Source organism: Gossypium arboreum, chromosome 11, assembly GCF_025698485.1.
Source record: "Gossypium arboreum isolate Shixiya-1 chromosome 11, ASM2569848v2, whole genome shotgun sequence".
In the NCBI taxonomy this organism is placed as follows: Eukaryota; Viridiplantae; Streptophyta; class Magnoliopsida; order Malvales; family Malvaceae; genus Gossypium; species Gossypium arboreum.
This window is the reverse complement of record NC_069080.1, coordinates 17,042,664-17,114,414: the sequence shown is the minus strand read 5'-3', so window position 1 is coordinate 17,114,414 and position 71,751 is coordinate 17,042,664. Positions and strand designations below refer to the sequence as shown.

The window sequence follows — 71,751 nt, the reverse complement described above, 5'->3', positions numbered from 1 at the left end:
CACAATATAATAATTCTAGAAGTGAGTCATTTCATCCACCTTTGTCCACAAAAAAGGGAAAAAAGAAAGATCATGGTTAGTTTGAAAGAACTATTCCCCCTTTATAGTGGATCCTCTCTATTTCATATTCTATGAAAGATTTGTAACATGCAATTATGCAAACATGATATAGTGTCTCCTTAGTTGATAATTACTGGCAAAGATTGCATTCTATCTTCATCAGTGTTTTGCTAACTGTATTTTCATGGTACCCAGTCAACTGCATACTTTCATGTGGTTGGTGTAGTAGTTATAGTTGAATGAATATCCACCATCTGTTGGAGGCATGTATAGTTTAGAAGAAGTGATTCAGAAGGTGGATCAGTGTAATTATGAATCATTGAATAGAAAGAATTATTTTTTTTCACTCATAATTTACAGAACATGTTAAGCTTCCAATCTAAAACCTAACGGTAAAAGATGGATGCCTGAACTTGAACATAATGACTAGAGGAAATACAAGATTTAATAGATGTAGGATAACACTGCTTACTAGAACAGATGCAATAGGGAATGATAATATATTTTATTTTGTGGCTTCCAAGTATATGATCCTAAGGATTCCTCGGTTCCTTGCCAATATGGAGAAATAGTTGATGCTTGGTAAGCCGTTGCATTCTAAGGCACCCTTTCTTTTTAAAAATTTGTTCAGTATATTGCGGTTCCTTTTGAGCTAGAATCACAGGGTAAATAGTGTCAATTAAAATGCTCATTAAGCGCATCCATATTTGGTTTACTAGTCCATTGTACTCTTGATTCAGAGTTGCTTTTACTTGTAAGGTATAAAAGCCGTCTGCATTTCCAAATCTGTTGTATTGTTTGTGTAAACCCTTCTCTGTTCTGAATTTTTAGTTCATATTATTGTGCTATTTTTAAGTTATTTTAACTCACGGCCATCCAATTGGAAGTTCTTTATAAATATGTTAAATGATTAAGGTTCTTAATGTCGTGATAGACAAATTATTATTACTATTTTTATTATTTTGGAAGTAGAATTAACACTTGCATGTACCTCTTTGATGCTGCTTCTCAGAAAAGCATTGCTAAGGTCGACTTTGCATCACCAAATGTTTCTGGCTCTGGTTCATCAAAAGAGCATCATAGTCAACCTTTTCCAGGTTTGTATCTTAAGAAACGTGTTCCAAATGTTTGTTAATATCAATAAAGCTGGAAAACTTGTTACTTGTTTATAGTTTTGTGTTGGTCTTTCTTTCTTTCTTTGAAACTGTACGTGTATTAAGATGATATTAATAGGTTTCCAGCTTATCAAATTCTATTTGCATCTGATCAGAAAGAATACATCAGCTGGCTGTTCATGCCCTTTTGGGATTAATGGAACCTGAGGATTTGGAAATTCTAGCTTATACTCACTAATGGGTTTATGTTATGGTTGTCTATTCAGACTTAAATGGCCTTATTTGCATTTATGATGGTGGAGTCTAGATTAAAATGACACCTCTGTTCTCTTCTATACTGTTCTTGCCTTGTTGAGGGGTCACTACAGATTCTTGCAGATGGCACCATTGCGATGGAATGGATTGGCACCCTTGACTAATGGGACCAGTGTCAAGGGAGAAAATAGTCCCTCATCTACCAGTCAAAGTTAGGATTCTGGCCTTATAAAGAAAGGCCACCATTCCCCTATCAATGTGCCTTTCCTCGGAGGACAAAACTGTGAGGGCGAACCCTCAGGCCCGCAGAACAGGCAATGACTCATGGCGGGAGCATTTCCAACAATCCTTGCATCAATATACCTCTCACTAATTGGTTCATGTATCCCAAATTTGGGGATATCCTATAAGTTTATCTCTGTGCAAAATAAGAAAAATAAAAAATATTGCACAATTGGTTCATTAAAGTTCAATAGTTTTGCCATCATCAGTTGAAGCATGGCACTGCTGCCTAGAGAATCAACAATGTGAAGTTATGAAAATGATCTGATCCGCTGATATTTAATGTGGAAAACCGAGTCTGTTTTCTCTTTTGAATCCTGTTTTTGTTTATTCTCCTCTCGGGGCTATCTTAGAGTACTGCTTGTGATGAATGCCATGCTTGACATGAATATGGAAGCAATTTGAGGAAGAGATGGTTTTTATCACTTTTTGTATCTTAAAAATAAAGAGGAAAATGTTATATCTCTGAACTGAGTTCATGCCATGGTGCTTCCAGATAAAACATATCATTACTCATTGGAATCAAAATCAGATACCTGGAGCCAATTTAGTTCCTACATTTTTGTATGATGTCCATGAACAATGTTATTATATGTAGGGCAACCAATCAAACACAGAAAGCGACACAGGAGGAAGCATCTTCAAAACCAAGAACAATGTCTGATGAGGGGTGTATACTTCAAAAATATGAAATGGCAGGCAGCAATAAAAGTTGACAAGAAACAGATTCACTTAGGAACAGTGGGTTCGCAAGAAGAAGCTGCCCGTTTATATGACAGGTAATAAGCTGGCTTTTATCTTGCTTGTAATGATTGCTACTACAATTTTTAGAATCTCTTATCACTATTTGTAATGCAAATTCTACTGTTTTGGATTAAGGTTGATTCAATAGTTCAATAGAACTGCAAAAAATCTTTAAGCTGAGCCTGATAAGAACATTGATTTGCTATAAAGAACGAGTCCTGTTCATTAAAGTTGTTGCTCATTTTATTAAGAAATTTCTTTGAAAGTCTTCACGTATATTGGTGATATATACAACAAAAGTGATATTCATATGCAAATTACAAAAGAATATCAGATGGTAAGCGTGAAAAAGTTATGAAGGTATATGTGATTCCTAGCCTCCTGAAATAAAGGGATGGTAAAGAGCTGCATTTTTCCGGCAGTTTTATATCTCAATTATTCCCCTTATATTCATCGGTTTTATTTTCTATTATGTCGACTACTATAAGTAAAAAAAAGCTGGACTCTATCATTTCTTTATGTGCTAAGATGTATTTCTAGATCGACCCTTTTTTTGGTAATGCAACTTACTGAGTATATATTTTGATGGATAGACTAATGGATTTTGAAACTCATTGGTAGATTTTTTTTATCTGTAGAGCTGCATTCATGTGTGGAAGGGAGCCGAACATTGACCTTCCCGAGGAGGAAAAGCAAGAGCTTAGGAAATTCAAGTGGGACGAGTTTTTGGCATATACTCGACGTTCAATTACCAATAAAAGTAAACCCTTTTCTTTAAGGTTCTATCCTTATTATCCAAACTGTTAACATTTAAATATTCAATGGGTTTATTTTCAACAATGATTACAGAATACAAGCGAAGGCTCGAGGTTGAAGCACAGAAGAGGCCTGTGTCCGCAACAGCGAACGATGAGTGGGACACCAAACAAGTTGTCAAGAATAGCTTCTCAGCTTCAGAAGATATGGGACCAGACTCTTCAGCCTCATGAAAAACAAAGGTGTTTAGAGTGAGGCTGAATAATCTGGTTCGAATAATTAAATTCTAGTTGTGGGGTCTCCATTTTTTGTGTGTACGAAGGGCCCCTACTGGAGCCAGCCAAGTAATGATATTTTGATCTCGTTATCTTCTGGTAATAATATATAATCTACAGTGTTTTAAGTTTGAATTCAAATAATTACTAGTAAATATTAGTTGCATCTTCACCTGATCACGATTCCCGGTTGTTAGACAGATGGAAGGCATTGCAAATATGAAGCTATATAGTGCCTAATTTGTTCAGAGGTCATGGTTGCTGTCAAAGTGTAGTGCAAAATTGCAGAATGGTTAGGCTCCAAGAAGCATTAATCCTTGTTTAGTTTAGTTTAAGCCCATGTCTATGGTTTCATCAGCCATTAATGGGGAGGTTCATGCTCAGGTGGCTATCACCTAGGATTATTAGTGCGACTCTTATGAGTCAAAGCACCGAAATACGTAATTGTGGTGGGGACATGAGAAAAAAGAAATAAAATTTAATTTTTGCTGCTAAAATATGCAATCTCAAGGACTGGAAATAAGGAATACATATAGGCCTTCTGGTGAATAAAGGCTCTAATTAACTGTGGCAGTTCCTTAATAATCAATCCATCCAACTCTTGCAATCGATTAACTGTGGAAGAGATGTTTGCATTGCTGCTGGTTTAGAATTTCAAATTGGAAATGGCAAGCATTATGTTTATTAATGAAAATCAAAACAGACATTCTGAACATAAGCAGCAGTCTTCTGTTCAACCAACAATCAAATATTAGTACAATCCCATGAGATAATCGATGAACACAACCAAAGTCAAAACGATGTCATGTTAGAAATAATAACTTATGAAGCTCACTCGGCTTAACACAATAGAGAATATACAAATAAAGCGAACCAGCCTCATTGAACGCAGCATATAGGGAGGGCAGATGTCGTTAGGGCCAAACCCTAGTCCAATCTACTATAGTCGTGATATTTCGAGTGATATCCTCACTCTTTAGAGCTATAACATTGTCCTCTGCACTGGGTAGCTTTCTATAGCCTCCTCGATCACGAGTTTTTGAGACAACAGTCAAGTAAATTAACTGGAAACTCAAATCACATGCAGGACAACACATTGGTTATTCTTAATCCATCAAATAACACACTGTTGTGGGTTTGGAGCACTTGCGATAATCTACAATGTTTCCCCCTTCTTCCATCACAGACCTTTCCCAATTCAACACATTAGAATCAAATGATTGCTTGCCTGCTGCTGCTAAAGAAATTATTTAATGGACACTTACATTATTATCGTCTAAAAAAAAGCAAAACCCAGGCCATTAATTGAAGACTAGAAACTAAAATAAAGATCGCTAATAAACAATACAACAAATTACAAGCTTAAAGACTAGAAACTAAACATTAATGACAACGCAACAAACAGATCCCATTAATTAATACAAAAGAGACGCTGAATCAAAGTAACACCACACAAACAACTTCGAGACCCAGTCCACTTTACTCATGCACCAACTTTTCAAGGAATATATATATATACACACACGTACACACATGGTTAGAGAGTAATGGAAGCAGTGGAGTTACGAGGTCTTCGTTGATGATGATGTGGCAGTGGAGTTGGACGTCCCAGCCGTTGTGCAAGTTTTCTCCTTTACCAAATCCCCAATGCTTTTTGCCTGTCACCAAAATGTTTGGCCTCTTCCTCTTCTTACTGTCTGGAGCCATACATAAACCTTCTTCTTCCTCAATAGAAAGATCAACCGAAAATAACCTCAGAACAGGACACGATCAATAAATAGGCGCCGACCCCTTTATCTCACAGGCAACCAAATCACGTTTTGTGATAGGTCAGGGACAATGAGCAGAGGAGAAACAGGAAATCCAAGGTCACACTGAAGCAAAAGCCCACGGTGCCTTGCAGAAGTTCTAAAGCCATGCCATGACCGAACCTTCCACGCCAACCACCACCCTGTCGCAGGATAAGATAGAAAAGCCACAAAACGAGCTTCATCAAGCCTCTCTGCAAGAGGAAGGCAGAGAAATCGTCCAACATTACCACCACTAAAGCCACCCTTAAACCACTGAACCACCAAATTATAACGAGAGAGTCCTACGTTTCTGAAGAAAAACGAAAAGAGAAGGAAAGAGGAAAAGGGTGATCCACTACCCTTTCTTGATCGTTAATAATAAAGTCAACAAAGACAATTCAGCTTAACCCAAGCCCGTCTGTTGCTGTAACAAGGTCACAGTAAGACTAGAACTTATTCGGGATCACTCTTTTAAGATTAATTAGTAAACCATTTATAATAATACTATCATGTTAAATATAACAGTTGACATTTCCAGCACATTTAGTGAAAATATTCTAATTATATAAAATCACCTTAAAGAATGTTCTTAGAATACCAGTCAGCAAAATCTTAATAACAAATTTTAGTAACAATGAAGCTCAGCCAGCCTGAACAAGTAAATCAAAAAGATTGTCCACTAAAACATAGTTTTAGAACTGCACATGTCAGAAATTCCAAAAACTAGCTCCACTGACACCACCAGATGAATTGACCTTTTTTTTTTTATCTTTGCAAGGGCAGTTTGTATTATCCCTGAAATAAAATAACAATCACCATTAGAACACACTCCTTAAAAGGCTAAAGAAAAGTATCAAGATGGGGAAAAAAACCATCGTCAACGCAAACAAAATGCTTTAGAAGAAAAATAGCAGAGTAGCATATCAGACATCGATTTCAACAAAACCCGCACCCATGAAAAAAAAAAGGCATCGAAGCACATGAGGTAGATATGCACATCTTCCACAATGTATAATTCAATTTCACAACCTTTCTTCCTATTTTCTTTGGCAAATGAAAATTTAACCTAAAAAAGGATAATAGAATAGTAAACGTACGTTACTAGTTGAGCATGAAATTTTTATTCAACTGGCCGATGGCAGGAAGACCCTAATTAGTTCCTTCACTGTGACTCTTTTCCTGCAAGTTGGGCATTTTGCCTGTGTAGTTATTGCAGCTTTAATGCATGCCTTGCAGAAAATATGCCCACATCTTGTTGACATCTCCTCTGTTAATGGACCCATGCAAATTGGACAATTGAAGGTTGGTTCCTTTGGAGGTGGCTGTGGCTTTGTGATTTCCTCAACCTGCTAATATAATGGTTAGCAAGTGTAAACATTAAGAAATTTAATGAAATCGAGTGATGCACCCATAAGAACCCAAGAGCATGTAAAAAAATAAAGAGATGTCCAGACTCCAGTCACAATGTATTGGATATGATGACCAGCAAATATGTACAGTTTTCCTCCAAAATACTTTACATATTTTGAACAAAGCACTGAGAGATAGAGTTCTTACAATTGACTGTGGCGAGATTTCCAAATTGATAATGCTTGAGCTCGGAGGAAGTCTTCTGTGCCTATTCTGATTGTTATTACTTGACCTCGCTGACCAGCCTGGAAGGGCAGAAATGTGAGCTACAACAATTAGAAACACAGAGTAATATAAGGTTTTAACTTCAAAAAATAAATGAAGTAGATAAAGAAACAAAAGTCTATGAATTGGTTGACCTATGGAATCACACAAGTAAAACATAAGATTGGATTAGCTACAAAACTGAAAAGCAATAATGTCTACCTCAGTAAATCCCACTCACAGGCCACAAACACCGAATAAGGGTAAACAGCTTGATTAAAAACCAGAGAATTGTATATAAATTAACAAAATCTCTTTTATTTTATTAATCACAGACCCTATAAGAGTTGGTTGCCCAATGCTCACTAATTCTTTATATACAGTAAAAGCAGGAAACTGATAAAATACAGACAGCAAATAGCAAAGTAAAATTACTAATAGTATCTCCTCTTTTATTTCCATTTTACTACAATTATCTGAGTTAGATAAAGAAGTGTTTCTATTCATCAGCTTCTTTTAATCAATTGCAAGGGACATAATATATCACCTGCATTTTCACATCGATTATGCCATGTTAGGTTAAGTGGAGTGTGACTGATGTGTTTCTAACTTGTCTTATTTCAAACATGAAAAAGGAATTGCAATTCCTTATGTCCAAAAATTATGGGGGTGAGCTAAATTTTCTCTAGGACCCTAAACCAACAAGAACAATGAAGCACCTAAATCAAGACAGGAATTGAAACCCACAGGACATCAACCTTAACATTCAGATGTTGATGGCATGAATTTACAAAGGTAGTAAATCAAAATGCAACACGAGTATGACAGTGCACATAATACTGATGTAAACAGAAATTCTAAAACCCCAATTCCTCATAAGTTAACTACCTGAATCAACATCAACCACAGTCCTTCCACGGCTCCTCCTAGAATTGTTCTGAGCCTGATATATAATCCAGGTAAATTAATAACAATCAGCATGATGCCAATTATCCATAAAAACAGATTTCATGTAAATTTAAGGTGAAAACACAACATAACAAAACAAGAGAAGCATACCTCTGCAAAAGCTCTAGCAGAAGATTCAATTACATCATCATCAATAGCCTCAACATCAATGGTTGCAGGTGGACCAGACTGTACAGATTGATTCGTTTGATCCTCATACCCAGCCTGTTGAGATGTACCCTCCTGCTCCCTGATTTCACTGGGTGGAGCATTCAGATCAAGCACTGCCTTTCTCCTTCGATATCCCCTAAGAGAAGGCCCCCTTATCTCAAGAGTGCTCATGCTCTGCTTATGATTTCTCAATGTACCATCCAAGGACTGCAGTCTCAATAAACCTAAAAGAGGCTAAAAACACATCAGTAAATTTACGATAAATACTTTTCCTGTTTTCACTAAAAGCAAACAATTACTTGATTTCTGTGCTTAAGAAAAACAATTAAACTGACAACTGATAGTCTAATATACTTGCTAATTACATTTACGCACTAGAGTTCAATCTGAAAAGCAACACCTCCAAAGCAAACAAACCTCGTGATTTAGAACTTGAAAACAAAAAAAAAAATCCAGAATCAATTCTTTGAAATTTTTTGATATGGGATGAGTAATTAAAATAATACTTTTAACATAAAAAATAAAATCTTTCTAACAAAGAGTCCAACTAGCAACAAATTGATCAACATATTCCAGTTCAGGTTTGTATATTAAGTTTTCTAGTAAAAAAATAAAATCATTGTTATAAAAAGGACGTAAACTTAATAAAAAATTCAAACTTGAACCACTACACCAACACATCGAATCGGAAAAAAAAAAACAGATTAATAAGTGAGAGTATATGAAATCAAATACCATACCAAGAAGCACAGACGAAATCGAATCGAGAAATAAAAAATTCTACCAAAAAGGAATTGGAAAAATCTTTTGGATCAAAGTAAGCAAAAGGAAGAATCGAGGTGATTTATTGCCTCTAGGGTTTTTAAACAAGGGAAAATTTTTCCAATTGGAAAGAAGCTGCGCGGTCGGTGTGAGACTCCACGTGGCAATATCTCTTCATATTCCTGGACCCGGGTACGTATTCGCTTACATATGCAGCGCTCGCTCTCACAAGTCTTTTGCTAACCGCGTTCGCTTGGCTATCCTTTTTGACTGAAAGTTTTGTTTTTATTTGGGAATAATTCAGTTACACGCTGTAATATTAAAATTGTAATTTTTTTATACCATTAATATTTTAATAATTCAAGTCTCATATTTTAGGTTCAATTAATATATATTGTACATATCAAGTTTAATGTAAATTAAAATATTTTATTTATTTATTTTATAATAGAGATATTCGATCAATTTAAAAATTTATATGTATAATAAGTATAATTATATCAATAAATTATGGAACCACTTTAATTTCACACTAGTACAAATAGATCTTTCTTTTATATGTAATAGTTAATTGAGTTATTGGTTATTTTTGAAAAATATTTTCAAAAAATATTTTTTCATTTTAAGCATGATGTTGTAAATAATTTTAAATTTATTAATATGATGATATTTTAGAAATAATATAACAAATATTTTATTATAACTCATTATTAATATTTTTACTATGAATAAAATAAATTTTAAATATTTGTAAGTAATTAATATTAATTATTTATAAAATCTAATTTGAGTATATAATCTATATTTCAAATAATATTAAAATAAAACCATTGTAAATTTAAATATATGATGTTATATATTTGATATAAATTTCAATAATAAAATAATTATATATCTAATATAAATATTACCTAAAACATATTTAACTTTTATTTTTAGCAATAGCTAAAAAACTTGCTATTGTTTTTACTTTTGGTTCAAAAACACGTTTAACTTCAAAAGCTATCTGTTTTGCATTATTTATGACTTCAAATTTAATTTTGATCTCAAAAGCACTTTTCAAAAATAATAAGAAGTAAAATTTAAGCCTCTTTCTAGGGTGAGTATTCGATCGAGTCAAAAAAATTTTAATTAGTCGAGTTGACGAATCCTATTTTAGCAACCGAACTCAATTTAATTTTTTTTCGAATTGGATCGAATCAAGTCAAAAAATTTTGAGTCAAGTCGAGTCGAGTTAACAAATTCTATTATTTATACTCAATATTACGTTTACATGAATCGATTATTTAACTAGTAAACGAAGTATAAAATTATTTAACTACATAAACAATATAATGGTTTTGCCTTTTAACTTATTGAGTAGACAGTTATCAAAACAACGTGGTTTTGCCTTTTAACTTAATGATTTTAACTTTTAACGTTAGAAAAGGTAAATATTTATCAAAATGGCATAGTTTTGCCTTTTCTTATTCTGATTTTCGGATAACTCAAATTGTTTAATTCACATTCGAGTTAAATCGAAAAACTTAATTTTTATTCGAATTGATCCAAATAATTTGATTAATTCAAATAACTCTAACTATTTAATTCAAAATTTAAAAATTTTATCAAATTTTTCGAATAGAATCAGATTTTATATAATACTAATGTGTTAAACAGATAAATGGAGAATTCACAAAAGTAAAAATATAGATAGATGAAGAAATAAATATTATCATATCATGTGTTTAATTGCTAAAATTGTTATATCTATTATCCTTCTTACTTTGTGCTTGATTATGGTTAGATGATGTTATTTGTGAATGTACCATCTTACATGTAAAATTTTTAATTTTTTATTGTTTCATGTTGATTATTATATTTATCAACTTAAAATAAATATAATGTATTTTAATATAAATATTACTAAATGTGTATTTAACCAATGTAATCACTTTTTTTTCAATTATGTGACAATTATTTAACACGAATAACTAATGTAACTATATCAGCACATTTAACGGTTAAATTAATTAACTGACAATTTTATTAATGAAAAGGCCTAATTAATTTTTTTGTCATTAATGATTTAATAGGGTGAATTTTTAATGACTTGATTACTTTTTTGTTTTTGTTTTTATCAGGTTTTTTACCCTTAAACATTTCTTTTTGTTCTTAATTTATATGAATTATAATACAAACTATAAATATTTTACAAATTATACATTTATATTATAATATTTTTTAATAAATATATAATTTATATTTTAGTTAATATATACAATCAAACACATACATTACTAGCAATGTTTTAAAATAATTTCGGAAATTTTCAGCTTTTAAACTTTTCCCTACTTGACATATTCAACCAATTATTAGATGACAGCTCAACGTTTACAAGAACGTTTGCAATTGATTTCCAATACAACACTTAAGTGGTATGAAAAAATAAATTACTTTCAATATTATTTTCTATTTGTTTTTGTCGCCTAGTCCAACAATGACTCGTTGATATTGCATTCCATTTATTTTTATTTTCAATGGTTATCTTTTATCTGTCTTTTAATCCACCTTTTAATCTTTTTTACAATAAAAAATAGAAGTTGCATGTTTATGCAATGATTTTCAACATACTTATACTTTAAAAATATAAGTAATTGATGATAAATACCCTTGCAATGTAGTAGGAAATGTTATAATTAGACTCTATTAATAGAGTTTTTATTTTTTATACAATATTAGAAGTTGAAGATAAAATCATATAGTTTGAGTTCATGTTGAACGGATGTTTGAAAAAGCTTATTTTTTAGTAAATAATATAAAATCATAACATAATACTAAAAATATGTTTTACAATGCCAATTATATAAAATCCTTTTTCAACACCCTTTATTATTATTTTTGTCCTACTTATAATAGGTTAGCTTCATGTTATACCCCTATCTCAGCAGTAACACGGGGTAGAATGAAGAATGACTTGGCAAGAGCCTAGTTAGGTGCTCTTGGGTGGCCCTTCGTGCCACACCCTTCATGGTGCCCTTTTGTCTAATCATTCATGACCAGCCACCCACGAACCCACTCAAGTCAATTGAGAGGGCATCCGTGTTGGCTCAGGTACCTTAAGTAGAGTATTTTTGTCTATATACATTTGTATTTATTCGAACAAAATAATTTAATAACATTATTCATGAATTACATTAATACCCTTTGTATATTATCCTCAATTATTTTTTGCATGCAAAGCAAATGAAAGAAATATTAACTTGTTGGTTATATGTTTAATAAATTCATATGAAAATTACACAACTTACATTGATAATATAACAACGAATCAATTAAAAAGACATTAGCATGATCATGCCATCCTTTGGCATCCATATCTTTCATTTACATTTCAATAAAACAATCAATAGGTTAATTTGATTATACATTAAGCACTTATATAACATGTCACATATACATATCTAACAATTCATATAGCATGAGATATGTCATCACATTCATATTCAATTCATAGCAATTATATTAAATTCTTATCCATGTTACATACAATTCATATTCACTTTGCAACATATTAATATATAATATGATCACATATCTCAATCGTTTCATTTTGCATTAAATTGTCATATTCAATTCCTATTTTCCTCTCAGAGGTTTGAAGCAATTTAAGCTCAGATATACAAAACTAGTTTGATCACATATACTGACATTATCGGGATGTTAACACTAGCTTTGGATCATAGTTGCTAACACTAGCTTGGTCCGACAATACTATCACTAGCTTCAGAGGATCTGCAACAAATATTGAATCTCAAGCCATCGAATTAATCATTGGTTGCAACACCCATTTGTTTATACAAGTTTACGTATTCGGGCTACTAACACTAGCTTTTGATCAGGATTGCTAACACCAGTTTAGTTCGAAGCTGCTAACACTAGCTTCAAAGATTCCACAACATATGTCGGATCCCAAGTCATCGAATCAACCTTTGATCAAAAACCCATGTCCTTTTTTGGAATCTTAATAACATGACATTCTTATCTTAATTGTTTACTAAGTTCAGACATACATTTACATATTCCAAATAGCAATTCATATACATCTTTAAACCATATAACATCACCATGTATTTATCATCCATTTGTATAACAAATTTTACATCCATTCGATATTGTGTATCTATTCGTATTTATCACAAATCTCACATTTTTTATTTAGTCCTTTTAATGCCATAAATCATTAAAATTTCACATACATATAAATTAATAAATATGATCATACAATTCAACATAATATAAAATATTATAGTAAGTTCCATATGAACTTTCTTGGGAAAACAACCACCACAAAACAGAGGGATTAGTGCATAATTTCTCTTTTTCTCGACTAACCTCTAATATATAATAATTTATTACAATTTATCAATTTCAATTACTTTATTTCATCCTATTATAACTCTCTATTATCTATAATTACAGAAATTTCATGCTAATTTTGAAATAATTACACTTTAGTCCCTGTACTCAGTAACTAACAAATTTTACTTTATAATTTAGTCTCTAGTCATCTCTAAACACCAAATTTATCAATTTAACACTAAAAGTTTTAATATTCAACAATGAAAACATCTCAAAATTTAACAGTTTTGAAAATCAACACACGAATTAACTAAATTAAACTACCACGATATCAAAAACATAAAATTTATGAAAAATGAGCTTAATTTTACTTTCCATGCAAAGAAATGAAAATTTTGAAACTCAAGCTTTTTTCCTCCTCTAAGGTTCGGATATGGAGAAAAAAAGAAGTGAAAAATATTCATCTTTATGTTTCTTAACTATTAAATATTTTATTATTATAAAATAATTTTTTAATATTATTTTAAATAATCTCTCAACCCATTATCAAAATAAAATGGTCTAATTTTCATTTTAGGCCTTATCTAAATATTATTTAACCCTATTATCAAATAAAACCAATAGAAATCAATTTTTACAGTTTTACTATTTAGTCATTATACATTAATTATCCATCAAATCACTAAAATTTTCAAATTAAAATTTAAATCACCTATATAGAAACTCCGTAAACATTTAATAAAAATACTTACAAGCTCAGCTTGCAGAAACGAGGTCATGATACCTCATTTTTCAAAACTACTAACTTTAGGGTCGAACCACTTGTACTTTAACTAACTATTCAATTAGTATTATATTTTGTCAAAATTCAATATAACATTATAATAAACTCGTAAATATTATTTAATAATATTTACGGGTTCAACCATCGGAGAACAGGGTTCCAGAATCATCATTTTTGGCACCACTAAAAATCGAGTTGTTACATCATCTACACATTAACTCCGTAAATATCACTACTTAATATTTATAGACTCAGTTTACGAAAATAATGTCCCGAAACCACTATTTTCGATGCCACTGAAAATTGGGTCATTATAACATATATCAAATCGGTCCATTCGCTAGCTTGTTAAAACTAGAAATGAATTACATAAAAAATTAAATGAACTGAAATGAGTAGAAATGACAAAATTAGATAAATGAGTTAATTAGAAAATGAATGTAGTTTCTTACTAAATATGGAAATATCTGAGAATTAATTTAAATTTTTGAATTATTATTTAATTAATTGAAGTTCAAAATGAAATTCAATTAATTGGTCATTATGAATCCGTTGAATGTAGAAACTAAATATATTTTCTCTGAAAAGTTGTCCTGATTTTAACGAATTAGAATTGGGTTGAGAAAATTATTTAATTTGAAATTTTAATTTAAAAATAATGTTTATTTTGATAAATATAAACAAAAACATGTATTGGGTTGAATTAAATTATAAAATATTGGGTTAAATGTCCAAGAAACACATATAATCGGACTCAATACAAGAGAAACCTGAATCCTCATCATAACACATATGAAAGGAAGAACACCCTATTAGCCCATCTCTCTCCTAGTTCAGTTAGAGCATTGTTTTTCTATTAAATAAGCTTTAAATGCATTATACTAATTTAACTAGAGTTTCACTCTTTTCCTATAAATAGATGGCATCAACAGGACTTAAAAAAGAATAAGTTACACAACTTTTGAGATATTGTTATTTTGCCAAAAAATAGTGAGAATTTATTTTTAAGAATAATTTGTATTTTTCAATAATAACAATTCTACGTGTTTCTATAGGAATGAGATTTACTTTTTTACTGAAAGTAAGAAAATTATTTATAATTCTATATTTAATTCGAATTTGTTCGAGCCTACACTCAAAACAGTTCTTGGTATAAAAATAACGAAGAAGGTTATTCGATTGAAAGCCAAAAATATTTAGGATCTGTCTAGTCCAAAAAATAGGTAAGATTTTGGGAAAAAGTTTATTGATATAAATATCACAAACCAACTCGTTTTTCAAAATTTTTAATTTTACATTGTGTAAGAAAACCATTTTCGAATTGAATTTTTTTTCCAACAATTCGTTGTAAACAACCCGCTTTTAGCCACTTGCTACATACCCTCCACAGTGACCACTGAGGGACCATTAAGGTATAACAATCTTGTACAACCTCAGTAAGGAGAATGTCAGAATATGACCACATAATGCTATGCATGACGATAACTAACATGCAACGGATCTACCACCTAGCCGACCACCTAGACAAACCTACCATTTGTATTGTCAGTGATATAACACGACCCGATATATATATTGAAGCATGAGGAACATGGGATCGATCATTCTTCCTCTCGAAAAAACCCTAAGCCTCCAATCTTCTACTTTATTCTCTCTCTATTCTCATTCTTCCTTAGCCTCATAGGTAAATTAACCCTCCAATCACCATCACTTTCTCCTCCTTATTAATTTATTGTATCAACACTTCCCTACATGCAAATGCAAAAATTAAATTATATTAAAAGTAAAATATTTTATTTTAGAATATCTCTTTATTAAAAAACAATAAAAATATGCACATGATGAAATTCAACTCAACTAAAACTTTATCACAAAATTTTTATACATTTTAGTTTTATTATTCACGCTTCTTTACATCCGTCAAATGTATATATATTAATAATGTATTTGATGAGTTGGTGTCACAAATTAACCTGAAATCAACTCAAAATTGATGACAACACTATGATAAATAAATAAATTTAATTTTTATTTTAATATTATATATATTACAAAATGACCTTTCACAATTATTATGCACATGTGTATTCCAAATACATCATGTTCACACGCATACGTATGTGATAAGAATATTAGTATATATAAATTGGTTGACTAAATTAATGTTACAAGTTAACTCGACACCAACTCAATTATAAAATTACCAAAACATCCTTATTTTAAAGGGTAATTGATATTGTTATAATAATATTTTTATCTTTTCGTATTTTTTATATAATATTCAAATAGAATAATTGAAAAACATTACTAGGAATCAAACACAATGCCAACAAATTTATATGAAAATCTCTTACCACTTTATCAACAATAATTTGTTAAAATGATATATTTTTAACATAAAATATTTTCAGCCATCCACATTATGGGTGTGATAAAATTTAGTATATTTTATAGATAGTTGGAAGGTGAACCACCATTTTAAACTTTCGCATGATCTTTTATAATTAATTTCACATTTTTGATATATAATTAATCTAATTTTAAATATATATATATTTAAAATTGATTTAATATTAACCAAACAAATAGCTTAAATTTTGGAGAGATTACTACCATTCATGGGGTGAAAAACATAATCTATGAATTTTTGGAAATTTTTATATTTTCTAAATTTTAAATTATTTAAAAATATTTTTATTTTTAATTTTAAATATTCTTTTAATTTTTGTATTTTTATTAAAATATAAAACAAATTTTATTTTCTTTAAAACACTTTTTAGTAAATGTTTAGCTACTTTTAAAAATAACTACCAAAGTAACAAAAAAAATTGCAAATTTTAAAGGCTAAAAAATATTTTACATTTTTATAACAATCACGTCAACTTCTTTAACAACAAAATTGATGGAAGGACCAAGATTTTAATTTTAAAAAATAGGGTCATTGAATTTTGAATTTCAAAACAATATAGGGAGCATTGGCATATTTAAACCTAATATATATTATTCTCTCTTTTCTAAAACTATCCATGTAAATATAAATAGGGCAAACTATCCAGTTAGTCATCAAAATTTTGAAGTACTTTCATTTTGGTCATTTCAAAAAAAATCTTGCAATTTCATCACTAAACTTATAGGGTAATTTCATTTTATTCACTCAAACATTAAGTCCTTAACAATGACTAATTGTACACACAAGATCATGTCCATATCATATTTACATTTTTATTTTGATCATTTAATTTTTAAGTCGTTTTCTTTTTGGTCACTAAAATTTTTTAAGTCTTTATCGAGTAAAAAACAGTAAAAACTATAATGATGCATTAAAATTTTGTTAAATTGTATTTGTTCATCCCATTGCCAAAAATTGATATTTTTTTTTATCAATCTAGACATTTTAAAATTTAAAACATCAAAATCAATTAAATAAATTGTTAGAAAAATTTTTATTCCTCAATAACGTTAATCAATTTGTTAGTATAATATTGAAATCAATAAAATTAATTATTTCAATCTCCTTATAAAATTTTAAATTTTATTTTATGTTTCCATATTATACTTAATGAAATCATGTAACACTCCTAACCCGTATCCGTCGCCGGAATAGAGTTACAGAACATTACTGAAATTTACAAAACAAATAAATAGATATTTCATATCAGAAACCTATCAAAATCAAGCATAATGTCCCTTATGCGAGCCCTCAAGGCCCAAAATACATATTAGAAACAAGTCGGGACTAAATTGGGTGCTTAAAGAATTTTTCGGAAAACATTAAAAATTTTCAAATGTGCATGGGACACATGACCGTGTGGCTAGGCCATGTGTCTCACACGATCAAGAGACACGCTCGTGTCTTAAGTCGTGTGGGCATTCAAAATAGGGACACACGGCCATGTCCCAGCCCGTGTATAAACTTATGAGCTCTCTGACTTGGGTCACACGGCCAAGCTAGACGCTCGTGTGCTAGGCCATGTGAGCATTCTATTTTATGTTAATTTAAGATACAGGGGACACATAGTTGAGACACACGCTCGTGTCTCTGCCCGTGTAGACAAAAATATGTCATTTTCCTAGCCATATTTCTTACCCAATTTGTCATCCACCTAAATCAATATTTTTGGACATCATTAAGCCATAACAAATCAATCAAAACAAGGCAAAATCATGTCTTAAACATGACATGTTACCACATACAACCAATGTGCTCTTAGGCACCTCAAATAACAATTTAAAGACATGTCAACCAAATATTCATATTTATCTAGATAACCAAATGCATATATATATGCATAATCAAACTCACACTTCAAACATGATAAAACCACTTATATACACATCAAAATATACTAACATAATGTAATGACCCGAATTTTACCGTTACCGATCGAAAAAGTGTATTTTCGGGTCTCCGTTTCTGAAAAATGGATTCGTAAATATTTTTAAGTAAAATGAGTGGTTAATTAGAGTTTAATTAAGTGAATTTAATTTAATTAAGAGTATTATATTATTATATTATTATATAATAAAGATACTTTATGTTTTAATTATATTATATTATATTATATTATATATATAAACTAAAGAAGCAAATGAAAGGAAATAGAAACAGAATGAAACGAAACAGAGAGCACGGGAGAAAAGAAAGAAAGAAAGGAGAAAAGGAAAATTGAAGGTTTGAAGCTTTAAGCTTTAATAGGTAAGTCAATCAAGCCCTTTTACTTAATTTTGATGTTTTAGAAGTTTTAGAACAAAGTTTTGATGAAATTAAGTTGATATTTTGATAGTTATTAGATTTCTAGATATTTTCCATGTTAAATAAAATGATGAATTAAGGGCTAAATTGATAGAAATTCAAGTTAAAAATGATACAAGGATTGAATTGTAAAGTGATTCATAAGTTTTATGCTTTAAGGACTAAATTGAAAGAATTTCGAAATTATGGTTTTATGATGAAAAATAGATAATTATGTCTAAGTTTGGTTAAAATTGAGTAGAAATAAAGTATGAATTAAGATAGAAAAGTAAGTGAATTTAGTTAGAATTAAATTGAAATTAAAGTAAATCAACATTTTGTACTAAGACTATTTTGGACAGCAGCAGTAGTCTAAGTTTGAAAAATCACCAAAAATTGTAGAAATTGAATTATAGGATGAGTAAAATATGGAATTAAATATTATTGAGTCTAGTTTCTTATAGAAGAAACGATATAAGCAATTGAATTGTAAATTATGAGATATAATGAATTTTGTGAGACAAGGTCAGAATGAATTTGGGTTCCCCTATTCTGACTTTGGAAAATCACCAAAAATTTAAGAAAAATAATTAGAGGCTTAAAGTTATATGTTTAGAATCCCTAATGAGTCTATTTTCAGGATAAATCAACGGGAATATTATCCGAGTTCTGTACTGTGAGATAATTAATTTTTAGTGAAGAAGGGACGAAACTGTCAGACAGCAATAGGGGTGAATTTAAAGAATAAACTGTAGTTAATGGCTAAACCAAAAATTCTGAAAATTTTATTGTAAGAAGATTTGTGAGTCTAGTTTCAGGAGAAATTAGCGGATCTTAATTTAGAATTCTGTAACTCAAGATATGAATTAGTAATGTATTAATGATTATGAATTGTATTAATTTCGTAGTCAATGTGGTACCGGAAATCTCGGCTAAGAAAGGACAAGACAAAGTCAACGGGAGTTAGCTCGAAAATTACGGTTTGTATTTCTATAATCTGAACTTAGCTATTATTTGTTATATTTATATACATATGGCAATTGTTAGTGTTAGAATTATGATGTTTTACAATTGGAATGGATTGATTTTGGTATGCAATGAATTTATTGAATTTATATTGATTGAAATTATTTTGATTGAATTTATATTGATTGAATTATATAATATATATGACTTATGTAGAAATTTGAATATTGAATGAATGTTATATTGAAAATATATTGATTGGAAATATGAGGAAATTGATATGAATATATGAGATTGTGATATTTGAATATTTGGTATTGAAAAGTGAATTGAATTGTATTGATTTATGAATTAATGTGCATAATTGAAATATATTTGTTGAATTGAATGAAATTGTATGAATTGTGAAAATGGGTAAATATGTGTAACTATCGGAATGAGATATTGATGAAAGAATTATTAAATTGAGAAAGTGAATGAAATACCCTATTAACTAGTCGGGTGAGTCGGATATAATTGGCATGCCATAGGATCCGAAGTGTACAGATTTGCGGCTTTATCAATCGGGCACTTTATGTGTCATATTTCAGGCACCTCGTGTGTCGTATCAGGCACCTCGTGTGTCGTTTTAGGCACTTTATGTGTCGATATCGATCAGTACTATGCACCGTTTTAGGCATAATGTGCCGTCTTGGTGTGTTTGGGTTGAATCCGTGTATCCGTCAAAGTCCGGGTTTGTTAATAGGGTAAATAAGTGAAAGATAAATCGAATAAATTTGATTGATCAAACTATTGAAATGAAACGAGAAATTGAATTGAGAATTGAAAATTTAGATATGAATTGAAAATATGAACCAAAGGTTCATGAAATGATTGAGTTCGAATTGATGATATATGATGCCACTTGATGAATTGAAATGTGATTTCGGATATATGAATCGTATGTATATATTGAAAGCTATCAGAGATAGTAAGTTGATATGATATAAATGAAATTGATTGTTATTGAAATGAATTAAAATGGAATATGATTGATAAGTGTACAGTTGAATATAGTTTAATGATATTGAATTGTGAGTAAATTAAGGAAAGCTATACCGAGTAGTAAGTGAAAGAATGGAGTAAATAATAATGGATTTAGTTAAGAATTGAACAATTATGTTATTGTGTTTATTATATGATTTGTATAAAATTTATATGGTAAGTAGTTGAAATTTATCTATGAATAAATAATTGAATAATTGTAATTGTTATTATGATCTTAAGTATTTGTTATATTATTAATTGTTCGGATTATAGAAATACCACTTGAGTATACCATACTCGCAGTGCGGTTTGTTTCCGTCTTGCAGTTAAGTAAAGATAGTAAGTTGAATCAGCATCCCAAGACGATCCCGAATTCATTAAGGTATAGTATGTTGAGTATTGATAATGGCATGTACCTAGGATGTTTAATGAGAGTCATTTAGGTTGTAAAAGTATTGATGAAATGAGTAAATTATGGTTGGCAATGGTATGTAGTATGAATTTTGAAATTTACTAAAAATTCGTATTGATTCTAAATTAGTCCCGAATTGAATTTATTGTTCATATTGGACCGCGAGGGCCCATTAAAGGGACGACATCTTAAAACTAGGATGTGTGTGAATATTTATTTTAATTACTGACTGAAATTGGACTGTACTGACTGATAATGTCTCGTAACCCTGTTCCGGTTACGGTATAAGGTTAGGGGACGTTACACATAAGGCATTCAAATGGCTAGTTTCATCAAAACATTTATGTGCCGTCAATGGCTAAGTTAACCTATACATGCCATTATAACCAAAATTGATTTACTATATATACCGAAATAGGCTGATAGATAGTGTGAAGTAACTCTGACCAGCTTCCAACCAAATCGAGCTTCTGAATTACTATAAAATAGGGAAAATAAAATAGAGTAAGCATTTAAGCTTAGTAAGTTCGTATAACATGGAGTTTTACTTACCACTCAATTACATTTAAGGTAAGCATACAAAACATATTCCAATCAACTTGGCCAAAAGCCTAAACACATATCTTCAACACGTTAGCCATGTAAGCACATATAATAGCCTATCATCATGGATGAACAAAGTCATCGAACAACTTCCACATACATGTAACAATCATTTCATGCTTCATTATATCAAGTAGTATCATTTCCATGTACTTTATGTATATACAGGTAATAGTTTGTTTCAAACTTATATTATCTCATATCAGAATTTAGCCCGTTGAACCATTTAAAATATCGTTGGATATACGAGTAGTACACACGAGGTGTACAAATCTGTAATTCATCAATTCATATACAGGCATGCCTATACGAGTATGTAAACGGGAAGCTCTTCCAAGCCATATAACAGGAAGCTCATGTGAGTTATATATCGAAAAGCTCATGCAAGCCAATTATCGGGAAGCTCACGAGAGCCATTAATAGGGAAGCTCATGAAAGCCAAATATCAAGTTGCTCATAAGAGCTGTGGTGTGTCCACAACACATGCAGGACCACAATCAATCTGAGAACCCTAATGACATGTCATTTGTATCCTTTGAATTTTTAAGGTTCAAATGGGACTCGTTACTTGTTGAATATGTGGTCAATAATATACATGGCATTTTATATAAATCACCCACGCAAAAATATTTAATTCAAATCATACAAATATACAATTTAGTTACACAAACTTACCTCAACAAGTGTACATATATACAAAGGCTACTAATCCGATATTTTTTCTTTTCCTCAATCTAATTTCATATTAGGTCTATCCAGATCTATACGAATGAGTTTAACTTAATTTAATACAATTCATATTCAATTCAATCCAACACACATATTTGGAAAAATTACTATTTTTCCCTTATACATTTAATTAATTACGATTTTATCCCTAGGCTTGGAAAATGAAATTCATTCAATTTAATCCTTATTCCAAGCCTAGTCAATTTTTATACATATTAATAACAGCCCATGTATTTCGCAAAATTCAAATTTTTTTCATAAATTTTTTATCTTTTCAATTTAGTCCCTAAATCGTAATTTCATCAAAATTCTCTTTACAAAAGTAGTCTATCTAACAATAACCTTTCATTTTCTACCATAAAATTCAAAATTCAACTATACTCCTCCATGGCAAAGCCCTGGTACTTTAATAACTTTGCAAATTAATACCCGAGATAGCTAGATTAAGCTATTATGATTTCGAAAATATAAAAATCATTTAAAACGGGACAAGAATACTCACTTAATTAAGCAAAATAAGCTTGGTTGAACTCAAATTCCATGGCTAGTGTTTCCATGTTTTTGTTTTACGAAAGATGATGAAAATGATGAAAAATTGTTTTATTTTATTTATTTATCATCATTTTATCATTTACTTTCCAAAATTAATCTTAATAATTTATTGAATTCTAATGATGAATAATCATTCTTATCTACTAACTCCTCTAAATGGTTTATTTGCCATATAAGGATCTCCAATTTTAAATTTCATAGCTATTTGATACCTTTAGCTACTATAATTCAACTTTTGCACTTAATGCAATTTGGTCATTTTTATCAAGCTAGGCATGTAAACAGTAAAATTTCTTAACGAAATTTTTATACTATATTTCTATCATAATGTAGACTAATAAAATAATATTAAAATAAATTTTCTTCCGACTTCGGATTTATGGTCCCAAAACCACTGTTCCGATTTCACTGAAAACAGACTGTTACAAATCAACTCATATAGTTTGTATTTAATAATTGTCTACGAAACTTAATTTTCTTCTTATTATAATAATTTAAATCTTACATGCTAAGCCAAAAGCAAAGAAAAATATTTACAATTAATTAAATTAAGTGCTTATTTTTCGCTTGGGTAAAGAAGTAATGAAAAATTATTCGAGGTCTTATTTGGAGTGAAAAATAAAATTAACTAATTAAATTAATTACAATAATTTTTCCTTTTACTTTTAAGTTAGAATGGAAGATTCAAGATTATATAATAAAAATTTGAGTTTCATATACAATTATTAAAATTATTTATTTGAGTTTATTTTAATTTGAAAACATAAAATAAAATTTTAAAATTTAGAAGGAGATAAAAAATTAATTTAATTAATTTCAATATTATATTTACAAACCGATTGACTCGTGTAAGGAATAAACAATTTTCAATAATTTATTTTATTAATTTTAAATTTAAAGTGAAAAAATCTCTCCAAAGACTATCAAAATCACGAGCAAATATAATTTTGCTATGATAGTAAAAGAACAAATAGTATAAAAGATAGAGATAAAAACTAAACCTTAAAACTTGAAACTCATAATGTAAACACAACACTCTTCAAAATAGGCTAAATTCGAAGGTCAAATAATAATAAAACAATCTAGACTAATCAGAGTTCGATTGAAACAAATAAACAAAATTTAACTGAAAGATTATCTCTCAAATTTGATTAAATTATAAGACATACTCAATAGAGGTGAACAATTACAATTTGACAATTTTTTTAATGTCTAATACTTTTTTTACATTGATAAATACTTAAAAAAGTATTTGTTGTCAGACCAAAATGGAAGTGACTTAGAACATGGGTAATAAAAAATAAAAGTAGCCTAAAATTGGATGATAAAATTGTAAAAATTTCCTTTTCCTTTTTAAGTGACCAAAATGAAAGCACCTTAAAGTTGGGTGACTAACTGAGTATTTTACGAATAGAAATGTAGGGTTTAACCGGTTCATATATTTGAATAGTCTTCTCTCTCGTCCCTGCAAATCAGTTTTCTTTTCTCATCTCAGTTCTCACCCACCGCCGTGTCCGCTGGTTTTTGCACCCCAAACTGCGGAGTCCGGGAAACGAAGATGGCCAATAATCCCTTCAATCCTTCGGGTTTGTTTCTTTAATTTCTTACTTTTTATTTTCTTTTTTTAGTTTATATCAATGAGATCTGTCTGGACATTTTGGAATTCATTTAGTATTTTACTTAACACTATAACAGCCAACATTGCTTAGCAAAGAATAATATCATTTTCTTTTCCATCTTTTGGTGTGACTGATGTTTGTATCTTCATTATTTTCGCTATTGTAACTGATTCTCTTATTTTTTGATCTGATTAAACTAACAAATTGTTACCTATTCTTTTTGGGTTAAATTTATATTTCTCAGGAGGGTTTGGGACATCTTCATCCCTATTTGGAGCCAGCAGTGGTTCTTCTCTATTTTCATCTTCATCTGCTACTAGCCCTTTTAGTTTTGCATCTTCGTCTTCATCAGCTTCTACTGCTACTACTGTTACAACTCCATCGTTTTCAGGCTTGTTTTCGTCAAGTTCAGCTTCGAATTCAGCCACTACATCGCCTTTCGGTGCTGCTGGGTTCCCTTTCTCAGTTGGTTCGCCATTTTCTTCAAGCAGCGGTAGTTCGAATACAACAGCAGCCTCTACTGCAGCAGCTTCTACTTCTTCTAGCACTTCAGGCTTCTCTTTTGCTCCATCTTCTTCCTTTGGATTTGGCAATCCAGCTTCATCATCATCTCCGGCATCCGTATTCTCTGGTGTAGCATTGTCAAATCTACTTCTTTATTGTATCTGCTTCAATCTCTTTATACTAACATTTCCTTTTTTCAATTTTTGTTTCTCAGAAAAGGTCGGGACATCATCTTCCCCGTTTGGTGCCAGCAGTGGTTCAACTTTATTTTCATCTTCACCTGCAGCTACTTCAAGCTCTTTTGGTTCTTCGTCTTCATCTTCAGCGGCAGCCCCAGCCCCAGCCCCATCTTTTTCAAGCTTCATGTCTTCGAGCTCAGCTTCAAATTCTACCACCACTTCACCTTTCTCATATTCTACAGGGTTCTCCTTCCTGGGTGGTTCATCTTTTGGAAAGAGCACTGAAAGTTCGACTACAACAGCAACCTTTACTAAAGCACCTTCGTTAACAGCTGCTTCTTCTTCTTCTTCTTCAAGTTCTTCAGGCTTCTCTTTTTCCCTCCCTTCTTCAGCCTCTCAACCTACATTTGGTTATGGCAATGCAGCTTCATCTTCGTCGTCATCATCAGCATCCACAGTCCCTGGTTCTGCCCTGTCAAAACCTGCTTCGTTGTTGTCTCATCTGCTTTTGTTCTCTGATCTGGTAAAGCTAACCAAGATTTTCATTTTTCTCCTCTTTTTTTTTTCCTTAATTTTTAATTATCAGGGACATTTGGGACATCTTCATCCCCATTTGGAGCCAGTAGTGGTTCCCCTCTATTTTCATCTTCACAAGCACCGGCTACCACTACTACCACTACTGCTGCTATGAGCTCTTTTGGTTCTTTATCTTCACCTTCTACTGCTACAGCTACTACTCCATCTTTTCCAAGCTTATCATCATCGAGCTCAGCTTCTTCTACGGGATTCTCTTTTGGGGGTAGTTCACCATTTTTGAAGAGCACTGCTAGTTCAACACCAGCATCCACCTCTTCTACAGCACCTTCTTTAGCAGCTGCTTCTTCGTCAAGCTCTTCAAGCTTCTCATTTGCCTCGCCTTCAGCCTCTCAACCAGCATATGGATTTGGCAATGCAACTTCAGCATCAACACCTGCACCCACATTGTCTGGCTCTGCTGTGTCAAAACCCGCTTCCTTGTCTTTTGGAACATCATCAGCGCCATTGTTTTCGACTGTTACTACCACAACTGCTTCTACCCCTGCAGCTAGTACTACTACTGCTTCAACTCCAGCATTCCCAGCCTTTAACTTAAGTTCTTCGTCTTCTTCTGCTACAGCTTCATCAGCTGCACCTGCTAGTTCAGCTGTTACATCAGCTGCTGTGAGTTCTTTGACTGGATTTGGTGTGACAAATGCAGCCGCTGCATCTGGGAGTTCTGGTTCTTTCTCTGGCTTTTCTTTATCAACAAAACCATCCACTCCTGCTTCATCCTCACAAGCACAATCCATTGCCAGTGCTCCTGTATTCAGTGAGTTTTATTATATACTACAATATTCTGGGTTTGTTTGTTTAATGCTTAATTTGTGTTTATATATATTACATTAAGTTCTAATAATTATTTTATTATATTTTGCCGTCTAATAATTATTAAGTTCTTACTCCAAATTGCTTTCATCCTGTAATCAGTCGCTTCATAGAATTCTAAAGTGCCTAGATTAAGTAATGGTGATAATATATTGAAGTCTTAATGCAATTGTGAATTCTGATCCTGCAGGTCTCACTGCTTCCGGTTCTTCTGCTTCAACTACTTCAACTTCCATTAGTACTTCTGTCCAAACATCATCGGCACTTGTTGTAGCTTCAAGTAGTGGGTACGTTTAGGTTTTATTTTTGTTGGCTTTATGTTTTATCCCTTCGCTGTATTTGTTTAACTTTATCTGCTTTTCTGTCAATATTAGATTCTAATTCTTTTATAACAAGTTATATTTTTTGTCTTTGAAACTTTATATAGAAAAATAGTGTAAGGGAGATTAAACCCATCAATTCTCACTTTCCCGGCTTCTCTAATATTTCCTTGGCATTACTTCTTGTTTTTAATTTTTTTCGTGTCAAAATGTTTAATGGAAACAAGATGAGGGCATTGGAAATGAATCTGGGGTGCCTAAGTCAGGAGTATTGATGGGACCGGAACCCTGTCATATTGGACACCTGAACTTGCGATTGGTGGAACTTGTGTGAGACGATTGTGATGTGTACAAGATTGCAGGGTGCTAAATAAAACTGGTCTGATTTTTGGAGGTTCTAGTGCTTGAAACATTTTTAGAGCCTTTTGATGTTTTAGACTATAGGAACTATTCCTTTGTACCTCTTTACTGTTTACAGGGTAGCATCCTTGTGCTTGTTATTATCGTCTCTGTATTTCGTTGCTAAAAATGGTATCGTTTCTTCTATATTCTTTAAGCAGTCTTCAATAAAAATGTTGTGAAATTTCTTATTGAATGTATGAAATAGTTTTTGGCATAATTTCTGTATAATGTCTCCACTTCTGTTTATTTTTCTTTTAGGACGAGTTCTAGTGCTTGAAACATTTTTAGAGCCTTCTGATGTTTTAGACTATAGGAACTATTCCTTTGTACCTCTTTACTGTTTACAGGGTAGCATCCTTGTGCTTGTTATTATCGTCTTTGTATTTCTTTACTAAAAATGTTATTGTTTCTTCTATATTCTTTAAGAAGTCTTCAATAAAAATGTTGTTAAATTTCTTATTGAATGTATGAAATAGTTTTTGGTTTAACTTCTGTATAATGTCTCTACTTTTGTTTATTTTTCTTATAGGACGAGTTCAAGTGCTACTGCTGCAGTATCTACCACCCCAAAATTACCTTCGGAGATAACCGGAAAGACAGTGGAGGAGGTAATTTCGTTTTAGTTTTTTGATGTAAACTTCTTTTTTCATGTGTCTTCTTAATGTTTCCCCAGTATTTCATATGCTATGAGCAATTATTGTAGTCATGCTAATAGAAAGGGCAGGTTATCTTTCCATAGCAACATCCAATAAGATTTTAGGTCATTCCAAAATAATCTAAGAGAAAAAGGCAATATTCATAGGGTATCTGGAAGAATAAAGAAGTCAACAGGTGGAACAGTGGCTCTGAGGGATACATATCTCAAGCATGTTCAAAGCAAACAAGTCTGATTGATCTGCCTCTTTCAAACCATTCAGTCTTCTTTCTTGAGTGTTTATCAAACTTCACTTAGCAGGAAGAATAGTAACAGTATCTTTTTAGTGGATCTGAGATGCATGTTTCATCTCTTCAGCCCCTGCATTCTAATTTATTGTTGTCATTGAGCTAATAAGCTTCTTCCTTTTGGGGCCTACAGATCATCAAGGAATGGAATGCTGAACTGCAAGAACGCACTGGAAAATTTCGAAAGCAGGCTAGTGCAATTGCTGAGTGGGATAGGCGAATCTTGCAGAATCGTGATGTTCTTCTTAGGCTTGAGGTATTAAATTTTACTGTGAGGCAATTTTGCTATTAGTTTATTTATATGCCTTGTTGACAAAGAATTTATATTGACATCTAATAAGGTTTTTATACACTTATTTACTGAATTTTTGCAAGTAAGTTGTGTACATATATTTTTCTATTATTTCTAAACATCAATTCAGATTGAAGTGGCAAAAGTGGTTGAGACCCAAGCTAGCTTGGAGCGACAACTGGAGTTAATTGAGACTCACCAACAAGAGGTATTTCAATGGTTTTTGCTGGTATACATTGTGCTAACTTTTAAACTTAACAGACTTTAGTTTAGATGACATTTGACCGCTATTAATGTTGTTTTGTTGTAGGAATCTCTATATAACTACCGAGATTTGTATTACTTAAACTCTGGATGAAAATGTTTGCTTGCTTTGGTTAGCAATGCTGTCCTAGTTCTAAGAGGATTCATTTGTCTTTACTATTAATGACTTTGCCATCTAGATTGTTGCTTCCTTATGCTACTTTTAGGATTTCAACAATAAGCCAGCTAGCTTTTAAAACCCGCTGAAGCTTGTGTATGCTTAACCTTGCATGTGACTGTAGCATCTCTGAATTGACCAACTATTCCGTGTATCTCTTTGTGTGTATTTTTCAATTTGCTTAAACTTTTCATTAGTGAGGTCTCTTTCAGTTCTGCTTTATAATGATTAATTCTAATGATAGTTATTTAGATACTTTCTTTGTAATTGTGACTGTATTTGTAACTTAAAATAAACTTACATATATTTATTGAAAATATATATTATATTTAACATATGATATATTAGAATATAATGCAATTTATAATTTAATAATAATTAAAATATTTTATAACCAATTAGATTTTTATTATTTTTAATTGAAAATGATGGAATATAAAGATTAAAAATAAAAAAAACAAATAGAATAATTAATTAAGGGTAAAGTTGTCTTTTCATTTAAAATTCATTTAATAAATAAACCTTAAGAAGATTAGTGGATTTTTCATCAAACCTATGAACTTAAACGTGATGCGATATGGTCATAACTATTTGAAAATGTGCTTGAATATTAGGTTGATAAGGCTTTGCAAAGTATGGAAGAAGAAGCAGAACGAATTTATAAAGATGAGCATGGATTGCTTCTTGATGATGAAGCTGCGTCAACAAGAGATGCAATGTGAGAACATGCTTGTTTGAAGTTTTTACTGAAGTCCACTCAGCATTCTTATTCCAAGCTTGGTCTAGTTGTGCTCAAGTCAGCTTTGCTTTTACATATAAACATTTGAAGAACCTCATCTTTGTCAAATCTGGAGTGCAATCGAACTGTGGCCTTCATCTTTATGTACATTGATATATTGCAATTTGCAAAGTGTAGGAGTTTATTCTTTCATTTTCTTTCCAGGTATGAGCAGGCAGAAAATGTGGAGAGGGAACTGGAGCATATGACGGAACAGATCAAGTCGATTATTGAGACAGTAAACTCTAGTCAGGTAATTGTCCTTGGTCTTATGATCAATTTGCGATTTTACAACATAAGCAGAAATGACAACTGCCTTGCAATATGTTTAGGGTGGGGAACTTGAGGCACTTGACGGAATGACTCCCCTAGATTTGGTGGTCAAGATCTTGAATAATCAACTAACTTCTTTAATGTGGATCGATGAGAAGGTTAGTAATCTTCACTTTGGCATCCCTTGGTCTCCTCAATTGTATATGTTGTGTGATGCAATTGTTAGGTTTGTAATTTGTGAGAAGGAACTTTTTGTTTACCTGAATAAAAAAATCATACCCCCGAATAACGAACATCATGTTAGAGTACCCAAAATAGATCTGTAGATAGTTTTGAGGAGGCACTGACTCGTGTTAATGTCAGGCTGAGGAATTCTCTGGTCGTATTCGGAAGCTCGCAGCCCAGGGTAATGCTGCAGATGGAGAATTAATGGCTGCTCCAAAATATTGGATGTCCTGACCCTTCCAGAAGTTGCTGTTGTTGGGTTTAGTAACTACAGAGGGAGTATGGTTAATTTTTCCAAATTATTTTGGCATCAGATCGATTATGTATAAGACCTGACTTTCAGACTTGGGTCTAACTGATTGTTTCATTAAGAAAAATTGAGGTTTCAAGGCCTGTATTTCTCTCTTGTACCGCTTTTTCCTGGTTAATCTAATTATTTAGCATGATTGCTTCACGGTCTATATTTAAAATTCGAACCAAACTTTTTTTATTAATTAATTAATTCCATTGAGAAAAAGGATAATTTCACTTCTTGCTATGGCTTTAATGGAAGATGTTCAGTTGGGGTTACATAAATCTAAATCCAGCCGAGTTCTTAGTATCGCTACTATGACGTACTGATAAGGTCTTATAATTTGCTTCGCCAGTGGGAAATTTTTTTATATAATTATTAGGGTTAATTATATAATTAATCACTCAACTGTAAGTATCGATTGGTGTTTTTTCATGTTATAATTCTAATGGAATGTGGTGTGATTGTCAATAAAATTAGTTTACAATATTTGATATTTATGGAAAGATATTGATTAAAATTTTGGTTCATTAAGTATTTTTGTTGGAATGTAAGGATTATTTATGAATTTACCCTATTCTCGTCCTTGCTACTCGATTGTATTGGCTGCATGACTCGGTTCTTGCCTAGTTACACGTCTGTGACCCTGTTCTGCCCGGCACAATCCTAATGGTGCGAGAAACTTCACTTCTAAAGGGAAAATGGTTGGGTCACGACCCTAGGTGATGGTGGCCCGTGTCTCCCCCATGTCACCTGCACACAAGGAATCAACGGGTATTTTCAGGTATATTACTCAAAAAAATCAACGTAATACGCCCAGTCGATTGGAATTGAAGAAATTCTGTCCTTATTGCTACAAACATACAATTCACGGGGAGATAAAGAAATAAATCGAATCAAGTGCTCGTATGTCACTTCCCGAGAATATGAAAATATGACATTAGGTATATAATATATTAAGTATAAGTATATAATTAGTTATATAAGGCATATTTTCTTTCTATATTATTATATTATTAATATTATTTATATATTATTAATATATTTAAATTTATATATATTTAAATTATATATTGAAATGATAAATAACAATAAAATAAACAATACAATAATAAAATAAACAAGCCAAATCCTATTTATTATATTAATTCTATAATTTGAATTTTCAAAATAGGATTTTAGAAATAGAGATAGGGATAGGATTCTTTTTAGAAATAAGGAATAAAGAAATCATGGATAAATCTAAGCGACTTTTTCTGAAATCCAATTGATCTTTTCGTAGGCGTTTGCCCTCAATCCAATCGGGGGATCGAATTGATTATAGAAACATGAGTTTAATTAGTCGATTTATTAGTGAACAAGGAAAAATATTATCTAGGCGAGTAAATAGATTGACCTTAAAACATCAACCCTTATCCCTTCTTTTCCACCTTGTCTTACTATCAATCACAACTAGAAAGAACTGCATAACTTATGCCAATTTTTGCCTTACAATTGCACCATCCACTGATCATGCTTCCTTAATTTTCCCTCTTTTAATACACTTCAAATCACTTTTACAGCATTTCTGTATTATGTCTAACCTGCTAATACGTATTTGTTAGAATTAAGTGACCCGAATTCTTATTTAAATAAAATACGATGGAAAATAAAATAAAAGTAAAATCCATATAGAACTAGACTTCTTTTATTTTATTTTAGAATAAAGTTTTTTTAACCTTATTAAACTCCATCTATTTTATATTTTGATTAGGATAATGTGTTTCAATCCTACTAGAATATGGCTTTCCAAGCCTATAAATAGACATAGTCTATTCCTCTTGTATTGATTCAAATTTTTGACATAGTGAATTTTCTTCTCCTCTGCCCGTGGTTTTTTCTCGAAACGGTTTTCACGTAAAATTTGTGTGTTATTTTATTTTATTTTTTTTACAAATTGGTATCAGAGCTTCCGGGTTGTTCATCTCAATCACATAATGGCGTCTTTGAAGTATGAAATTCCGCTGTTGGATCGCAACACCAGGTTTGCATTGTGGCAGATTAAGATGCAAGCAGTTCTTACGCAGATGGATCTGGAGGATGCCCTGCTAGGGATAGATAAGATGCCTTCGACATTAACAGATGAAGAGAAGAAGCGTAAGGATCGAAAGACGTTAACACAATTACATCTACATTTGTCCAACGAAATTTTACAGGATGTGATGAAAGAGATGACTACCGCTGCATTATGAAAGAGGCTAGAACAAATATATATGTTGAAAACTCTAACAAGCAAGTTGCATATGAAGCAGCGTCTTTATGCTTATCGTTTGGAGAAAGGTGCGTCTGTACACAAACACTTAACAGTGTTTAAAGAAATTTTTTCAAACTTGGAGGCCATGGAGGTTGAGTATGATAAGGAAGATCTAGGGTTGATTCTACTTTGTTCGTTGCCCCCGTTTTATTCAACCTTTAGAGACACGATTTTATATAGCCGCGAGTCTCTCACAGTTGATGAGGTTTATGATTCTTTAACCTCGTATGATAAGATGAAGCATCTTGTGGTTAAACCCGGCTCTCAGAGAGAGGGTCTCATTGTTCATGGGAGACAAGATCGGAATGCTGATGATGGTCGTGGTAGGACACAGAAACGGAATCCTCGTGGTAAATCTAAGGGTAGATCGAAGTCTTCAAACAGAGGTAAAACTTGTAACTTCTGCAAGAAGAAAGGGCACATTAAATTTGAGTGCTATAAGCTGTAAAATAAGATTAAAAGGAAGGCTGCGAATCAAAAAGGAAAACAACCAGAAAATTCCGGTGAAGCTGATGTTGTAGAAGACTACAGTGATGGTGAACTTCTAGTCTCTTCTGTCAATGATTTTAAAGTAAGCGAGGAGTGGATACTTGATTCAGGCTGCACCTTCCACATGAGTCCCAATCGGGATTGGTTTACAACTTACGAAACAATGTCTGAAGGTGTTGTTTTGATAGGAAATAATACTTCGTGTAAAATCGCAGGTGTTGGAACAATTAAAGTTAAGATGTTTGATGGAGTTGTCAGAACACTTAGTAACGTACGGCATGTTCCAGAATTGAAAAGAAATTTAATTTAGTTGAGTACTCTTAATTCAAAAGGGTACAGATACACAGCTGAAAGTGGGGTTTTAAAGATTTCCAAAGGGTCCCTTGTTGTGATGAAAGGGCAGAGAAAGATTGCCAAGTTATATGTTTTGCGTGGTTCTCTCATTCTCGGTGATGCAAATTGTCGCTTCCTCTTCCTTGTCAGATGATGATATTACTAAACTTTGGCATATGCGCCTAGGGCATATGAGTGAGAATGGCATGACAGAATTGAGTAAAAAAAGACTTCTTGATGGGCAAGGAATTTGCAAACTGAATTTCTGTGAACACTGTGTTTTTAGGAAGCAAAAGAGAGTTCGATTCACTAGAGGAATCCATAACATGAAGGGAACTTTAGAGTATATTCATTCTGATCTGTGGGGGCCATCCAGAGTGCCTTCGAGAGGTGGAGCTAATTATATGCTAACCTTTATTGATGATTTTTCCAGAAAAGTTTGGGCGTTCTTCCTGAAGCACAAATGTATTTTCCGCATTTAAGTCTTGGAAAATTATGATTGAAAAACAGACGGGAAAACAAATAAAATACCTCCACACAGACAATGGCTTAGAGTTCTATTCTGATGAGTTTAATAGATTGTGCAAGTCAGAAGGGATTGTGAGACACTTGATAGTTCGTCATACTCCACAGCAAAATGGAATTGTAGAACGAATGAACAGAACGATCATGGAGAAAGTTCGATGCATGTTGTCAAATGCCAACTTACTGAAGTCGTTTTGGGCAGAAGCAGCCTCTACTGCATGTTTTTTGATCAACCGATCTCCATCCGTTGCCATTGAGAAAAAGACTCCACAAGAGGTATAGTCTAGTAATCCTGCTAATTATTCTGATTTAAAGATTTTTGGGTGTCCTGCATATGCTCATGTTGATAATGGAAAATTGGAACCGAGATCTATTAAATGCGTTTTTCTTGGTTATAAAGCTGGTGTAAAAGGGGTATAAGTTATGGTGTCCTGAAAATAGAAAAGTTGTGATTAGCAGAGATGTTGTTTTTGATGAAACTGCTATGCTACCTAACTTATCTCTTAATGACTCTTTCAATAAAGAAAATCAAAAGCAGGTGGAGCATCAGATTAATACAGAGTCAATTCCTCAAGCCAGAACAAAAATTGAGAATAGAGTTGCTTCTTCACCACAATATTCTATCGCAAAAAACAGAATTAGAAGAGAAATTAAACCTCCAAAGAAGTATGCCGAGGCTAATCTAGTTGCTTATGCTTTAAATGTGGCTGAAGATATAGATGCGAATCAAGAGCCATCTAATTTTCTAAGGCGATTAGCTGTGAAGACTCAGAAAAGTGGATGTTTGCTATGCAAGAAGAGATGGAATCACTCCACAAAAATAGAACATGAGACCTTGTGAAACTTCCTAAAGGTAAAAAGACTGTTCGTTGTAAATGGGTGTTTAAAAAGAAAGAAGAGACTCCAGGAGTTGAAGAACCCAGATATAAAGCAAGGCTTGTTGCAAAGGGTTACAGTCAAATTCCAGAAGTGGACTTCACAGATGTGTTCTCTCTAGTTGTTAAGCATAGTTTGATTCGAGCTTTGCTTGGTATTGTGGCAATGCATGATTTGGAGCTTGAGCAGTTAGATGTAAAAACTGTATTTCTGTATGGAGAACTTGAGGAGGATATTTACATGCAACAACCAGAAGGTTTTATAGTCTCAGAAAAAGAGGACTATGTTTGTTTGTTGAGAAAGTCCTTTTACGGTTTGAAACAGTCATCAAGACAGTGGTACAAGAGGTTTGATTCTTTTATGACTTCTCATGATTTCAAAAGAAGTAGTTTAGACAGTTGTGTTTACTTTAAGAAAAACAGTGATAGTTCTTTTGTGTATCTATTTCTTTATATTGATGACATGTTGATAGCAGCAAAAGATAAAGGAGAGATAAGAAAGGTCAAAGCCCAACTAAGTGAAGAATTTGAGATGAAAGATTTAGGACCAGCAAAGAAGATACTTGGTATGGAGATTCTCAGAGATAGAAAAGTAAGTAAATTGTACCTAAGTCAGAAGGGGTACATTGAGAAAGTTCTTTACAGGTTCAATATACAGAGTGCTAAGCCTGTTAGTACTCCTTTAGCAGCCCATTTCAGACTTTCATCGGCTTTGTCTCCACAATCAGATGATGAGATTGAGTACATGTCACATGTTCCATACTCTAGTGCAGTGGGATCTCTCATGTATGCTATGGTTTGTTCACGTCCAGATTTACCATATGCAGTCAGTGTAGTTAGCAGATACATGGCAAATCTCGGTAAAGAACATTGGAAAGCAGTTAAGTGGATTTTAAGATACTTACGAGGCACTACTGATGTTTGCTTACAGTTTGGAAGAACTAAAGATAGAGTCATAGGGTATGTTGATGCTGATTTTGCTGGAGACCTTGATAGAAGAAGATCTCTCACAGGTTACGTCTTTACAATCGGAGGTTGTGCAATTAATTGGAAAGCCACTTTGCAAACTACAGTCGCTTTGTCTACCACTGAAGTTGAGTACATGGCGATTACTGAGGCTTGTAAAGAAGCTATTTGGTTGAAGGGACTATTTAGTGAACTCAATGAAGACCTTCAAATCAGTACAGGATTTTGTGACAGTCAGAGTGCCATCTTCCTTACAAAAGATCAAATGTTTCATGAGAGAACAAAACATATTGATGTTCGGTATCATTTTGTTCGTGATATTATTGCTCGTGGTGATATTGTTGTGAGCAAAATTAGTACTCATGAAAATCCTGCAGATATGATGACTAAGTCACTTCCTGTAACCAAGTTTGAGCATTGCTTTGACTTGGTTGGTGTTCATTGTTGAAGTTAAACCCTTAAGGGGTTTTATGGAAGAGGTGGAGAACTTGTTTATTAAAAGTTCGCGATGAAGAACTTGTTCATTGAGAATTTGTATTAAGGTGGAGATTGTTAGAATTAAGTGACCCAAATTCTTATTTAAATAAAATACGATGAAAAATAAAATAAAAATAAAATCCATATAGAATTAGACTTCTTTTATTTTATTTTAGAGTAAAGTTTTTTAAACCTTATTAAACTCCATCTATTTTATATTTTGATTAGGATAAACTGTTTCAATCCTACTAGAATATGTCTTTCCAAGCCTATAAATAGACATAGTCTATTCCTCTTGTATTGATTCAAATTTTCGACATAGTGAATTTTCTTCTTCTCTGCCCGTGATTTTTTCCCGAAAGGGTTTCCACGTAAAATTTGTGTTATTTTATTTTATTTTTTTTCACAGTATTCAAGATGGAAAGAGGGAGAGGGATGGGGTGGCTTATTTTTTAATATTAATATAATTACTTTTATTTAATATTGATATAAAATAATTTTTAATTATATTTTTACATAATTTTTAATTATATCTTAATAGGTGATAACATGATTTTTTATGGGTTGAGATGACTTTTTAGTGAAATATCATAGTTTTAAAAACTTTTTGTTCAATTAAGCCACAAATTTATTAAATTTAACAACTAATTTATATTTAATTTAAAATTTAACAAGTTTTATTAATTATTCAAAAGTATTTAATTTTTAATTGTCATTTAAATTAATTTATCACTACTTTTTAAGTGAAGGAAACTTACTAATAACGTAGATAATTATTAGAGTCGGCTAAATCTCTCTGTATCAACAAAAAGGGATTGAGGAAAATAATGGATTTGCATTTTAGCTAAAAAATTAGTCACTTGGAGCAAGGAGCAAATGTTTTTCTATTGAGAACATGCAATGTTTTCGGTTCACCAGACATTGAAAGATTGACATCAAAGCTTCTCGGTTAATCTAACCATGAAGGAATTGATAGCACCTGCATCCAACACAATCCATGAAGATTCAAAAAGCTCATGGAAGTATTCAGCTCCAGTTTCCTCGGCAGCATTCCTGAATGCAAGACCAAATGCATTCCCTTGAAGTGCTCCAAGGCAAGGCTTTCCACACACCCCAACAATAAACACCTTAGTTGCCTCTTCCGACATGCAGGCACAAAGCAAAGGCTTCAACCTAGCTCCTTTCTCCTTCAAGGCATCCATTAGAAAGTAGCAGAACTTGGTCAGAGCCTGTGGGTGACCCAACAGCTTTGTGTCCACTGAATCTTCAACCTTCACCCACCTAAACTTTCTTCCACTCCTGATGCACCCACTCATTGTTATTGCGGCACTTCCTTGTCTGAGAATAGCCCTTTGTATCTTGATTGCTTGTTCCATTCCAGCCTTCAGCTTATCAAGATTACTTAAGGACAATGCATCGTATGCCATCCCGAATTGCTTCAAAGCACAAAAGCCATCAGATTGCACAAATGATTCAAGCAGTGCAGTGACTCCATATACCATGTCTGCAGCTGAAACCCTTGAAGTATAACCATGGTGACGCAAGAAACTTTTGTAGTAAAAATCATTGAGTCCATATTCAGGCAAAATTTGTTCAAATTGATCTTTCATCTTCTGTTTCACCTCATAATTCATGTACTGAAACTTCTGCTGGCAATCCACCAGCGCAAACCCCATCCTTGCAAGAAGAAGCTTAAGCTTTTTCATACCATTATCGCTCCATGTCTTCAGCTTAGGGGCAATGTACGAGGAACACAGCATTGAATCAAATAAGTTCCATTCTCTTAACAGCATAAGTCTTGGTTCTTCTTCATAGGCAATTCTTGAGGAATCAGGTGCTCGAACCTTGGTTCCATCTTTAAGAGTCACTGAAGTAACTACATCCAAATTCCCTAAACTGTTGATATGCTGCTGAAGCTCCATGACTCCAGCTTCATACCTCTCATCTGTCAGCCTCTCGTGAACAAACTGATCAGCAAGCGAAACACAGGCCAGCCAAAGCAACTCATTTGTGTTTTTCCTCAAAAGAATGTGACAAGTCATACATCAAACACCCTGATGGCTTACCATGAAAAGTTCCCATCCGATAATAATCCCTTCTGAACTTCTTAAAACGCCGCGCCGCGGGCTCTTCTTCACCTTCTGAAGACATTCTTCTTCTTTTGCTAGACCCATCCCGACTTCCACCCTCCTCCTCATCACCATTGGCTTCATCCTCATCTTCACTTTCACTATCTTCATCTTCTTCACTATCCAACTCCGAATTATGTAAACAATAGCTGGCATTAGCCAACTCCATGACCTCAAAATCATACGCCAGATCAGCCAACCGCTCATCGTCATTTGTATAAATAACAACCACCTGATCATTCTGTTCACTCAAGTTATGCAAGTGAATCGGCCTATGACTATCAACAACAAAAACCCGCACGCCAGGTCCTAATTTAAGATCCTTTTGGAGGTCACGGTGGCATCCCCAGTTTATCAGAAGTATGGTAACAGGCTCAGAGGAAGAACTCAAATCAGAACCAACGTATTCACAGATTTGTTGAAATGAAGACACCGGATAACACGAGTACCGGACTGAATCAGATTCAAGAATGTGGAAAATGATTTTGAGAGTACAAAGAGAGTCCACATCAGAGGTTGAAGGGAATATGAGTAAAGAAGAGAAAGATGATGCCTTAACCGATTCTCTGAGCCTTGCGTAAAACGACTCTACTCTTTTCTTCCTCACCATGTTATTGCTTTTCCCTCAAACCAACACTTAAATTCGGTGCAAAATTGGAAACTTTTCTTGACGTGAAAAAAAAAAAATCGGGGATCTTAAGAGATAGATCAATACCCAGAAAGAAAACACCCCTTTTTTCTTCGATTTTCTATCATTTCACTAGATTGCACCCAACATCGATAACCTAGAAGAAACAGCTCATAATAAAAATTTATACATATTAATTTCAATTAGCTACAATTAAAAAAAAAAAACTGAGACATTTCCACATACAAGAAAATGTTAACCAAAAACAACAAATTAAAAATTGGTGATATAATAAAAATACAGAAGAAGGATCCAAGAAGAGGAACAGTTCGAAAACTGGAAATGAAGAACAGTACAAGTACCTGAGAATGAAGAAAAGAAAAAACAAGGGTGAAATTCCTTTGTGCCGATCTCTTTCTTTTTCACCTTATTTTTTAAAATCACAGGTCTCAGTGGTGGGAGCAAATGAAAGAGAGGAGGAGGGAGGGAATTGTGTTTTAATTTGGCTAAGACGTTAATTTGGATTTTGGAATTTGAATTGTTTTGAAGCAACCGCGAAAAGTTTGGCGCTCTCGCGTTTTCACTCACGCCGTTGGATTGCCGTTAGTAGTATTCTTTTGGCAGAATTGCAAAATTTACCCTAATGTTTGTATATTTTTTCACTTTGGCCCTTAATCTTTTTTCTCATTCTCATTCTCCCCCCATAATGTTGCAAAAAAAATTTATTTTGACCAAAATTTACCCTAATGTTTGTGAGTTTTTTCACTTTGGCTCTTAATTTTTTTTCCCTCGTTCTCAACTCACAATATTGCAACAAATTTTCAAATAAGATGAAAATTACAAAAACTATCGGTCAACATTTTCCTTTGACGTGGCATGACATCAAAGTCAAGTTAGAGCTTTGCCTCTCGTCAAGACATCTGATCTAACTTGATCTTGAATTTAATCGGAAACCCAATTGCAGAATGGTACAAATTTCTTCTGTGTTTAAGTGATTACAAGACAGAAAAGATAGAGAAATTTTAAAAGTTGAATCTTTCTGATGTCAATTATGCCATTGGGTGATCTAAAAGGGAAGTGAATTGGCTGAATGGTTGTTCTGTTTCTATTGCTAGCTCTCTCTTTCTTACTGGTATTGGTCATGTTTGACAGTCTGAACTTGGTATTGTAGGTTTTACATTGTGTATTGGGTTCATAACTGACTAGCATATGAACAGTAACCAAAAAGAGCACCTCAGGAGACATGATATAAACTATAAAAGCATATGATGAAAAAGGCAAAAGGGAGCTTAATTTCTTTGATGATGCAATACCTTCATATCTCAGTGGATGGAGCCAGAGAGAGAAATAAAAAAGGATAAAATCGCCGTCTGTGGGAATCGAACCCACGACCACATGGTTAAAAGCCATGCGCTCTACCGGCTGAGCTAAGACGGCCTTTATGGTCAATTGTACTTAGGTTGGTTCTCAGGCCTAGAAAACAATTTTAGTTAACCCTCAAACCGAGTGGAAACCTGAATCTCACCAAAACGGGGTGAGAGGCAGAGTTATTCCGGCATGCATGGATGGCTGGCGCTGACGGTAGTGATAGGGGGTCCATTTCAAAGGAGTTCAATCTGGAAGTTGGGATTGAAATTTGATAGGCAGACTTGTCAACTTACAGTCGAGTGGAGATGCCATAGCTTCATATTCTTGGTGGGTTATTTGTTGTCTCCATCAAGAAAAAGCAGGCTACTTTTGTCCCACAAGGCACAATTCTCCCATGTTTCAGAAATTTGAAGCCAAAAAAAAAGCAAAAAACCGCCGTCTGTGGGAATCGAACCCACGACCACATGGTTAAAAGCCATGCGCTCTACCGGCTGAGCTAAGACGGCAATTGTTTGTTGCTTGCTTAAGTTTGTTCTCGATGAAACTGGAAAATTATAGAACCGAATCCACCATGAAGGCAGCCGTGGATGGCCGATGACGGTGGTGTAACAGCGGAGAAGGGTCGATCGGAACTGAAATTTTGGTAGGCAGATGTGTTGTCTATGGAGGCCAAAATGAATGAGTTGCTCTTAAATTTTGCTGACAGCCGCCTCATACTTCATCCTTTGATTTCAACCCCAAGCTCATAAACCCATTTTTTGTCTGTAAAGCTACACTCAGAGCACAAATTAAAGAAGTAATATCGGATGGAATTGCTACATGCAGGGTTGCCAATAATACAGATCGATTTGAGATTCAACTGACACCACTACACCCACTTTTCCCATCAGCCCATGGTCTTTCAAAAGCTTCAACAATGGCCTCTAAAAGCCCATCAGCCCATGGTCTTTAAGCCCCATCCAAAGTTCAATGGGTCTACAACTTTTTTGAAAGATACTTCCAGAAGCCGTTGGAAGTTGAAAGCAACGCAAACTAGAAATCAACTCTACCCATCTCAGCAAAGCAAGGCTGAGAACAGCGATTGAGAATCAATGTCAATTGATAACAAAGAGAAACCAAAGACAATCCAGCTTTTCTGCCCTTCGGTATCCAAGCTAATCTGGTTCGTGGCATGGGATAGCCAGAAACTGGACATTGGGTCCATATCTCGAATGTTCGGGCTAGACCCATCAACGGTTAAGCTCAATGGCCACTTTATAAGCCGAGGGGTTGATCTTGTTTCTTCTTCTGTTACGTGGAGGTCGCTGCTTTCTTTCTTCTCTTCTAAAGGCTTGTCTACTGGGACTGATGATCATAAGGGCGCTCTCATAGTCGATGGCAAGTTTTGCAAAGTTGGGAGCAAGAGTACGCGCACTATTGTCTTTTTATGGGGTTTCTCGGATGAATATAATCGTCTTTTTGGATTTCTGTTTGGTTCTCGGGAAAGTTTGGGAAAATCAGGAAGGTGGCCACTGGTTTGTTCTTTTAGAATTGTTGCCATTTTATCCTCTTTTTTTTGTAGGAGCACATGAGCCTCAAGATGGTATTAGCTGGAGTCGAGATTCAGCTGGAAAGCCTGGAATAAACGATGTTGGACTTACTGCAAAGCTACAACTTAAAGATATTTACTCGTTTGAGAACAAAAAGTTAAGGGAAAGCAGCTTAACAGGTGAAATACAAACAACATTGTTTAAAAATAACGGGGAATTGGCTTGGCTAAAGCAGCTTATTCGCCTTGGCATACAGGATCCCATGATGGAGGTGATCGCTCAGTTTCCGAAATCAATGTTGGGGTTGGCCTCAAAAGACAGTGTTCGATAGACCATGCAAGCTTGCTCAAGAAATTAAAGATTAATGACACAAACTCAGGTTTGTTAAAACCATTTACCATTCAACAATCATCCCATCATCATTACTGCTGAATGGTTCTAATTCATTGTTTAATTCCTTGTTCGTTTACCATTTCCACTGATGCTTTCGGTGCTTCATATTGTAGATATTAAAGGTAACAGTAAAGCTAGCAATGTTCCGAGCACACCTTTTAAGTGCAGTTATTTGAGTGGCACTATGAAGAGGAGGAGGGAAGATGAAGTGATTGTAGGTGTACCTTGCAAGAGGATCAGTCCTGGTTGATTCCCGAGCCTAATGCACCAAATGGCAAACATTGTAGATGAGAGTCTTGTAAGTTTTAAGGATGTAAATTGTGGTTCGACTGAATTCATGTTTCTTGTAGTGAAGATACACACAAAAAGTAAAAATAAAAAATAAAAAGAAGAGAGCCTGCCATAACCCTAGTTTGCATTTACAGGTTACATGCACAGCTTAGTTTATTTCCACAACAAACATGTAAAATCTATACTGGAAAAGTACTTGCTGCAATGAAAATAAAGAGTGCCAAAGAAAAGTTGGATCTCTTCCTTGATAGCCGATGATTTTGTTATGTTATTCGTGCATGTTAGTCGTGTCTTTTATTGATGGAACTTATTAAAGTAGCTCTAATGGGATGCCATGACTGGTTTTTAAGAATAATGAGACAAGAAATTAGTAAAGGCTAAATTATCATATACTTCAGCAACATGAGGAACATCCTTAAGAAAATGGCAGATATTCCAAATTTGAAACTTTGATCAATTTTCTTTGTCGGACTAGGAGATTTACACAAACCCTCACACCACAACAGCTTGAAACTCAATGACTTTGATGCATACGATAATAACCATGTGAAACAAAGTTCAGTTAGTTTCGGAGTTTCATGAAAAAGGATTAAAAATTTCAGGAAGTAAAAGAAAATGATCAATAGCTGAGAATGATGCAAAGTAGAGTCTCATGGGATTTTGGAGGAACATAATCATTTTCACTAACTCGGAGCTCTAGTATTCTTTCATTTTGCTTTCATATTCTATGCTGAAAAGTTCCATATTTTTTACTTTTAAGAGAAAAAGTATTGCCAACCTACAGCAAGTCCAGCTACTAGTATGACTTTTAATACTAATTTAGAATTTATGAAAGATGATGAAGAAGGAGGTGAATGAAGAGGTTCCCGTCGTCTACCTCTAAGCTTGGCAGACAACTTCGATAGCAGCAGAGGTAGCCGGCCAGTTTTCTTGGCAGCTGCAAGCAGAAAAAATAAATAAAAAAAAGTAAAATATCAGTCAGAGATCAAAAGCTGCAACCACAACATGAATATAGGTACTTCAAAAAAAATGAAGAGTTGAATTAACATAACCCCAAATACCAACCAGACCAGAAACATAGAGATCTTGGATTAAAAAACAAGAAAATAGGAACTATATTATCAAGTTGTTAAGCAACTTGACAGGGCCACAATTTAAGTATTATTCATTACGACTTAAGTCTACCACCTTTAATTTTGGGTTCATCTCCAAAGCTGCTCAACTGACTGTGGGGCTAAAGTACTTATATATATACTGATAGAAACAACTGTTACGGATGTTACAAAAGTTTGCATTGAACATGACAAATAGACTTGTCTGGTATTGACAAACTACACATAGAAGGGCTATTGCCAAAAATTTAGGAGAATGACGTTAATCACATTCTCAAGATAACTGATAATGTCCTATTCAATGAGATAAATTTACCCTTGGCTTTAAGAAATCTCTCCTCCTCAGCAACACGCCTTTGCAGCACATTGAGCAATGATCCAAAGTATAGTGCAAACACCGTGCATGTGATTGTGATGACATTGTAAGGCATGCTAAAATCAGGAGTTGTCAAAGGTACAAGTAAGACTTCTGTGTAAGACATTACAGGACATTTTTCCTGCATGACAAATCAAACTAATATCAAATGAGAGTAAAAGAGAAATTGGTCATGTTTAGGAGCAGAAAATATCAAGCGGTTAATACCTGAAACTTTGACAACAGTGGTGACCTGTTCAAAGAGTCATCTTCGAGAAAAACCATGCTTGCATGGAAGTTGGGAAAGCTAATAATAGCAGATGGTATGTCAAATCCTTGATTAGCATCTGGGGGATATTCATCAATGCGCAAAAAACCCTATTCAGACATTTCAGAACAGAGGATCAACTAATCGATAATATACCAAGACACATAAATCATAGTAAAGTTTGGCCCTTCAAGCAAGAACCACTATGTATTTTTTCAGTTCAATATTATTAATCTCATCAAAATATATATCATCTAAAAGCAGGGAATGTCCTAGACTGATAGCAGTATATTAGGATAGCAACTAATTCTCTATTTTCTGCTGAAGCAGCAGTGTATGCAATGAAAGGATTTCTAACATTGTAAGTGAAATAAAAAATTATGAGATATCTAAAAATAAGATACATCAGTCTTTTGAGGATGATGGAAACAGCTACTACTAACTTATCCGTTTTTCTTTTTCAGACATAAGCAAAGGTTATATAATTTGAAGGTATTGGTAGGTTTCATCATATCCATCCAGCCTAAGGAGTGACCAATGGGTTGAGAATCTAGAAATTGGGATAGGTCTATGTTTCAGCATTACACATAAAAAATGGCATTGGTTAATTGGTTTTTGTTCGAATTTTAAAACATTTATAGTCAAGGTCCGAATTCAAATACATTGCATCATCAATACTTTTTTAATATGATGCCTAGTACAACTCATAACCCCTCCCCAACCATTAAATATGAGGATCAACACGCTTCAGCGCGCTCAACCCCACATCCTCTTGCACTGGCAACAATGCCAATGCCAACCGATTATTTCATCATCAATATTATATATGCTCGAGGGATTCAATTTTCCATTTTATATGACTGCTTTATCAGAAATAGCTTTTACAGAAACAGGTTCTGTTTTAAGCTAAATATTTGGACTCCATTGCAGCAGAAATACACACCAATATTTTTATTCTGATATCACTATGCCTAACACCTTACCGCTATGAACCAAATTAACAGTTTTAACAAATTAACTTCAGAGGTAAAAGAAAATAAATTGTGTTGAATTAATAGAACTTGTAAAGCTAGAATGACTATTAGCTGAATAAATATAATAAAAAGCACACCTTATCAAACTCTATGGTTAAAGCAGCAGTGTTCACTCTGCAAGGAAGTTTCAGAACCACCTCCATCACACCAGGAGACATTTTATCTTTGGAAGGTGAAACGTGTATCTTCTCAATAAAATCTGAAACAGCCCTAGGTTGTTGATCAACAAACACCCGCAAAGAATGGAAATAGACCTTAACATACCAAGGGACAACTTGGAAAACATCAACTCGCAGTTCACAACTTCCATCCTTGGAATTAGCACTCATGAAGCCCTCAGTGAATTGTGTAGATTTTAATGAAATAGCAATCGCACCCCTCTCATTTCCGCTTCCCATCAAAAACCTACTAGCATGTAATGGTGTTTGTTGACACAACCAAGCTACAGGAACCTTCCACATAAGACCAATATCAAATGGTTCAGATTCACTGTATTTCTCAACTTGAAACATATACAGAATTGATAAGCTCTTGCTATGCGAACTGCTTTCTTCTAAAAATATCCTGTCTGGGTTAACAGACAGCTCAAAGCTCGGATTAGACCAAAAGTTCTCAGAGGTCAAACCATTTGCTGCAGACTTCCCATTTTCTTTATTTGGAAACTTCAGTTCGGCAACTAAGCCCCTGTCAAGGAGAAGATACACACTGCTGGACTTTGCAAGAACACATCTTCCACTAACTTGTTTCCCAAAAATTGAACTAAGAGACCAGCTTGGCTGAACATGTTTTTCACTAGCATGGACCTCGATGGCCCTTTCACTATTAGGCTGGAGAACAACTGTAAGGGTCTGTTCTAATATGATGCCCGAATCAATCCCCTCTGAACTAGATTCAGTTGAGGTTAAATGCAACCGCTGAGAATGATAAAAACCTCCGTAAAGTGATGGCCTATCCAGTAACAAGGCAATCCCAGCTTTGTCCCGACAAGGAAGCAACTTCAACCATGGAGTCAGATTCTCCGTGCAAACAGCTTCACAGGGCAATGTACCATACCTCACATTGCCTGAAGCTGGTGGAAAACTCCATTCTGGAGTAGAATAAGTAGCAGTAGACTCTAAGAAGTTGATTGAGGCACAGAAAAGACCTGAGAGAGTGTGTTAAGTTCTTCCAGGAAGCATCAATATGATGTTGTGGGACATCAAAAACGGCCCATAACTCAACTCCAGGGGCCTTTGCATTGCTGCTTGATATGGGATCAAATCCACCCCAGCTTTCATAGTTCCAACGACCTTGTGTGAAAGACAATTCCATTTCCTTGACTCGAAATTTCTGAACCTGTTCAAAGATGTTTACGTGCACAGTTTTAAACACTGCAAAGACTTGATCATTTATAATGTTTGGTAAGGCGGAGGGCAGTAGGCCTATAACCCCCACCAAAAAAAGAAAAGAAATCAGATTAGCCTATAACCCCCACCAAAAAAAGAAAAGAAATTAGATTAATCATTAATCTTTTAATATTTACAAGAAAGCTACTTTATCTTAATTGTCAATTTATTGAAATCTACAACAAAGCTATTTATCAGAACTATTATCTTTTCCTTGCAGAAAGTGAGATGCAGATTACTGCAACACATACACAACTAGTGCAAGACATTTTTCAAGTAAACTTGTAACCGAGTTTGTACTTCATGTCAAACATAACATTGTCGAAAAAGTTAGATATTTCAAAAACATTTCACTCTCATGTACATTTATGAATTTGGAAATCATACCTTGAGCATGAAAATAGAAGAAAAAGGTGGAACGATAATTTTAAAGTTTATAGGCTAATAAAAAGTTTTCCAAAAAAGGAACCTTAAAGAACTATCTTAAATGACCCGAGCCAAGCTAATAAAAGGTCCTCCTACAACAATAAATTCAATGTATCAACATAGAAAAAGAGAAATGTTCAATAATTAACTAATAATAAATGCATAAATCCTTAGGTTTTTCTTACCAATAAATTCAGACACTATAGGAATGCAGTTGGCTAAAACTTCATTTAAACGAAAAGAACCATGAAAGAACATAATAAACAAGAATTGGCAGTGACCCAAAGGAATTAAAAGAAGAAAAAGTACCAACTGAGAAATGGCTTTGGGAAATAAGTGGTGGTGGCAGCCATTAGAGGTAGAAGGAGGGGCGGAGCTTTGAAAATGGAAATGAGCCAACAGTTTGTGATCCGGCAAAGGCTTCACTAGAAGTTCTTCACTGAATTCTTCTTGTTGTTGGCCTTCTTCATTGACCGATCCAAAAGCAATCCAGCATTGCAAGAATTGATGAGTGCCTATAAGGAGGAGCAAAATATGTGGTCTCTGAAGAAGGACCATTACTGGGTTTTCTTACCAAGTTGAAACTATAATATTGAGTGCACATATTCCGCCATGGGACACCCAGTCCGCGGAGGTTTCAAATAATAATATTATTAATTATTAAAAAATAATACCTGAATCCTGATCAGTGAAGACCAAAAAGCATTCTTTTTGTTTTGTTATGAAAAAAACCTTAAATGCTCTTTCTCTTTTAGGCCGATTTCAGATGTTCTTTTTATGATTGGGCTTAAAAACCCCATTTACATTGCGAATGAACGAGTTTGACTTTTACAAAATAAAAGCGGATTTTCTTTAAAAAACCAGTAATAAATCTCTATTTTTTTACCATGGTGATCTTTTATGCTGCATTTTATATATTTTATTAATTTGAACTTTTTAAACTAAAGTTGGTTATTAATCTTAAAAAAATTGAATTATTTTTAATAAAAATATTAAATAAAATATTAATTTTAATAATGTTATTGTTTAAATCGCATGACAATCCACTTTTATTTCATATTGGTATAACATTATTTATTTTATATGTTATATCAATAATAATTTAAAATTTATATAAATATTAAAAATTAAAATTCAAAAATATGAAAAATTAATAAATACTCAATAAAAATAGTATAAAATATATATGAATTGTCATTCAAACTATCATGTTTAAAATTTAATGTTTTAGTTATTATTTTCATTAAAAATAATTCGATTGTTATAAAAGTAAATGATTAAATTTGACTTTGATGTCAAATTTAGCTTAAAAAAGAATAATAATCAAAATAACAAAAATGTAAATGTTGAAAGCTAAAATTTATATTATACTTTTTTTAAAACTTCACACAAACCTACTACATGTCATGATTATTTATTTTTAAATACAATCTAAGAAAGTCAATTTTAAAATGAGCAAACTAGTCTCACTCTAAACAAAGTTACAAAATAATTCAAAATATTTTTTAAAATTCAAAGATTTATATTTTAAAAAATTATAAAATTTCTAAAAGAAATTCTAAAAATATATAAAATAAAATTTTCTAAAATAAAAATTTTGGGACCTAAATAAGTTTATTAATTATTTAAGTTTATCATACTAAATTATGTTATTTTTTATTATTTTGGTTTGAAAAAGATTTAAAATATATATGGTTTCAAATTTATGTACTCTAACATGAAATTAGTTATATTGTAACAAGAATTTAATTTGACATGTTTAATTTTTAATTTAACTCTAATAATTTCACTCGATCCAACTCAACTCAAATTTCATTTCACTTGACTCGATTTAAAAAATTTCAAATTAAGTTAGAATGATAAAATAAGACTTGTCAATTTGAAATTTTTTTCACTTGATTCAACTTGATTCGATCGAAAGCTCACCCTAAAATGGAGTGGTGATTAAAAATATTGTCAAACGCTTGTTTGGCATGAGTTTTAATTGCGTTACCCAAGGTAGCCGGAACAACTAATGGACATATCGGTTTTCTATTGGAACTGGTATGTATTGGTACTAACCTATTTCGACGTAATGTTTCAAATTTACCGATTTTTAAAAAATATTTAATATATCAAATGAATTAGATTAAGAAATTTCAAATATAAAAATATTAATTGATTATATAAAATACATCAATAAACTTCACAAATAAAATTTATCATTTAATAAATCTAAAGTAAATAAAGAAAAAAATATCTTACACATTAAACAACAAAATTATCACAACATTATTTTAAAAAATCTACAATAAGATTATTCCACACTAAAAATATAAAATAAAATTTTAATAAAAATATAAACAAAAGTTGTGTTCGTGAAGCATTTAAATTTTTTTCCTTCGATTTGCTTGTTATATAAATTCCTTATTTTTTTTATTCTTTATTAATTTTTACTTTAAAATTTAAAATTGCTCTTTTACTTCGTTAATGTTGAATTTCAAATTTGATTGATAAAAAATATTAATAAAAAATTAAAGTCGGTAAAAAAACAATTTTATCTATTTTTAACATTATTTATGCATTGGCCGTTACATAATGTTTCAGTTGGTGCAATTGAAATTGGCTGGAACAAGCCGGTGCAACCGATACAAATTGAAATTTACATTTGTATGAAAATTAAAGAGAAGTGATAATTCCGGTACTGGAACAGTACACATGCACCCTTATTCCTTACCCCTAATATTGAATAAAAATTGATTATTGATAGTTATGAATTTTTAACTTTTATTACAGTAAATCAATTTTAAAATTTTGATTTACACCAAAATTATATTTTAAAATTTAATGTATATTCAAATTAGTTCTTTACATTTGAAATTTGTTTTTTGGCAGTTTGACTAATTGAAAACCCAAAAATTTGTTTATTAATTTTTTTCAGAGGAAAGTTAAGCATGATAATTCTTATTTTACCAACATATATGATCAGTCATATGCACACTCATTATGTGCTTGGATAAATAAATAGTATAAATATTTAAAAATTGGGTGAAAAACCAATTTTTAAAAAAATACTATTTTTTTGATAAAAACTATTCAAGTAACGGTTAGTAAAATATAAATATTATTAAAAACTATCTAATAGTTGATAGGGTGAAAATTCTATGAGACTGAGAGCGACTAAAATTGTCGATCATATATTTTAGTTTAATTAATTTTAGTTTTGTATATTTTGAGTTTTAAAATTTTAGTCTTAACTTAATAGTAATAGTTAAATATGTTTGATTAAATTATGTCATTAGTCTTATATTATGCATAAAGTTATAGATTTAGTTCATATTCACCCATTGGATTATTCTTAGTGACTATATTTTTAAAATTTTAAAATTTCAATCTTAATATGGAAATGATAATTGTTAAATCTATAAATTAACTTTTGTGAGTAATATATGAAAATAATAAAAGACATAACACTACGCATGCGATAATATGTTTTGACATACTAAATTTTAAAAATAATAGAACTTAACTTAATAAATTTAATAATTATCATTTTGTTAAGACTAAAATTTTAAAATCTAAAATATAAAAACTAAAAATATCAAATTAAAATACATAACTTAATTCACCCTTCAAATTTTTTAAAAGAAACTGAATTACTTATATGCTGATACTAATATAATATTTTTTAACCGATAACATCAATTAGAGATTTAATTATAGGTAATATCCCTTTATAAACAAAGAAAACAATATAATAAAGAAAACATATAGTATAATTTATTTGCTCTATCTAATTATGTGTGAAACAGTCCAACACAGAAGAACTATTTTTTATTATATATATTAGTATTTCTTAATTGTAAGTATTTATAGGGTAAAGATGTATGCAAATTTTTCTGAAAATTTTTCTAATAATTTAATATCACATCAATATTTTTATTCTAAATTTTAATATTTTTATCTTTAAAAATTAAATTCAAATAAAAATTTTAAAATTCAAAATAAAATTACTAATATGACATTAATTTATTAGAAAGTGATAATATCTTATTTCATACCATACTTTCTCATATCAACTATACATATGATATATTTTTATTAATCTGGCGTTCTTTATGAATGTCAGCATGTTTAGAACAGTAGCCATCATACAAATATTTGGTTCTAGCATCCTGTAAAGCTTTACGCTGAGTAGGGTCAAGTCTCAAATACTTATCCCCATTCCACCACAGCTTGGGGCTGGAAATGTAGCATTGATCTTTGCTAGCACTGTTCTGGAATTGGCAGCCGGTGACACCAAACCCTACAAAACTAGCTACAAATGGCGCTTGGCTCCAATCGATTTTCCTTCCACCTGATGCCCAAGTTTCTCCATTCCATATGCTTCCTTGAATCACAAATTTTGCGATGGATAACTCACTCCAATTTTTGTGTTGTTCTTGAAAACCCTGATGGGTGTCTTGTCCACATAAAACCTACCCCAAAAGAAAAAGTAAAAGTAAAAGGGTTTTTAGTCTCCGATCCAATTCATTGGACATCTCGATGATCTACAAACAAACACGGTTAGGTGTTACTTACACTAGTTGGTGTTGGTTCCAAACAATTCCATAGGTATGAAAATCAGAAGTGGGGTCAAACCAGTGATGAAATCTTTGCTCTCTCCCTCCTTTATCATTGGAAAACACATTCGTTTGCAATGTAAAAGGTGGTCCATTGCTACCCAAGAACTCGAAATCCAGCTCGTCATGGTTTCCTTCTTTGCCATCTGGGTCCGATGTCAACTGCATGCATGCATGCAATCAACCCACCCGTTATTTTGTTCATTAGAAACACACATACAGACAGTAAATTTCATACATGTTATGTTAGAGAGCCTGAAAGGTAAATGATAACGTACGTAAAAGGCTACAACAACCCCAGAAAAATCCTTGTTGGGTAGCTTTATTTTTATCTGGAAATACCCTGAAGCATATCCCACGTTGGATTCAAACCCAGCCCCTGCATTATGTTGGACAAAGAAACCATGTTATTCACTTATATACGTAGTGTCGCATTTTAAAATACTGCAGATTGAGTTTAGCTTGATTGGCATCGGTATTGTTATCAGTGCAAGAGAGTGCGGGTTCGAGTGCGTTAAAGTACGTTATCTTCTTATTTAAGGGTTGGGAAGGAACTATGGGTAGTTTTAAGCATTGTATAAAAAATAGCATATATAATAAGGAGATTAATGTTAAAAAAAATACTGGATAAATGGCTAATATACTAAAAAAGTCCTTAAACTATTACATTGTGTTTAAACAAGCTCTTAAACTATTTTTATAGCTAAACAAGCCCTTATTTTATAATTTTACCCATAAAAGCTAAGGATTTTAATATTAAAATAAAATCATTTTGAATTTCAAACTCTTATTTTAATTTTTGTTGATGTAATAAAATTCTATATATTTTTAACATCAATATAAAATAAAAAGAATAATAAAAATTACAAAAGAATGATTACATGAGTTAAGTTTATAAGGACAGAAATTTTAAATATTATTATTTAATAAACTATTTTATCAAATTTAAATCAGCACAAAATACAAATTAATTTCAAATTTCAAATTTTTGTACTTTAATATTAAAAGCAAAAGGGTAAAAATTATATGTTAGGGCTTATTTAATTAAAAATAATATAAGAGCTTATATAAACACTGTATAATAGTTTAAAGGTTTTTTAAATATATCAACCTATGTAAATTTTAATAAATTCATGTATTTATGTTATGTGTATTTTAATATTCGTAATTATTATATGCATACATGCATAAAATTAGCTAGTAATATGTTTGCATAGCATGCATGCATTGTGTACTAAAAAAAACATACACGCATGCATGCATCGAAACACATAAATATGCATGCTATTAAGATTAATTGATTTTCAAAAGACCTGCCGCTTTATCCATCCGGAGATGGACTTCAGTTCCCTGGTTTACAGAGGTTACATGAGAGTTTCCCCATGTGACGTGATAATTCTTGTCAAAACTAACACTATGATCAGCTCTGCTTCCACATTATAACTGCAACAACCATAACAACCAACAACGTGTATTTTAGAATAAAACCATATGAATATATCAAACCATGAAACCCATTTTTTTAAAAAAAAGTGGCTTGCAAGACAAGGGGAAAAAGGCACCTCTTTGCCATAGCTATTATCTTTGAAGTTTCTGCTTGAATGAATGGAACCCTAAACATAATTTCTTCCCTGATCAAGAAAGAAAGTAGTGTATTTAAAGAAAATTACAAGTCTCTTATTTAATAATATATATTCTTTTTAGATTTTATTTATAACGAAGATACGGGAAATTCTTAATTCCTTCCCTTACTTTTTCGGTTAATTTATTAGAAAATATAATTTTAATTATCATTAATAAGTATGCTTTTCATAAATTTTATATTACTCAATAATATTCATTTAATTATCATTAATAAGCATGATTTCTGTAAATTTTATGAATGATATTGATGAATCTATTGAAAGTATAATGAAAAGGAGTTCCAGCTAACCGTTTTTAGAAAGGTAAGAAATTATAGTGTATTTATTAAACTACTTCATGTTATGTTTACCACATCATATCAATGGTAGGGCATTTTTTATTTTTATAGAAACTTTTGTACCAAAAATAATGATTTCTCATTGTTTTCCAAAATATATCTCTTCTCACCATCCCAATAGTGTATGAGGCAAATGAATGCATTTTAATTAGGGTCGTATTCTATGGTTACGATTTTACTATATATGTCTTTTTTATTTCGTCGAAAATTAATTTTACGGTGTACAAGCCCAATTTAGCCTGGGACCCATAAACAGAACCAAAACTTAAACCACAGACCAGGCCTAACTAAACTAAACCAACAAGCCCAAAACCGAAGCCCAAATTTTAGACCCAACTAAACCTAACTGCCCTAGCCCAATACAGCCCAAACCTTAACAAAAAAAAAAACCCTAGCCCCCCTAACACAAGTGGCGCCGCAACCTACCCTAGCCATTGTCAAAGCCTGACGTCGCCACTGGCCACCATCTCTGTCGTCACCGCCCAAGTTGCACTTGCAAAGATTGAAAACGGAAATGACAAGCAGGGATACACAACTATATTTAATATTTTGTAAATGGCTATATAAGCCTTGAAATCTTTGTATCTTTTGGGGAGAAATCGAATAAAAAACAAAGATTCAAACACATAACAGAGATTGAGTACAAGAAGAAGCAAACGGCTAAAAAAACAAAAGGTTTAAAAGCAAGCTAAGGCCTTTTATTTTATTTTTTTCTTTCTTTCGAAATTGCTTATATACATATATATGTTTCTTTATTTTATTTTTTTACTGTATATTTATACATATTAAAAAGATGTTAAAAAAAAGAGAAAGAAAAAACTTACCTTCTAATCACAAAAAGGGCGATTTTTCGATTTCCATGGCGACCGATGGCGGTGGTCGACGGCGGTGGCCCACCGTAGCTCTTGCCGGACTATAAAGGCTTTCAGAGAAAAGAATGAAAGTTTTTTTTTTTTTGCTTTTTTGTAAAAGTAGGGCTGAGAATGAAATTTTAGAAAACTTTGATCTTTTATAATAGCGTGAAACGATGCCGTTTCATGTTAGCCATTTAAGTGCCAAAACGACGTCGTTTTGATACGACTCGCGCGCCGACTCGACCCGCCTTAGGATATCCGCGTGTTTTCGTTTGGTGGTCTAATTGCGCATTTAGCCCTTCCGTATTTTTTGCTTTCAAATTTCGTTTTTTTGTTTCTTAATTTATGCCCAAAAATTTTATTTCGTTGCCAATTTAGTCCCTTTTGAAGCTGCGTGTTTTGGGACAAGAGAATATTGCCTTTTTGGTCCCTCCACTTCTTTTGCACGTTACAATTTGGTCCTTCCCCTTTCTTTTTATTTTGAATTTGCCCCAAACTTTCGTTTTAAGTTAGTCCTTTCTCATTATTTTGCTATTTTATTTTCAAATTAATTATTATTATTATTATTATTATTATTATTATTATTATTATTAACGTATTATTAGTACTACTTTCTATCTATTATTTTATCTTATTTAAAATATTAATATTATTTTTTCCATAATTATTATTATATTATTATTCTTATTAATACATTATTATTATCTTTTCTACCTTATTACTATTATTGTATTGTTACTAATATTATTATCATATTATTAGGCTAATTAATTTTATATTATTACTTCATTATATGTTTCCTTTTGCATTTACTTTTTTTTTTACTTACATCATCATCATCATCATCATCATCATCATTATTATTATTATTACTCTTATTAATGTATTGTTATTTTTATTTTGTTTTATTATTATTGTTTCATCCTTATTTTATTTTTGTCTTCATTGTTATTGCATTATATATGCTTTTTTATACCTGCGAATTTATTCGTGATTATCATTTTCGTCAGTATTATGCCATCACCCATATCAACACCGTAATCCATTTTAAGTTTTATTACGAAATCATGTCGCATTTTACTTGTTATATCGAAAATTTCTTTTAAAAATAATAACAATAAGCGATTCTTTTTCGTATTTCGGGATTCAAAAAGTCATACCCTAACTTACAGGGATTTGAGTTTCTCGATAAATCCGAATAACGAACGTTTTAAAAATATTTTTAAATATTCTCGGGAATTAAGAAAAAATCGTATTCTAACTTACGGGATATGATTTCTTCCTAAAATCGAGATAATCGAACATTTTTCAAAATAAAAATTTTTTGGCGTTCATTCTCATTTCGAGGATTTAAGGCATTATATCCTAACTTACGGGATGTAATCCTTTTCCTCGGTTAACGTGAAATACGCCCTTTTTCTCAAAAATTTTCAATTAAGCAATAATTTAACAATGGATTGTATTTTTCTTCAAAGTTCTCAATTTTCGACACTAAGACACTAATTAATCAACTAGGTACCAATTTTGGGTGTTACGAGAGTGCTAATCCTTCCTCGTGTGTAACCGACTCCCGAACCCGTCTTTCTAAATTTTGTAGACCAAAAATCATCGTTTTAATAAATTTAAATTTTTGTTAAAACGACTGAATTACCAGGTGATCCGATCACACCTAAAAAAGATTGGTGACGACTCTCATTTTTTCATTTTCAAAACCAAGTAGACTATTTTTTTTTTCAAAAAAATGGTTTCGACAGCTTGACGTCTCTACTGGGGACCCAAATAAGAGAGTCAAGCCACAAGTTGATTAAATTTTATCTTTTTGTCGAAAATTAAAAATTTGGTTTTGATATACAATCCTTTCATTGCATTTCATCCGTTTTGTGTTACGATCTTCATTTATTCATATTTTCTTTATTTGCTTCGAGCTTTTTTGTATATCCTTGCACATTGCATTGTATGACCACAGTTATACCCTTTTAGGTGGGAGTGAGAAACTATTCCTCCGTGAGGTCTTCACCTCCGTGTAGGATAATGGATCGTTTTCGGGATACATCTGTACCTATGTCTTCGTTAGATTTTCATCTCCGTGCAGCCATAGGGAAATGTAGTCCCCTGAACTGAACTCGGTCCATATGAGCCTATAATGGGTGAGGATCGAGGAATCTACAGGTTCGGGTACCTTTTACTTTAGAACCGAACCGCATATAGAGAACCTTAAGAGCCCACCCTAAGCAGAGCCACTCCGAACCCTTAGTGGTCACCCGGATAGGTACTCTATTTTTTTTTTATTTCTCCTGTGCTAACATGTTTTCTTTTGTTTTGATTGTATTACATTTTTATCATAGAAAGGATGTGTTGAGTCACATTTGATTGTTAAATAGAAAAGCTTGTCATGGAAAATAGATTTTTTGATAAAATGGAATACAATACGGTCGTCCGAATATGGTCCGAGCAAACAAGAAGAGAAGGCTGATAGTCCATGAAGGAATACACGACTTTGTTTCATTGCCTGAGGATTCAAGCCAACAAAGATTATTCGAGAGTCGTCATGTCTTAAAGAAGCTGACGAGCATCGCGGGGATAAGTGAGAAATGGGCCGCGATCCGGGTCGAACAAAAAGGAGATAATAGAGACATCTTTTGGAAAATATGTAATATTTGACCATAACATCCGGATATGAAGAAAATGATCGGTATCTTCACTTGGAATATGAGGGCAATGTCGCATATGTAATCCGTTTTATGTAAAGAAATTTTTTTCTAGAAAAGTTGTTCTAATGGAATTGAATCCAGAATCAACGCATTTCTTTCTATTTGCATTCATCCCATGCATTTGCATTGCATTTCATCCCATGCATTAAATTCTCACAAAAGGACCCTAATTAGGTAAAATTATTTCAGCTAACTTGGGAACCGACAAAAGTCTACTAAATTGAGCATCGTTACGATACTCGCGTAAGAACAAAAGCCATGAACCGAAGGTTGGAAAGAATAGAGAAAATGCACAATTGACCAAAATTCAACAAGAGATGCGGGAACAAATGCTAAAATTCCAAAGGAATATGATGGGCCAGTTAACCCAGTTACTAACCGGAGGACTTGAAAAAAGGAATGGCCCAGTGGTCAACAGTAGGGATGATAATAAAGACTTCATCTATTCCCCAGGTTTTTCTTCAATAAGCATCTTGACCCAACTAGACACGCATCTGCATGGGGTACCTGTCATTATCGAACCCCAATGTCTGACTGATACCTCGGTACTGTTGAACTTCCCAATGGGTTCAGGTTTTAACCTGAAGGATAACTGAGCCAAACCGGTTGTTCAGGCAGAAACAAAGGAAAGGGGAGTGTGGACTTTAAAGGCCCCGAAGAAGAAGAAAAAGGAAGCGAATAATGCGAGTAGGTATAACAAGGGCTATTCGAAGTTGATTATAGTAAGCCAGCCAAGGACGGCAACTATTAGCCATCAGGTCCCCCCAAGGCACCCAATTCAGAAAAACCCCAGCTCTCGTCTATCCAATCACGTATAGGGAGTTGTACCAAATTTTGTTTGACACACAGGTCGTATCCCCTTTTTATGTAGAACCAATACAACCCCCATACCGCAAATGGTACGACGTAAATGCCCAATGCGAATGCCATGGGGGAATCACAAGGCATTCGATCAAGAACTGCGTCGCTTTTAAAAAGATAATCGAAATACTCATCAAATTGGGTATCATAAAATTCAATGATCCCTTTGGTGCAGAAAATCCTTTACCCAATTAAAGGGGTAAACATTATGAGTACCATGATGGATAGTGGCATGAGATCCAAGATTGCATCGAACTCAAGGCTCTAGTACAAGGCCCGATGGATGATAAAGGAATTGAAAAGATCAAAGGCCCGGTAATGTTGGGGAATCTAAACATTAACGATATATCCGAAGAGGGAAATGGGAAATAGGCTTGTCTAAGCTTCTACCCTTACGTATTTGGGAGTGTTTTGAACAATGGGGCTGTGGAAAAGATACTTGTATTTTTAGAGCTAATTTAGAGTAATATTCAGAACACATTTGTTGCTTTAAGCCTAGAGGTAATAAGAATCCTTTCGTGAAATAGACTTGTGTTCAAAATCTTTATTTCAATAAAATGCATCTTTTTGAGCAAATATTCTTTTATTCTCTATATATTATTTAGTTCTTTGGACTCTCTTTCAAATATGCTTTTATTATTCATTCATGATCATACCATACAAATAATCATCCTTAGAATCATTTATTCTTTGGAATCTACCTTCGTACTTACAATAGGTCTCCAGATATCAATGACGTGAGCGACACTATCACTGACTTAGAGTCTTCTTTTGGGTAAGATATGTGTTTAAGGGGATCTCAGGACTTTAAAAATGACAGAGATTATAACTTATCTCCTGATTTGTTAAGAATGGTAGAATAAGATGAAAAATAGATCCTACTCTACAAAGGGTTAGTGGACGTTGTGAGCCTAGAAAAGAGGTGAAGATTGAAGCCTATACCACCATAGAGACAAAGCGAAATGTCAAGAATTCAAAGATATTTTTGCATGATCACATCAAGATGTGCCTGGGCTACTAAGGTCTGTGGATCCTAAAAAGGGTCCATACGGATGTCAGAAGAACACATGCTAATGGTTTTACGATTAGCCAGGCTAATCATGAGGTTCAGGTACTGCTGATCCACCATGGAAGGGAATTGTATCAGTTATGCCATAAATGCCAAACGGAGGAAGACAAGACTTATGTGCCTCCTCAATTTCTTCACAAATTTTCTATATGTGGGGCATGGATATTATGGGGCTGATCTCGTCAAAAGCTTCTAACCAATACCGATTCATTTTTGGGGTCGTCATTAGTCATCAAATTCTAAAAAAAAAAGAATAAGATTAGGTGCCGATAAGGAACGTCAGAAAGGATCAATGCCAAAAGCTTGCAGTCTGTTCAAAGATTAGACGACATATCACAGTGTAGTGAAGGCAGCCAAAAAGAAAAACAAAAGTACAAAAAAAAAAAATAATAAAAAGAGAAAGAATAATAAAAATAACAAAACAAATGACACAGTGAAAGGCGACCGAGACTTGTAAATATTGGCATAAGAAGTCACCATTCACCCTCTATGCTCATTGAACGTTGGCCAAGATCTTCGCCGGGACAGCACCTTTCTCGTTATGAAATAGAAGTGGTTTGCCCATTGGAATCAAGATTTTTTCTCTCCAAGTTTCGATTGAGTCAAGAATTAGATGAAGCAGAATGGATCCAGTGAACTTAATTGAAAAAAAGAGGTTAAAAGTTACTCATCATGGTCAAATGTACCAAAAAAGAATGATGCGAGCTTACGACAGAAAGGTTCATCTTAGAGAATTCCACGATGGGGACCTGGCGTTGAAAAAGATCCTTTCTATACAAAAGGACTTCAGAGGAAAGTAGACGCCCAACTGGGAAGGACTTTATGTAGTGAAGAAGGCATGTTCGGGAGGAGGATTGATTCTAGCTGAAATGGTTGGTAAAAACTTACCCAATCCTGTGAATTCAGATTCCGTCAAGAAGTATTTCACCTATAACGTGAAAGCCCAAGGCCAAAACCCGCAAAGGTTGCTTTGAGGCCTTCAAAAAAAAGGAGAGGCCAAGGCAAAAACCAGTAAAGGGCATTTTGAGACCAAAGAGATTTTGAATTGAAAAGCCGTAAATGGCAAATCAAATAAAAATGGGGCATACAGAAATCTTGCTATGCTTGAATTAACAATGAAGAAGTATGCTACGTCTTGGGGCATCGACAAAGTACTCTGGATCCCCTAAACACAAATTAAGCTCGAAATGGTCTTCAAAAAGTTGGTACAGAAAAGCTCAAGTTGCAATATCTAGGGCACTTAGCTTTCCATTTTACCCATTTTAAATTTTCTTAGCTTAATCTTTTTGAGATACGTCCTAATAAATTTCCTTCTTAATTGCATTTACTATCATTGATTAACTTACTTGCTTCGAGCTATACTCCTAATTAATTTCCTTCTGGTCCATTGTTATGATCTTTTTCAAGCACTTTTCATTGAAATAACGATTAGTGGACTAATAATACTTTCATAAAAGGAGTTTTGCATATTACTTTGGAAGCTTCTAAATAATACAAAAACCTGAAACAAGATTATTGTTTAAAACTCACCAAGCGTAAGGGTTAGAAATATTGAAGAAAGATGATTATCTCTTTGGACCTTTTATTGGTTGAACAAAAAGACAAGACATTTCATCGGTGATACAACCTCGACAAATAACGAGCAATGTCAACCCAAGTGTAAAAGGGGATCATTCTCGGTAAAGGAAAAATGATACTTTGCATCCATGCAAATATCATGTATATACGTCTAGTCATTACACCCAGAGAATGGTGTAACAGATCAAATTGATTGAAGATGATACAAATCTTATACCTCTGAGTTGCAGCAGGATGGATGGAAGAAACCAAATGTTATTCCCCTGAAGTTGCAGTAGGAGGTACAAACTTTATGTCCCAGAAGGTAAAGTGGAAGGGACTCTAAAATTACAGCGGGGCAAGCTTGCTGAGCAGAACGTGATTGTTTCTTTGGGTTTTTTGCTAAGAATGCCAGCTGTCGAAACCCTTTTTTTGAAAACGGGAAATCGACTTTTGAAAACGAAAAGTTGGGAGTCGCCACCAATCATTTTTAATAGGGTGTGATTGGATCACCTCAAAACACGGTTGTTTTTAATAAATAAATAAATATTTCAAAACAACGATTTTGGTCTGTGAAAATAGAAAATTGGTTCGGGAGTCAGTTACGTACGAGGAAGGATTAGCACCCTCGACACGCCCAAAATTGGTACTTGATTAATTATTTAGTGTCTTAATGTCGAAAATTAAAGATTTGGACAGAGTTCAAAACGCGATCCTCTTTTTATTGGCTTTTAAAACATTTAGGTGGGTCAAATGTGTATTAAAGACCATCTCACCTTAAGGTAAAATATTACATCCAGTACGTTAGGACACAATATTTTTGACCCTCAAATGTGATATTGCCTTTAAAACGTGCGTTTTTAGCTTTAAAAGGATATTCGAATATTTAAAGCAGACAAAGAAAGCGAAACCCAGTACGTTAGGGCACGATCCTTTGAATTCTTTAAATACCGAACATTGCCTTGTTTAAAGTTTCAAATGAAATGGAATAAATAAATTAAATGTATTTATTTAAGAAAACTTGGTAACATAAGGAATAAAACACGCAACAATAACATCTCATGAATAATCTAAATAGGGACATGCAAAGGAACAACTTAGAATACATGAAATAACAGCACATCATATATTATGAAAGTACCACCATTTATATCCTAGGGTATATGAATAAGAAATCAATTTTAAAAGAAATCTCAAATAAATCACACAAATAAAATATAATAAGGTTTTTTAAAATAAAATAAAATAAATAATAGGAAAAAGAAAATTTGGAAATATAACTATATAAACTACAAGAAAATTTTAAATAGGTTATAGATGTAAGAATTTAAAAGAATAAACAAGGAAAAAAAAGAAATGATATATCATATAGTAATGTACAAATGAATTTTAAAATAAATATCACAAAGTAAATAATTTGAATGAAAGCTTGAATTGTAGCAAAATAATAAAAAAATAAAGGAAAGAAAAAATATACATGCATAAAATATTAAACATAAAAAATATAAAAAATAGAGGTATTTAAAACAAACAAAATATACAATCAAAATAGGATCCCAAAGAACCCAATTGTACATGAATCAACTAAAAAAGGAAAAATGTATAATAAATTTAAGAGGAAAAAATATATATATATAATAAATATAAAGAGAACATTTATATAGAATAATATGAAAGCAATAATCTATTTGACACAGAGCTGATTTTATCGTAAATTACATACGTATAATAACAAATAAGAATTATTTAAATGTAATATTACACGAAAAGTTTGAAATAATATCATGTAAAAGGAATTTTAAAAGCAATATATAATTAGATAGTTAGGAAGGAAAAGAAAATAACAAAACAAATTGACATACGGCCCAACTAATTCAAAGTATTTATAAAAGTTTTTTTTAACAAAAATATATAAAAAAAGAAATAAAATAAATTAAAACCTTAGAATTAGCGAAATAAAATTCAATTGAAAGAAAAGCAGACTCAAAGGGATAATTAATAAATATGAAAAAATGCATCAAGGACCAAAACATAAACACACGCAAATGCGCGGACCAAAAGCGCAAATGTGCCGAATCCCCAAATCGCAGTGCCCAGGTGCGGGCTAAATTGGAACAACGCGCAAGATCCAGGGGCAATTTAAAAGAATAAAAAAATTTGAATAGGGTCTGATTGAATGTAGGAGCAAAAGAAAAGGATTAAACGTGAAAATTCCCCATTTTGGAGTCAAACGTGTGGCCCCTACCATTTAAAGGCCATTAAATGGCATTATGCCATTTCTTGTACAAAGAACCCTTTTTTTTAATTCATTTTTCTATTGTTATTTCAAAAGAAAGAAACAGAAAGCTCCTTCTTCCCTGCTCCTTCATCTTTTTTACTAGAAATCCAACCTAGCCTTGTGCCACCCTGGAGGATCATCGGTGCCACGCACCTCCACCCCACCGTCGGTTCACGGATCAAGACCAGGAAGGCCTCCTTTCTTTCTTTTTACTTAAAATCGGTTTATAAAAAAAAAGAGAAAAAAAATATGAATCAAAAGAAAGTTTCAGGAAGAAGAATGAAAAAATCACCTTTCAAAACTTAGACTTGATTTTTGATTTACTATGGATCTCTCTTCTCTATTATTTCAGCTATTGAACTTATCAGGGGCCACCAAAAAAGCAAAAAAAAAGTCCATTTTACAATGTTTTTGAAGACTTTTATAGCCTTTTTTACAACCATTTCTTGCTTGTTTGTAGGTTCAGTCGAGCACGTCTCTGATGTGGCCTAATAGAGGAGCGCACAACTCGGAGGGATGAGCGACGTGTGGTGCTTGGGAACTTCCACGGTTGCGCTGAAGGTGTTAGCTGTTAGGATTTCTTTTTTCTTTACTTTTGCTAGGCTCTGGGCTGTTAGGGTTTGTTTTGTATTGGGTTTAATTTACTTAGTTAATTATTTTAGGTTTTAAGTGTATTGGGCCCGGGCATAAATTGGGCTCAACAGCTGCCCCTCTTTGCTCGTTGCCATGTAATGGGAACGAAGCAAAGATTACAAAAGCTAATTTTGCCCGGTCCTGTCAGATCTTGGCTTCTTGGTGTAACCTTATCGCAACCCACTGCATCCTATTGCTTCCAAATGTCTCATAGTTGTTTCATGAAGATACGATTTATTTGAACTTTATCTGCTCCACTCTTGCTCAACGAAGATAAGATCTGTAATTTTAGCCTGTTACCCTACTGCTTAGGGGGTTAAGGCGAGTCTTTGACTTGTTCCCCCACTGCTTGGCGAGCCCAAATCTGTAGACTTTAGTCTGTTACCCTATTGCTTAGTGAAGATAAGGCTGATGATTGGAATCTGCTCCATCGTCGGTACGTGGAGATAAGATTCATTAAAATTCGACCTGCTTCACTCCTGCTCAGTGAAGATAAAATCTGGTATTTAGCCTGTTCCACTCCTGCTCAGTGAAGGTAAGGCTGATGATTGGAATTTGCTCCATCGCCGGTACGTGGAGATAAGATTCATCAAAATTTGATCTGCTTCACTCCGCCAGTGAAGATAAGATCTGGTATTTAGCCTGCTCCACTCCTGCTTAGTGAAGATAAGGCTGATGATTGGAATCTGCTCCATCGCCGGTACGTGGAGATAAGATTCATCAAAATTCAACCTGCTTCACTCCTGCTCAGTGAAGATAAGATCTGGTATTTAGCCTGTTCCACTCCTGCTCAGTGAAGATAAGGCTAATGATTGGAATCTGCTCCATCGCCGGTACGTGGAGATAAGATTCATCAAAATTTGATCTGCTTCACTCCTGCTCAGTGAAGATAAGATCTGGTTTTTAGCCTGCTCCACTCCTGCTCAGTGAAGATAAGGCTGATGATATCTGTAATCCTGCTACATTATCCATTGGGGAATCTATCTTTGAAGAGTGATATGCTTATGCTAGATGATTAGGATGCCATGATTAATATGAATCAAATGCTCCTAACTACATGTATTATGGATGTTAAATGTACAAAATGCAAAATGTCATGAGAATGATCCATTTTTAATCTTTGGGTTGTCATCGCTCGTTGTTTACTAAGGTAACATCCCTAACATATGCCTTCTTGTTCAGCTTGGTAGAAGAGGACTTGAAGATGTGGTTAATCCTTTATTTCTCATACGTTTCAAGCCCTTTTACACTCAGTGAGTTCTAAATAACTGTCCTGTTTCAGGTTCTCGTATTGTTTAGAAACCTTTCAGAGTAATATGCAAAACCTTCTTTTGAGAGCATTATTAGTTCATTAATCATTATAAAAATACTCGAAAAATATTATAATAATAGGTAGAACTGAAATTTATTCGAGTTAAAATTTGCGAAAGATGTATCAACAAAGAAAGCAATCATTGTTTGAGATACAAAAACAGATGAAAAGGAACAGAATAGGTCCCCCAGATTTCGCAGTTTGAGCTTCTCTGTACGAACTCCTCGAGGACCTTTTTAAACTTGCCATGCGCTCAGAGGATCTATAGCATTTCGTTGATGCCCCAAGATGTAGCTTATCCCCTCTTTGTCGATTCAAGTGTAGTGAGACTGCCGCTTGCCCCAATTTGGAGCGAAATTTGAATTGCCCTTTGTGGGTTTTCAACTCAAAACCCCTTTGGTCTCAAGGCGCCCTTTTACGGGTTTTCACCTTGGCCTCTCCTTTTTGTTTTTTTTTTTTTGGCGCCCTTTACGGGTTTTCACCTCGAGTGCTTCAAGCAAAATATCTTTTGACAGAATCTGAATTTATCGGGTTAGGCAAGCTCTTGCCATCCATCTCTGCTAGTATCAATGCCCCTCCAGAGAAAGCTTTTTTTACCACATAGGGTCCTTCCCAATTTGGCATCCATTTCCCCCTGAAATCTTTTTGCATAGGGAGAATCTTTTTCAACACTAAGTCTCTCTCATGGAACACCCTAGGGCGAATTTTTTTGTTGTAGGCTCGCATCATTCTCCTCTGGTACATTTGGCCATGACGAATAGCCTTTAGCCTCTTCTCTTCAATCAAGTTTAGTTGATCGTAACGAGATTGGATCCATTCTGCTTCGTCTAACTTCAACTCTGATAAAACTCGAAGAGAAGGGATTTCGACCTCAATAGGTAAAACTGCCTCCATCCCATAAACCAATAAGAAAGGTGTTGCCCCGGTAGAAGTTCTGACAGATGTCCGATAAGCATAAAGGGCAAATGGGAGCTTTTCATGCCAATCTTTGTAAGTCTCCGCCATCTTCCCCATAATCTTCTTGATATTCTTATTAGCTGCCTCAACCGCCCCATTCATTTTCGGGCGGTATGGTGATGAGTTGTGATGTTTAATGTTGAACCAATTGCAGACTTCTGCTATTGCGCTGTTGTTCAGATTCAACTATCGGATACGATTCTTTCTGGTATACCATAACGACATATGATCTCCTTCTTCAAGAACTTGCTGACCGCCGACTTTGTGACATTGGCGTACGAAGCGGCCTTTACCCATTTGGTAAAGTAATCAATGACCACAAAAATAAATCGATGTCTGTTGGAAGCCTTTGGCGAAATTAGCCCAATGGCGTCTATGCCCCACATTGAGAATGGCCATGGGGAAGTCATAACATGGAGGGGTGAAGGAGGCACATGGATCTTGTCTCCATAAATTTGACACTTATGGCATTTCTTAGCGTAATTGATGCAATCTCCTTCCATTGTAGACTAGTAATATCCGAATTTCATGATTTGTCGAGCCATTGTGAAACCATTGGCATGTGTCCCACAGACACCATCATGGACTTCCTCTAGAATTTTCTTTGCCTCAACAGCGTCAACACATCTTAACAACGCCTGATCCTTTCTCTTCTTATATAGGACCTCACCGTCTAGGACATAGTCACTGGCTAACCTCCTCAATATTCTTTTATCATTTTCGGTTGCTTTATCTGGATACGCACGGCTCTTCACATATTGTAAGATATCATGATACCAAGGATGATCATCTCTATCTTCCTCTTCATCAACATTACAGCAGTGAGCTGGGGCCTCACAAATACTCATCTGAATTGGCTTCATATCCTCCTGTTCATTTACTTTGACCATGGAAGCTAGTGTAGCCAAGGCGTCAGCCATCTGATTCTCGTCTCGCGGGAGGTAATGAAAGGTAATATCATCAAACTTTTCAATTAACTCCAGGATTAACTTTCGATAACTGATCAATTTGGGATCTCTCGTTTCCCACTCGCCTTTAAGCTGATAAATTACCAATGCAGAGTCTCCGTACACTTCTAATACTTTGATTTCACGGTCTATAGCTGCCCGAATTCTTATGATACATGCCTCGTATTCTGCCATGTTATTTGTACAGTCAAAATCCAGCTTGCAAGTGAACGGATAATGACCTCAATTTGGGGATATTAGTACTGCCCCAACTCCATTTCCAACGGCATTTGATGCTCCGTCAAAATTTAATTTCCAGGAATGATTTTCAGACATGTCCCCCTCAGCGATTGCTACATACATTAGATCTTCATTGGGGAAATTGAAATTCAAAGGTTCATAATCCTCCAAAGATCTACTAGCTAGGAAATCTGCTATTGCACTCCCCTTCACAGCTTTTTGGTTTACATAGACTATGTCAAATTCGGAGAGCAGAATCTGCCACCTGGCCATCCTTCCATTTAAAGCGGTTGACTCCATCATGTATTTGAGAGGGTCTAGCTTTGAGATTAGCCAAGTTGTATGGTACAACATGTATTGCCTCAACCTTCGTGTTGTCCAAACCAAAGCACAACATAGCTTCTTAATTGGCGGATACCTCATTTCACACTCAGTAAATTTTTTACTGAGGTAATATATCGCTCTTTCTTTTCTCCCTGCCTCATCGTGTTGGCCGAGCACACACCCCATCGAATTATCAAATACTGTTAAGTATAGTATCAATGGTCTACCAGGGCTTGGTGGTGTTAGCACTGGGGGACTAGACAAATATTGTTTAACCTTTTCAAAGGTTTTTTGGCATTCATCATCCCATACCCCAGGATTGTGCTTTTTAAGAAGACGGAATATGGGGTCACACTTCTCTGTCAGTTGCGAAATAAATCGTGTGATGTAGTTTAGTCTCCCTAGAAAACCTCGGACTTCTTTCTGAGTTCGTGGCGGAGGCAGCTCTTGTATAGCCTTGACTTTATCAGGGTCGACTTCTATTCCCTTCTCACTGACTACGAAGCCGAGTAACTTTCCAGACCTAGCTCCGAAGGTGCATTTTGACGGATTAAGCTTTAATTGGAATTTTCTCAACCTCAGGAACAATTTCCTCAACACTCGCACATGCTCCTCTTCAGTTTGGGATTTTGCAATCATGTCGTCAACGTAGACCTCAATTTCCTTGTGCATCATGTCATGGAATAAGGCTACCATGGCTCTTTGGTATGTGGCTCCTGCATTCTTCAACCCGAAGGGCATCACCTTGTAGCAAAACGTTCTCCATAAAGTTATAAACGTGGTTTTTTCCATATCTTCAGGATGCATCTTGATCTGATTGTACCCGGAGAACCCATCCATGAAGGAGAACAGTGAATAGCCTGCCGTATTATCCACTAGAGTGTCTATGTGAGGCAATGGAAAGTTATCCTTTGGGCTGGCTTTGTTTAAATCTCTGTAATCCACACACATCCGTACTTTCCCATCCTTCTTAGGGACAGGGACGACGTTGGCCACCCATTTTGAATAATTGACCACATGTAGGAACCCAGCATTAAATTGCTTATTGACTTCTTCCTTTATTTTCATTGCTACATCGGGCCTCATCCTTCGGAGCTTCTACTGAACTGGCTTGTATTCCTTTTTTGTAGGGACACGGTGCACTGTGATATCGGTACTTAAACCAGGCATATCCTGGTATGACCATGCAAAGACGTCCTTGAATTCTTGCAACAGCTCAATGAGGTTCTGTCTTGTTTTCTCATTAACGCAAGTGCCAATTTTAACTTCCTTCCCCTCTTCCAGGGCCACAATCTCAGTAGTCTCTTTGTGTGGCAGGATCTGTTCATCTTCTCGCTCCACCATCCTTAACAAATCGGGAGATAAACCACGATCTTTGTCCTCTTCAAAATCTTGAAATCCCTCAAAGCGCATATCTTGCTCAAAAGGAGATTCCGGGCTCGTATCAGCATTACTCATGACGTTGACATCCGGGGGCCTATTATAAATATAATAGAATACCAAAAGAAAATGAAATGAATAATTCCTTTGTATGGTATGATTGTGTATGACATGAAAAGGAAGAAAGAATAATTGCTCGAACCGATATATGAAAATGCATTTTTATTGAAAATAATAATGTTTAAACATGAGCCTATTTCACAAAAGATTCTTATTGTCCCTAGGCTAGAAGACAACAAGTGGGTTTTGAATATTACTCTATGTTATCTCTAAAGATTACAGGAATTTCTTCTACAGTCCAGTTATTCAAAACACTCCTAGGCTCATACGGGCAAATGCCCGATAAATTCCTTTCTATTGCTTCCTCTTCAAATGTGGCGTTGACGTTCCAAATTCCCATCACATCTCCGGCCCTTCCTTCTTTTATCCTCTCATGTGCAGAATGAATAAACCCCCCAGCTACAAATGTTTGGGAAATATGGGGGAAGCTCATCGGTTCCCAACTGACTTCTGTCCCACTCAATCTCGCTTTCCGCTGTTCCTGTTTCCTCTCGAACTCTTTCTTCACTTGGCTTGCATCTGGCCTGAATCCCAAACCGAAGTGATCCCACTTGCCAACCAAGACTGGTACTCTAACTTATCCATGGAGGTGCTTCCCGAGTCCTCTGCCAGGTAACACCCCTTTCCCAACTGTCAACTGCAGGCTCATTTTCGTAGCTCCTGATATCCTAGGTATCGGAATCCTGTTTCCTTCAGCTATAAACATTGCGTTTACAAACTCTAATGATCGAAATGAACATTCAACTGCTTCGTTGTCATTCTCTATGTAGGGTGCATCACTGGTAACTGACGCAATAATGTCCTCCTCCGCATTTATTGTTATTAGCCGACCCTTAGTAACCATCTTTAGCTTCTGGTGCAGCGAGGATGGCACTGCCCCAGCTAAATGAATCCAAGGTCTTCCTAATAGACAGTTATAGGAAGGCTTAATATCCATCACGAGGAAATTTACCTCGTATGTGTTTGGGCCAATCTGAAGAGGTACTTCTATCCTCCCCATTACTTTCATTTCTGTGCCATCAAATGCTCTTACTATGTTCTGACACGTCTTCATATGAGAACTGTCTATAGGTAAACGGTTTAATGTAGCCCACGGTAACACGTTCAATGCGGACCCATTATCAACTAATACTCCGGGTAGCGTATACCCCTTGCAACGTGTAGTGACATGTAGAGCCTTAGTAGACCCCCTACCCCCTGGTGGTATCTCATCATCGCTGAAGGAGATGAAATTGTCAGCGCTTATGTTACCGACGAGACGGTCTAATTTGTTAACCGAAATGTCATCCGCAACATAGGTCTCGTTCAACACTTTCATCAATGCTTTACGGTGGACCTCCGAATTTAACAGCAGAGCCAATACCGATATACGATCCGGTCGTTGGTGTAGTTGTTCTACGACACTATACTCGCTGTGTCTTAGGAACTTCAAAAACTCCTTGGCTTCAGTTTCCATTACTGGCTCATTAACCTGTGATTCTGATCCCCCTGCTTCTTTCTTAAACATGACGAGTTTCCCTTTTGCTGGTTCGACTTCTATGTTTGACGTGTTAATCGAACCCTCCTTCTCTGAAACTGTTATACTACAGTTATAATTCCAAGGCACCCTATGGCTATCTTTATAAGGGGAAGCTGTTGGCTTCTGGATTATAACTCTTGGTGTAACTCTTGCTTCTACTTCACTAACTCTGGGCTTCGAAATAATTATCATTGGACGACTGGCTCTGCCACCTTCTTCACTCGACTCTCCTCCTAGAGAGCATACATCCTCCTCTTCGACAGACTCAAAGAACTCCAATCCCTTATTATCCATTAGACCCTGTACTAAGGCTCTGAACTCAATACAATTCTGGATCTCGTGATCTTTCTCATGATGGAACTCACAGTAGTTCCGTGTATCTTGGATTTTATCTCCCAACCCTTGCGGGACTAAACCTCTCTTCTGCATCTCATTCCAAACTAGCTTTAATGGGGTTGTCACCTCCGCGATATTCAGCTTGACTTTCCTCCCCACATTCTCAATTATCGCATTTACCCCTTTATCAGTATGACTGGGTAACGGATTTCCTGTACCAGGTGTATCATCAAATTTTAGAACACCTGCTTTGATAAACCTTTCCACGCACCTTTTGAATGAGGTACAGTTTTCTATCGAGTGCCCCATAATCCCTGCGTGGTATTCGCACTGAGCATTCGTATCGTACCACTTAGGGTATGGGGGCTGCAACGGCTCTAAGTGGAAAGGAGCCACTACATGTGCATCAAACAGACTTTTGTACAACTCCCTATATGTCACTGGTATGGGAGTAAATTGAAACTTCTCTGTATTCTGTCTCATGTTAGGCTCCCGCCTTGGTGAGGCCTGCTGGCCTGTGACTATCGCCCTTGACTGATTAACGGTGGTCAGTTTTGCGTAGCCTGAGCTCACATTACCTACTTCACTCTCTCTTTTCTTCGGGGCTGACCTTCTCGTGTTCTCCCT

The 71,751-nt window shown here is 33.8% G+C and overlaps 7 protein-coding genes, 2 non-coding genes and 2 pseudogenes across 17 annotated transcripts in view; 3 read left to right on the top strand and 8 right to left on the bottom strand.

Moving 5' to 3' along the window:
• The window catches only part of LOC108472475 (ethylene-responsive transcription factor-like protein At4g13040), a 6,200-nt gene extending 2,216 nt beyond the window's left edge, over nt 1-3,984 (top strand). For 2 of the 4 annotated variants that reach the window (XM_017774015.2, XM_017774014.2), the window contains exons 4-7: nt 1,073-1,157; nt 2,311-2,491; nt 3,095-3,216; nt 3,306-3,615. In XM_017774015.2, coding sequence (XP_017629504.1) covers nt 1,073-1,157; nt 2,311-2,491; nt 3,095-3,216; nt 3,306-3,445 — 528 coding nt within the window. In that variant the 3' untranslated portion in view covers nt 3,446-3,615. Of the gene's footprint in view, nt 1-1,072; nt 1,158-2,310; nt 2,492-3,094; nt 3,217-3,305; nt 3,616-3,684 lie in introns of those variants that run through there. The other 2 variants (XR_008274433.1, XR_008274432.1) reach the window with 2 other exon arrangements.
• Nucleotides 3,985-5,819: 1,835 nt separating this feature from the next.
• On the bottom strand, nt 5,820-9,034 carry LOC108470729 (uncharacterized). Of its 6 annotated transcripts, none has more exons than XM_017772168.2 (6): nt 8,751-9,034; nt 7,951-8,244; nt 7,780-7,834; nt 6,835-6,953; nt 6,375-6,626; nt 5,820-6,072 (listed from the first exon to the last, which is right to left on the bottom strand). In XM_017772168.2, exons 2-5 carry the CDS (start codon nt 8,179-8,181, stop codon nt 6,402-6,404), a joined length of 630 nt encoding a protein of 209 aa, XP_017627657.1. In that variant the 5' UTR covers nt 8,182-8,244; nt 8,751-9,034; the 3' UTR covers nt 5,820-6,072; nt 6,375-6,401. The 6 variants fall into 6 exon arrangements, with proteins under 6 accessions (XP_017627657.1, XP_052877664.1, XP_017627656.1 ...); XM_053021704.1 differs by having other exon boundaries at nt 6,375-6,623; nt 6,835-6,932; XM_017772167.2 differs by having other exon boundaries at nt 7,951-8,234.
• A 15,248-nt stretch (nt 9,035-24,282) lies between these two features.
• On the top strand, nt 24,283-30,746 carry LOC108473793 (nuclear pore complex protein NUP62). The gene is made up of 12 exons (XM_017775549.2): nt 24,283-24,503; nt 24,781-25,167; nt 25,255-25,683; nt 25,806-26,567; nt 26,814-26,910; nt 27,875-27,953; nt 28,421-28,543; nt 28,710-28,787; nt 29,615-29,718; nt 29,944-30,031; nt 30,111-30,209; nt 30,415-30,746. The coding sequence occupies exons 1-12, from the start codon at nt 24,476-24,478 to the stop codon at nt 30,508-30,510; spliced, it is 2,370 nt and encodes a 789-aa protein (XP_017631038.1). The 5' UTR covers nt 24,283-24,475; the 3' UTR covers nt 30,511-30,746.
• A 6,595-nt stretch (nt 30,747-37,341) lies between these two features.
• On the bottom strand, nt 37,342-39,793 carry LOC108472659 (uncharacterized). Its single transcript, XM_017774209.2, is given in 2 exon segments — nt 37,342-38,553; nt 38,555-39,793. Coding segments are annotated over 2 exon segments (1,803 nt in total). The 5' UTR covers nt 39,266-39,793; the 3' UTR covers nt 37,342-37,461.
• An 854-nt stretch (nt 39,794-40,647) lies between these two features.
• On the bottom strand, nt 40,648-40,720 carry TRNAK-UUU (transfer RNA lysine (anticodon UUU)). The gene has a single exon. It is a non-coding gene; the product is annotated as a tRNA-Lys (tRNA).
• Nucleotides 40,721-41,084: 364 nt separating this feature from the next.
• Nucleotides 41,085-41,157, bottom strand: TRNAK-UUU (transfer RNA lysine (anticodon UUU)). Its single transcript has one exon. It is a non-coding gene; the product is annotated as a tRNA-Lys (tRNA).
• Nucleotides 41,158-41,633: 476 nt separating this feature from the next.
• LOC108472565 (uncharacterized) lies at nt 41,634-43,094 on the top strand. Its single transcript, XM_017774111.2, has 4 exons — nt 41,634-42,055; nt 42,213-42,359; nt 42,437-42,559; nt 42,687-43,094. The coding sequence occupies exons 1-4, from the start codon at nt 41,743-41,745 to the stop codon at nt 42,821-42,823; spliced, it is 720 nt and encodes a 239-aa protein (XP_017629600.1). The 5' UTR covers nt 41,634-41,742; the 3' UTR covers nt 42,824-43,094.
• A 447-nt stretch (nt 43,095-43,541) lies between these two features.
• Nucleotides 43,542-48,237, bottom strand: LOC108471607 (uncharacterized). Its single transcript, XM_017773202.2, is given in 6 exon segments — nt 43,542-43,801; nt 44,293-44,473; nt 44,560-44,709; nt 45,711-46,785; nt 46,787-46,968; nt 47,754-48,237. Coding segments are annotated over 6 exon segments (2,019 nt in total). The 5' UTR covers nt 48,003-48,237; the 3' UTR covers nt 43,542-43,619.
• Nucleotides 48,238-51,463: 3,226 nt separating this feature from the next.
• Nucleotides 51,464-53,519, bottom strand: LOC108471605 (xyloglucan endotransglucosylase/hydrolase protein 2-like; annotated as a pseudogene).
• A 12,274-nt stretch (nt 53,520-65,793) lies between these two features.
• On the bottom strand, nt 65,794-69,119 carry LOC128283836 (uncharacterized; annotated as a pseudogene).
• LOC108471603 (uncharacterized) overlaps nt 68,868-71,751 on the bottom strand; it is a 3,016-nt gene continuing 132 nt past the window's right edge. Inside the window, exons 1-3 of the mRNA XM_017773200.2 lie at nt 69,887-71,751; nt 69,467-69,793; nt 68,868-69,246 (exon numbers count right to left, since the gene is read on the bottom strand). The exon at nt 69,887-71,751 is cut by the window's right edge and continues 132 nt beyond it. Of these exons, the coding sequence (XP_017628689.2) occupies nt 68,868-69,246; nt 69,467-69,793; nt 69,887-71,751 (2,571 nt within the window). The remainder of the gene's footprint in view (nt 69,247-69,466; nt 69,794-69,886) is intronic.

Excerpts from the sequence above, each read along its gene's own strand:
- LOC108472565 (XM_017774111.2), top strand. The coding sequence starts at position 41,743 with ATGTCAATTGATAACAAAGAGAAACCAAAGACAATCCAGCTTTTCTGC. Across the intron at positions 42,360-42,436 it reads AAGGGAAAGCAGCTTAACAG|GATCCCATGATGGAGGTGAT; the intron begins GTGAAATACAAA and ends CTTGGCATACAG. Across the intron at positions 42,560-42,686 it reads GATTAATGACACAAACTCAG|ATATTAAAGGTAACAGTAAA; the intron begins GTTTGTTAAAAC and ends TTCATATTGTAG.
- LOC108470729 (XM_017772168.2), bottom strand. The coding sequence starts at position 8,181 with ATGAGCACTCTTGAGATAAGGGGGCCTTCTCTTAGGGGATATCGAAGG. Across the intron at positions 7,835-7,950 it reads CTGCTAGAGCTTTTGCAGAG|GCTCAGAACAATTCTAGGAG; the intron begins GTATGCTTCTCT and ends ATTATATATCAG. Across the intron at positions 6,954-7,779 it reads TGTGGTTGATGTTGATTCAG|CTCACATTTCTGCCCTTCCA; the intron begins GTAGTTAACTTA and ends TAATTGTTGTAG.
- LOC108473793 (XM_017775549.2), top strand. The coding sequence starts at position 24,476 with ATGGCCAATAATCCCTTCAATCCTTCGG. Across the intron at positions 26,911-27,874 it reads GTTGTAGCTTCAAGTAGTGG|GACGAGTTCAAGTGCTACTG; the intron begins GTACGTTTAGGT and ends TTTTTCTTATAG. Across the intron at positions 28,544-28,709 it reads ATGTTCTTCTTAGGCTTGAG|ATTGAAGTGGCAAAAGTGGT; the intron begins GTATTAAATTTT and ends ACATCAATTCAG.